The 56,340-nt window shown below is 41.5% G+C and overlaps 1 protein-coding gene across 3 annotated transcripts; it reads right to left on the bottom strand.

The window, feature by feature from the left end:
- Positions 1 to 1,816: 1,816 nt before the first annotated feature.
- On the bottom strand, positions 1,817 to 55,908 carry DCAF1 (DDB1 and CUL4 associated factor 1). Of its 3 annotated transcripts, XM_076346091.1 has the most exons (24): positions 55,849 to 55,908; positions 50,357 to 50,474; positions 45,511 to 45,587; positions 44,691 to 44,764; positions 43,650 to 43,763; positions 41,428 to 41,565; positions 39,937 to 40,440; positions 38,597 to 38,698; positions 37,212 to 37,370; positions 34,550 to 34,729; positions 33,475 to 33,684; positions 32,121 to 32,290; positions 30,200 to 30,324; positions 27,824 to 29,084; positions 26,685 to 26,883; positions 25,896 to 25,978; positions 24,862 to 24,946; positions 23,216 to 23,449; positions 22,580 to 22,673; positions 21,998 to 22,102; positions 21,085 to 21,158; positions 19,804 to 19,908; positions 6,575 to 6,830; positions 1,817 to 2,830 (listed from the first exon to the last, which is right to left on the bottom strand). In XM_076346091.1, exons 2-24 carry the CDS (start codon positions 50,464 to 50,466, stop codon positions 2,772 to 2,774), a joined length of 4,518 nt encoding a protein of 1,505 aa, XP_076202206.1. In that variant the 5' UTR covers positions 50,467 to 50,474; positions 55,849 to 55,908; the 3' UTR covers positions 1,817 to 2,771. The 3 variants fall into 3 exon arrangements, with proteins under 3 accessions (XP_076202206.1, XP_076202207.1, XP_076202208.1); XM_076346092.1 differs by lacking the exons at positions 1,817 to 2,830; positions 6,575 to 6,830 and adding an exon at positions 15,033 to 15,766; XM_076346093.1 differs by lacking the exons at positions 1,817 to 2,830; positions 6,575 to 6,830; positions 19,804 to 19,908; ... (1 more) ...; positions 21,998 to 22,102; positions 22,580 to 22,673 and having other exon boundaries at positions 23,264 to 23,400.
- Between the last annotated feature and the right edge of the window lie 432 nt (positions 55,909 to 56,340).

Below are 56,340 nucleotides of genomic sequence, written 5' to 3'. Positions count from 1 at the left end.
CCCCTGCTAGGCTTCAACTCTGAATCCCCATTTCGCACCCAGCCTGTTACAGTCGCCCTATTCCCCAGCACTCTTAAGCGATGCCCTGCAAGAACAAAGGCGGTAGCGCAGGGTGCAGCCAGCCTCCCCCGCCCTTGGGTATTTAACTTCGGCAGCTCTGCAATAAGCCGAGAGGCTGAGAGTCTGCCCAGGACAGGCAGCAGGGCTGCTTCAGCAGGGTTTGGCGGGTGACCTGCAGGCTGCAGCAGCCGGGCCCTGCCTCCGTAGCTGCAGGCCGAGGCCCGAGCACCCTCCCTTTGGCTCTCTTCAGTGAAGCATGGGAGGGGAGGGATGGCACGTATACTTACAGCAGCCCAGTCTCAAGTCCAATTTATAAATAGGAGCTCCATCCTAGACGTTTTGGTTCTGTCTCACAAAACTAGCTGGCAAATTTCTCCAAGATAGCCAGGCCCAAAACAGCAACAGATGCAGCCGATGATGGCTGTGGTATAACACCAGAACAAGACACAGGCATGCGGTACGGTATCTATCTCCCTCTGTTACTAGTAGTTGAGTACATGCTTTATTTCCCCCCACCCCAAGCAGCACGCTTTCTAAGGTAAAGTTGCATAAGCTGTTTTTTGATAAGGCAGAGGCTGGCTTCCACAGCCGGCGGAGGGCAGATCCGGTTTTCAATCCCCTCATTTAATCAGAATGCTGCTCCAATGGCTGGTCTCAAATGCTGTAGTAATCGCAACTCGTTCACGTTTATCAACTCTGTAGGGTACAATTATCCATTTTAAGTTGCAGCAGAACCTTTCTTTTTAATTATTAACAGGCAGCCCTGGGTAAGTGCATTAAGTAGATGCGATGCTGGAGGGAAGAAAAAGCTATCCCTTCTCTTGGTTAAAAAGAAAATCCTTCCTCTTCAAGCAATGAAACCTCGAGCCTTAGTTGAAACAAGCACAGTTCTTGGTGGAAAACTTGCTGTAGTGTCAAGAAGCGAGAAGCCTCCGGCTCCCTGTTCTGCCTCAAACCCTATTCTGAAAGTGGCCAAAACAGAGAAAGGGTAAAAAGTTGAGTGGATGTTATCTGAACACCTGGGAATAAATAGCACAGTGAGTGGCCTTGTCCAAGCAAGCGATGAGCGCGCTTACCTTCCCGTTCTGACTCACCGAACCAAGCTCTGCAGTCGTGTGCTGTACAGTGAAATCAAACAGCTGCAATTTTTTTCATCCCCTTCTAAGGGCAGGGCCTCTTGCTGTGTACAAACAGGAGCACCTATTTGCCTCCGCCAGTATAGCCACAAGGCAGCCTACATAATGCCAAGCCACACAGGGATGAGGAGGCCCGATGCTTCTCCCGCCTTCTGACACACACCAGCAAGGCGGTGAGAGTTCCCTGCAGCTCACGGCGCTTCCTGTAGCTGAACGGTGGCGCGGGTATTCTGGTGCATCTTTAAACAAAACCACAGCCTGGCATGAGCAGCACCTTCCAGCTCCCACGCAGCGCAGTGAGGATGGGGTGCCGCACTGCCCACAACCCCACAGAGTTCAAGGCTGTCGGGCAAACCAACAAGTCAGATTTGAACCCACGGGCGCTGTGAAATGTCCTGCAGCTCTGGGAGTCCCCGTGGACTGGAGCAGCGGGTGGAGGCTGCACTCTCTGAAATCTCACCCCTTGTTTACTTTGCCCTTCCTTATTGCAGACGGGCCACTAGCTACACCTAGCTGCTCTCCTGCACAGGGCTGCGCTCCTCAGGTGCACAGAGCACCGCTTCTGCACGGGTGGCAGAGGAATGCATGGCTACAATTCACAGCCATAAACAGAGACAGGATTTGTATTTAATTTTTTAATAAATACACTTTACATTAAAGAAAAAGGCCTTCAATTTGCAGTTTCCACACAGAGGGCAAGGGGGGGAGGGGGCGGGGGGGGGCAGAAAAAAAGATTAAAAAACTTGAACCACAAAGGGCAGAGGGGAGAAAAGAGGGCTCAAACTTCTATCCCAGACCCCCATGTCTTCAGGAATACCAGGCTCTGACTAGGCCAAGCCAGGATTTCAGCCTCCCACTACAGCTGGCATCACAGCGAGAATCTCCGCTTTAAACAGCCTGTACGTTCAGTTACCAAACACCCCCGGGGCTCTTCCCTGGAGGACAAAAGCATCTGAAACACACTGGCGCACTAGCAGGTGCTAACACCTGTTGCTTTTTTTTTTAAAAATAAAATCATATTTAAAATAAAAATATTCTCACTCCTCAACAATTTTAGAAACCATGATCCTCTTATTTCATTTAGTAGTTGCATAAAAATGCCTCTTTTAATTTTAAACAATTTTTCTCCCCCAAACCTACCCCATGGTAACAAGGTACTACAGGAATACAAAGTTCATCCCCTCTTTACTATAACACCTGCCTTTTTTTTTTTTTTTTTTTTAATATAAAACTATTTCTGTTCTTTAGGAAAGAACTTTATACAAAGAAAATATATTGAGAAATATCTTCAGAAGTTTCCTTGAAGAGGAGAGTCATCTCAGCCTAAAATAAAAAATAAAAAAAAAAGGCAGAGAGAAAAGAGGCCTAACCCCAGGTCTCTTTATTGTAGAGCCTCGGACTTAGCCCCGAGCCTCAAACTGACTCAAACCAACACAGCGGATGGGCTGGAGTTCCTCAGGTTTTCCCAGGAGAAAAAGGGTTGGGGTGCTCAGAATCGGTTTCCAATTTGGTCTCCGGTCTTCTGCTGGGAAGGGAGCGTCTCCTCCTGCCAACACCCCGCCTGGCAGTCACTCCTCACTCATTCAGAGACAGGATTATGTCGTCCTCCAAGTCAGAGTTATCTGAGCTGTCGGCTGAAAAGGAGACATGTAGGTTATGTTTGGTTTGTGGAAGAACACAGCTGTCAGGGCTGCTAAGCAAGGCAACGCATTCATAGTTACAAGAGATGGACACCACCTGCTTGAGACCCGCAACTCCCCAGCAGTGACGGAGGCAGCTAGCACCATCAGTGCATTTCAAGTCAATCAAAAGCAGTTAGCAAATCTGCACCAGAGCTTTCTTTCCCTGGTTAAAACAGAGGGTCAAGAGGAGAGCAGCTTTAGCAAGTGCAGTTTCTATTAGCTGGCAGTTTTTTTCCCATGACAAGATGGGGAGAAGGACACCAGCAGTAAGTTACCTGCACATGAGCTGCCTGCACAACTTACTGTGCACACCTAAGTGCAATAGCTCTTCGTGCTGGGGGCTGGACAGATCTGGCAGTCACTCCTCACAGCTGCTATCTGAAAGCAAGCTTGACAGTTCCACCAACCTGATGTGGTGAAATATGGCCTCCGTCTAACCTGCATGGGGCTAATTCATTATGCAGTAAGTTAGACCCAGACTTTCCCAGTACCAGGCTCTCATTGGCCTGTCACTCCTCTCTGCACAGCACAGCAGGAGACCTCCCCACTGAGGGGGAAGCAATCCATACACTCACAACCAGAACCCTCCTCTAGCCTGAATTTAACTACATGACACTCGTTAAAGGTGACCTGAAAATTGTACTTTTCCTGTTTTTCTTTGTTGTGGAACTGATTGAAGACGTGAAAGGATTTGCCAGCAGCAGTCACACACACACACACACTTGCTTTTTATCTTAAAACATAAGATCTCTCCTCCCTCAGTTGTGCAAGAGAGAAGTGGTAGCAGCTCTGGCAGCAAGAGGTCTCCTGCCTTACCTTAGAGGTGATGTTGGTTCTTTTTCTTATGTGAATTCATTGGATGCTGCAGTTAACTAGGTGTTAAAAATATTAAAAAGAAAAAAAAAAATACACCAAGACTTCCTCTTAGCCATCTCAGTTATACTGGATCTCTAAAATGCCTGTCAAGGTAAGCAAGGCCTTCTGGAAGGTTCACCCTTTCTCAGATGCTTTCCTTAGGAAAAAAAAAAATCACAGGCAAGCAGCAGAGGGCACAAACCCTTTCCCCCAGCCCTCCTCCCTGAAGATCAACCAGCTGCCCTTCCACTGTGATCAGCGAGGGATACTCCCGTCTCACCATTCACCACACTGAGCCTAAGCTGAGGGGTCACCAGTGCTCCCAGAACACCTACAGCCATGTAAGGGGAGTTGGAAAACATCAGCCAGTGCTGCAGCAGCTACACTTACACAGTAAGAGGGAAAGAAGCACAAGCAAGATAACAATCCAGAAACTCTGGAGAAGAAGAGAAGCTGAAAGTGTTGTTGCTTTTTTTTTTTAAACACCAGAGGAAAACTTTGAAAAGGGATCTCCTAACTCTTTATTCTCCAGTCCACCACACAACCTTCCAATTATGAGCTCTAGGTCTATAAGTAAACCTGACTGCAGTTAACTGCTTGGCAGAAGCTTATAGACCTGCCTGGAAGTTGCCATTTTTGATTACAGAAGAAAAGAGGAAACAAGAGTCAGGCATGCTGCTGGTGAGAATTCCATATATTTCTTCCATCCTATGTCACATGTGCATTTCAAAAAGGACACCCCACTGGCCCAGGAACAAGCTCTTGAAAGATCTGCACAATGCATAAACTGCTTTGGACAAGACAAACAGATCCACCCTCCCCAAGGTGATGACAAAGGAGGAGGAAGACAAATTTAGACTTAAAAGGTTCTCCATGCATTATTCCTGAAAAAGAAACAAAAGCTCTTCTAAAGCACAAGGAACCAAAGCCACTCACTCCCCTGCTTCAACTTTCTTTGAATTACTTTGTTTTGAAGCACACCCACTGTATGTTATGGAGGTTCATCCAAAACACAGCAAGGGTCTGCAGTAGGAAGCACTCTAAATACATCAGCATGCCTCAGATCTGCACTTTGCAACAGTGTCAGTGCCCTTACGACTTTTAATTCTGGAACACAGCATAAGCAAAGGAGATGGAAATTTTAATTGCTCTTGCTGGGTGAGAAACAAAAGCAAGCCAGATGAAGCTGAAGTCACAAAGAAGAAGCCGCAGAACCCCACTCATCAAACCCCATGCAAGGACCATGCATACATCAGCCTGGCAGAGCTGCACTCCCTGGTTTAAGTTCCCCAAGATGCTGCCAAGCAACCCAACAGCCACAGGATGGGCTGGCTGCAGCTCCACAGCGATACCAGATCAAAGTTCTGATCAAGTGGTTTATCCATAAACAGTATACAGATGTGGCCATTTCATAATATGCAGTGCTCTGCAGAGCACACTTGAAATACCTAAGCGTCAAGTAGCACCTAGTTTTGTTACAGGAATAGTTGTTGAAATGGCCTGAACTTCCCCTCTATTCTGCCCCTTGGACAATTCAAGTTACAGCACTCTGGGTGCTCTCTTAATAGCTTCTGGCCCTGCACCCCCTGAGGAAACAGAAGTGGAGTTGTGTCAAGAAGGTCCTGCCAGCTGCTGGGACAGGCAGAAGTTATCCGCAATCCCAAAATGTTGAACTGCAATATGCTATTAATGAACTTGAGCTATGTAGATGTCCTGTATGGCCGTGCATTGTATACCTACTGCCTTCAAGAGAAGAGCAGACTGACCCCACAGAATAACTCTGGCAATCTGACACGGCCGCATCCTTAAAAGCGACTGAGCTGCATTCTAACAGAAAAGAGGGACATGAATGAGCCTGCCAGCCACATTAGTGCCAAAGCAGAGGCCTGGCACGCTTAACCCTCCAGCGCATTGGCAGAGAAGATTACTGTGAAAGCTGAGGTGGGAATCAATCTCCTATCACTGCAGGACTTCAAACACCTTGCATACTGTAATTACTTATCCTTACCAACCTTTTAACTTAAGGTAACTATATTAACCCCATTTTACAGCTTGGAAATTGAAAAGATCTAAGTGGCTTGGCCGTGCATACTCAAAAATTGTGCTGCAAAAAAGGGAACAGAATCTGGCATCACAATTCCCAAGCCCTGATGCTATCCTACTCACCCTTTCTTTCTCGTGAAGCCTTTTTTCAAATTGAATTGCTACATAAAAAGTTCAGACCTTCCTTTCTTACACACACACACACACACTTTGTTAACTTTTCAAGTCTCTGTATCTGTGGAATGCCAGAGAAAGAACAATTTAAATTTCATTCCAAAAGTTATGTTAGCTTCAGAACAGTCTAAAAAGGAAGTGAAGTCAGAAATGCCATGTTTGTTTTGCACTTTAAGCAATTACAAAAGAGAAAGAATAGCACCAAGGAGCAAAAATGCTTCTCTGTCCTTACAGGTACAAATAAGGCAGAGAAGACAGGTGAGCTAACAGTTCAACCGGTGTCCCCTTGAAGGGCAGGACAGGCAAGCAATCAGACAAGGCTTCTTCAGATGGAGTTTCTTGGCCTGCCTTTAAGTTCTCACACATGCACCTGGGAGCACTTGAAGAAAAGAGATACCTTCTTTTCCAGAACTCCTGGTTGTTCTCTTCAGATAAGAGCTGTTTTTACCCATAAATTACTTTGAGAGGCCACAGGTGAACAAGCATGATGATTTGTGCCTTTCATACCAGAGAGGGGGGAAGTCACCTAAGTCATTTCAGGGAAGACTTAGATGTTGCGTATTTGTCAGGACATTAAACAGAGGACAAGGTCACCTGTGGTTACCAAGCTGGGTACACACTTACTATCTCCAAGAATCAGCTCAACTTCCTCATCAGCATCAGAATCTTCATCTTCACCCTCATCTCCCTCTTCCAGGAGGTTGGCAAGCTCCTCATCATCGGAGGGAGAAAAGTCATTTTCTCCATCCTCACCAGCATTCTCATTGTTCTCATCCTCCTCCAGCTCAGCCTCCAGCAGCTGGTCTGTATCTAGTTCATCAAGGTCATCTGTATCATCATCATCTTCATCATCATCTTCTTCCTCTTGCTCTTCTTCCTCCTATAAAGACAGCAAAAATAGTCCATTGCGGACATTAAAACAAATGTAAAATGGAATAATTGAAGAAAACACACCTATAGTTTTCATTTCTCCCCATATCCAGACATCACGTGTTAAAAACACTTTCCCATCACCCATATAAACACTGTCTCTCCACAACTACAGAACATGACATGCTAGATCATTTGCAGGCCTGCAAAGCCTTATCTGCAAAATGCTGGTGCAACACAGGTACCATTGGCTCAAGCTCCTCTCCAACACTGGCCATCAACATGTGTCACCACAATGCACTCTTGAGAAGGACATGCAATAAGACCCATTAATCCATGGCTTTGTTGCTAGTCTTGTACAAACTGCTTTAGTTTCAGCTGGACCAAAACCTCTACTTTGCATCAAACAGCATGCAGCATAGGATGTTCAGTCTCTCAGTCATTCCTGATTTAGGTGCGATGTAAAATGTAGGGAAAGATACTATTAGCCTAAAGCAATCCTTGAATCACTCAGCTTCAGACAATGGAACTGTTTAAAGCAGCTCAGAAGTCTCATCTTTGGCATTCACCTGTGGATCAAGATCTTTCTCTATCAAACCATAAGAATTTGCATTCAAAGCACCTGAATTTCTCATTGTACAGATCAAATCCAGAAATCCATGTCTAGCGGATAAAACTGAGTGGGAAGAAGCTGTTACAGTCCTATTGTTCTTCCAGACAAACGAGAGGCTAAAAAGTGCCATCACAAGCCAAGCTCCAGGAATTCTTCAAGACTCAAAGAAAGGATTCAATATACCTGCACATCTTCTCAGAGTCACACCCTTTTTCTCTAACAGAATGCTCTCATGTGGTAGGAAGGCAGCTCTCAAGTCTTAAGTGCCCCTTTGTTCTGGGAGGGAACACATTTTACAAAATTATGAAGCGGTTAAGATAAATATTTAACAACCCACTTGAAGGGTTAGTTTGGCCCTCAAGCTCACCACACTCACATTGTGCTGTTTAGACTGCTGCATTTTCAGATCTAAAAGCACAGAGGAAAAAGACCTTACTGTCATCTCCCCAACCTACTTGTTCTTCAGTCAGTGCTATGAAAGAAATCCACCACACCTACACAAACCCAACATCTGTCACAGGCAAAAGAAACAAGGAATGCCAAAAAGCCTGGGGAAATTGTATTGTTTCTTCACTTGCAAAAGGCAGCCAGGTCTCCTCTACTGACCAGAAGTGCTGCGTTGTTTAAATGGAGGTTACAGTATAAAAGCGTTGGTTTGCTAGATACAGTTTTTCTTTCTGAAAGAGCTTATATTAAGTATAAAACCAAAACAACCTGTACGAAAGCCTATGCTTATCTTAGGCAATTACAAACTTTAGAGTCAATGAGTCCTCAAATAAACGGACATTGCTTTTTGAATTGTATAGACACTGGGAGAGGAAATACCCTACTTGTAGTTCACAGTTTTAAACTGCAGTGCTAAATCGAGTATAATTTTCCATAAAATATATTAAGTATAAAAGCTTTTGCCTTAACACTTACTTGTGTTCTATGCAGTATCTGTAGAGAGACCAATGTCTTAAATTTTATTACTCTATTCAGAATTGAAAAACTGATTAAAAACTGAAAAGGCAGGAGAGTTTATTTTCCTTTTTCAGTTTCTAAACAACTCTGAAGCTGGAAAGGAGGAGATCAATTTATTTTAAAAGCTTGGAAAAATTAAGCCAAGTTTTTCAGTGTCTGGAGATAGAGACACAACTGTAGACATTAGGGGAAGAAAGTGTATTGTCTACGAGATTCATTTAGAGTCTGTATAGTTGAAACCTAAAGGATTCTGAAATGAGTTAGGTACCCTCTTAGTTTCCACATCTGTGGAAATTCTGAAAGCATTTCTTTCCTAAATATCTAGCCCACAATGACTTAAAAAAAAAGGTAAAAACTACTGAATTTGATTCTGTTTCACATTTAATGTATTTATTGGAAATTGAAATATTATTTTATCAACATTTTCATTCAAGCTTAAGGCAAGGCATATATAGCAGTATCATCCTTCAAATACAGGATGAAATGAAATATAGTTGTATAAAGCTAAAGATTTCTTCTGGCTGACAAAAATAAGTGCCAAATTACACAGAAAGGGTGTATATTTAGCTGCAAATTAACTTTGAAGGATTATACCAACCAGTGAGGAAAAAATCCTTTGTGAAAATACAAATAGCAACAGAATACTAGAGAACTGAAATCACTGTTTCCACCTTGCCAGTTTAAATTACTTAATCTGAAGAAGGTGATTAGAATCAGGCCACACTCATTTAAAAACCACCCTTATAAGAACAGTAAGATGTGATCTAAATTATACCTGTCCTTGGTAAACCAGAAAATAGTGTGAAACCATGCTACAAGAAGTCACATGTGCATGTGACAGAGAGCGCACAACATGCTCACAGTGCGCGTCCTTACCGAGCTGAATGAGTGACACAGAACACAGCTCAAGAGGAGTGATCTTAATTAGTGAGAAACCTGTACCTTATGTTTTAAAGAACACAAACAGGAACCTGGAAACTGTGATGCTTCTGCTAAGTAACAGGCTAATGCTGCATTAGCTTCTGAACATTCTCCAAGCACAAACCTCTGCAGGCACACTGCAATACTCCAGTCTAGAAACACAAGGCTTGCATATATGTGGTGAGATCTTTCTTAAGAAAGCACACTGAGCTTCTGCACCCAAAACCAATCTGTGGGACATACGGCTGAGAAAGGTGTGAGGAGATACCAGGTGAAGTCTAACACCATCATATGCAAGCGATATCCAGTCTGTTAATGGGTATCTAGGCTGTATCCTCATCAGACACCACAACTGTCTCACATAAGGGATCCACATACAGATAAAAAATGGCATGCCTTCCCCAATGACTCATTCAGTATGCTTGTATAAGAGCAGTGAAAAAAATTCTTGAGCAACGTCACAAGGGAAGATAGGCAGAACAGTTATTCCAAACCATATCTGGATTTGTGAAGGAGAAACCTGCAAAAGCAAGCTCCTACCTCCTCATCAGTAGTTCCCAAGAGCTTTGGGCAATGACACAGGTGCTGCCAGAAAAAAGAACCAGCATGCACATCTATGCAAAACAAGCACGCACCTGTGCTTATCTTCCTCATTGGAGTAAACTGATCCACAGAACCCATGGACCAGCACACTCCATATGACTTAAACAATATCAAGGAATGGTTTTAGCCATCACTAACTCCTTTAGAAGAGTATCTTTAGGCATCTATTTAGGTTGTTCTCTGTAAAAGCTGCTTAGATCAGAACTTCAGCTGTTCACGGAGTCCTCACATGCCTCATCTGCTTCCTTAGAAAATATTCTCTTCCCTCGCCAACAGAAGCCACTTCACAGCTGCCAGTTATATTTACAGAAGGCACGAAGGGAATATTGTAGAATCACAAACCAACCACCTCATAACCTTTCTGCTGTAAAACGTTTTACCTCACTATCAGCACTCTGACTCGCCGCCCGATATTTCTGTGTGCCTGCTCTACAGCCAGGTGCGCTATAATTACAATACAGCCAGACCAAAACCCTATCTTCCTATGTAATTCATGTAAGACTACAAACAATCCCAACCTGAGGCTATGATAGAGGAAAAAAGAAAAAAAATCTAGTGCTCCCTTTTAAATAGAGTAGGCAACACTCAGAGGGACATGGTAGAGCCTAGCTTTTGAGTTAAGGATGTCACATTGATACCCATTTTAGTTACACTGTGATTCAGGTATATTAATTGCTTGTAGATACCTAAACTTAGGATTAATTTACGGGAGCTTTACCTTGATAGATGCCAAGAATAGAACAGTTTAAAGTAAAATACCCATTGACCTCTAATGAGACTCAAATTTGTAATTATATATTACATAGATATGTATTAATTTTATTATATTATAGTGAATAGGAATACTAGGGGTTTTCTGTGTTATCTTCACAATACTGTACCAGTGTTACTCTTCATCTCCAGCATACACAGATGTCACTGCGTAACAGCTGCAATGCAGAGGGCATTATAGTATCAACATACCTGGATGGCCAACTCTTTCTGCTCTTCAAAAACACAGTATCGCAATTATAATAAAGGAATTTTAATCTAGGAAACACCCACCCTGTTTCATCACAAAATGGCTTCCTGACCCCACTTCTCTGCATAAATACTTACGGTGCTGACTTCACCCCAGTTAAAGCAAAAAGACTGCAAAAATAAGGCAATGAACAAAGACAAAGCTGACAACTTAAAGTGAACAAGAGAACAAAACAAAACCCCAGTTTAAAGGGGGGTAAGGGATAGCAAAGGTTTAATAAGGGGATAGCAAAGAAGGAGGCTGCAACTTTAGTGTGGAATAGCTATCCACAGATGTAAGAAAGATCTCCACACGGGGACAGGCCCCAGTTTAACTTAGAAATTGTTTGACTCAACTAAAGAGTTAATTTGACTCAACTAATGAAGACTAGTTTAGGCTGAAAAAGACCATCTATACAAAGGGTTTGTATCAGTTTAACTCAAAAAGTCTTAAGAATGTCAGTCAGTAATGTATAGTACCATCAGTTATATACTTTAGACGAGTATAAAGGATGCAGGAACGATCAGTTCTTCTAGGATAAGGTTGTTAAATGGGACAATTAATTTAAGTGTGCATCTTAGAGAAATCTCTCAACACTCACTAACTCACCAAAATTCACTAATTCACTTACACAGTAACACATAAATAGCTACAACACACAGTCTATGACCCTGGAACTACTTTGAGGATGATTAAGAGGGCAAAAGTGATTCACGTCAGCTTTTTAACATGCCTGCATACAGGCAGATTTAGAGATGTAGTAGTACAAGAAAAGCTGGACAGTAGCTTAAAGAATCAGGAAAGTTGATTACATAGCAAAGGATTATCTCAAGATCATCTCAAAGCAAATTACTGGTAACTTAACTCTACCACCAGTTTGCGATCTTGCGTAAAGATTTCACAAAGCCAAGTAGATTTGGTTCAATTTAATTTATAACTACAAAGGGAAAAATTAAACAACATCCCCTAAAGGAACAGCATCTATAGGGGTGGCAGCTCTGTAACAAAAAAATGCTTGACCTAATTCTTCATGTTGCCAGTATTTACAGCCCGTTCAGAGCTTAGTAAATACCCTTTGCTCTTGTTCAAGCGTTATGTATTTTCTTCCATATTGTTCTTTGATGCATGTTTGCACGCACTTCATAGACTTTCATCATCATCATCGACTTTCTTACTGTTCCCCTTTAATTTTGCACATACACAATTCACAAAGTTTTGTCTTTTTGGGTAGTACAGGTTATTGATACTTAACACATTCACCAGTATTCATTTCTCAAAAAACATTCAAAGGCTCAGGAAAACCCCAGTCTTTCACTTACTCAAACTCCGATGCAAAATATATGTTAACTAGGCAGAATTTTGATTTTTTGATTTTAACATTAAATCAGTGTATGTACAAAGCGCTTTCAGGAAGTATGGCTTACAGCTCTGCAGACCTGCAGTATATAAAAATATACCAGCTTGCTTTACAAGCACTCTTAAGGTGTTTTATGGAGTTTTCTTACATTTCTTGAATACAAAAATTTTTTATGACCAGATGAACAGAATTTGAGACTTCTCAACTGCAGGTTACATAATCTCTCAAATTTACACTAGGCTGGCTGCTAGCTGCCACAAGAAGATCCCACAGGTCCTTTTCGATTGTCGATAATAGGTTTGGAAATCTTAATTCAGTTTTGAGATTTACAGGTCACTGATTTTTTGCTTATTTGACATGGTTTCAGCTGTTACAAAAAGCTTTGTCTTTTCATCTAACACCTCATTCACTTTTTCTTCCTCTATTCGGAGTTGGTTCACAGTCCAAAACAAGTACTTACGTCAATAGTTCTCTGACCAACTTCCTCTGTTACTGCTCTATGAACTCTTCAGCCGGCATCATCTCACTGCTGCTCCTTCCCCAGCCCCATGCTCACCTCCTATCATCACTTCCAATTCAACACCTCTCACCTGCAGATGCTTTCCAGCAACAGTCCCTTCTTCTGAAAACACAATCTCTATTGCACCTCTCAGTTTGAATCATGCTATATGGTATTACTCTACTCTAACTGTTCTTATTTTCATCTATGAGGCTGCCTTTTCTCTACCTGCAAAACAGTTAATCAAATGACAGTGAAGCTTTTCCCACTTTTTCAAATCTTTCAGCTCATATTTAATTAACTTCTGGCTATTTGTAGCTAAGTCTAATCATCTGCTGGTAAGCATCTGCTTCTATAAACTGTTTATTTTCCCTAGTATTTTTTTGGGGGGGGGGGGGGTAAAGAACTCCATGTTTTCTAGAGTCTCATTATTTTGGTCAATTTACTTGCTTTTGCAAGAAACCACCTACTAGTTTACTTTTCCCTCTCTTTCTCCCCCCTCCCCCAAGTTTCTCCTAGAGAAAAGCAAACTCATTTTTAGTAATCTGCTCTCTTTCAAATTATCAGTATTATTTTAATTACTACCTATTTCCAGCATGGGAAGGAGCTTTGCTTTCATAAAAAAGAACATATGATCATTGTTCAAATACAAGTTCACTGAAGAATGTTTCACTCCAGAGGAATAAGTCTCTCCTTGTTTTAATAATTTATCTTTCTCCATAGACAATCCCCTTGTCATATCTTCTGACAATAGTTCTCTTTGCTTCCAAAGCATCTGTGTAGCATATTGGTACTTTCTGATCCTTTGCTACGCAATTCTCAGGAGTGACAATGTCTGGTTTTCAGTCACTTAAGAGTTTCTATCCAATTCCACCCCCACCCATTTCTTAACAGTCCCTGAACAACAGGCAGTGGAAAAAGCTTAAATATAGCCAACAGTCATTCTAGGGGGCCAACATGTAAGGAATTTTACGTCCTAGATTACCTAGCCTCCATCCTTCCCCTCAGCTAGCAAGCCCAAACTCACTTCCTATTATCATACCACTAAATTAATTCTAAGTATTCTCCTTCACGCTACAGGCCTGCGCCTTCTTTTACCTTCTTGGCTACTTCAGTGTTAGAATTTCTACTTCTTCATAGCCATTAATGAGGTCACAGAGCTAGAAATGTAGAAGCCTGGGAATACGCAGAAGTTACTATATGTAACAAGCAAGGAATCTTACCATAGGCTTCTATGCAGATGTAGGTATGTGCAGATTTAATACAGGAAACAGCACACAGCATACAGTATGTCACAGAGGCAAAACATGGAGTGAAGAAATAAAAAAGCAGTTATTCTCTTAATCTATGTAAGTAGGTTTAGCTTGTCTAACAATGACTACTTACCTGTGATGAATGAAAAAGCATCCATGACACAGATAAACAAAAACTTGAAAGTAACCGGGCCTCTGTTGGACTGGCACGTTCAGTTGGGACACTTTTGACCAATACTCTGGTTTTGCCTATGAAATGTTTTCATTTTAACATAACTGTATGTAGTACCTGATGACAATCAATCTAACTCCAGAGTCACTGTCCTCTTTGAGGCATGTGCAACTCATCATTTCGCAGTCGATACATTCCTTAATGCTAGGGATAAATGTGTTCTAATGTAACTATTATATTCTCTGTGCTGTAGGGCTCAGAAATGTAAGGAGTCCAGAACTAGGTGCAATTTCTGAATCTGCTTCTCTTCCTTCCTCTCACTGATCTCACACTTTCACTCACAAAAATAAGCCCATTCCTTCAATTGCATGACAAAAACCAAGTGTGTAAAGGAATTTCAAAATCTGGCAGGTAAACGAACTCTCCCTCTATGGACAAGAATTTGTTCCTTTATTTTCTCAAGCTTCTGACTGACATGTCTCATCACAGCTGAGGCAGCTTTTATTTTCTTGGATCCCAACTACTCTGGGAATTCTAGAAAGATGTGTTAGGTGAGAGGAAGTCAACCTTTGATTTCTGTCACTGCACAGGCAGAATATGCTTTTATCTCTGCTGAAGCTGTTTTACTGCATAATACTAGGTCTAGCCTTCTGAAAACTCCAAATCCCTTTCCCTTTCCAAGAATTTCCTCTGTTTGCACTAACTGACAGCTAGTGAAACTAGATTCTGAAACAGCAGAATAGGCTGAAGCAGTCACAGTTATTTGCTGCTATCTAAAAGTGTGGTAAGAAGTACAGGTACTGGGAAAGCTGCTTTTTTTTTTTTTTTTAAATATCTGTTTTGAAGGATGCCTGTTCAAAAGCTGTGTCTGTTTTTTAAACAGGTCTTTGATGGAAACCGCTCTTTACTTAGCCTCCCCGGCTGCAACTAACTTCAAAGATTCCTATTAAGGTGTGCAATAAACACATGTATGTTATTATCAGTTGAGACATTTGTCTGAAAATACTTGTTCCCAGCTATTATCCTGTAAACCATTTCATCTCAAGCAAGATTTCAAAACAAACCGTATCTTCAAATGTTACAGCAACAGCTCCTGAAAAACTAATGGTCCCTGGTGACATAAATCATTCTAGGCAGCTTGTAGTGACAAAGCACCACCATGGTCTGATGTTTCTGAAATACATGTGCCAATATGGATTAAAGGTTTATGGGGGTTTTCCCCAGCAAATAAGTATCTGCATGAAAACAAACCTGTATCAGGCCAACAGCAATAGAAGTACAGTGGAATTGCTGTTGCAGGCAGATAGGGGGAAGAGTCCTAAAATAAAAGTAGAAACTGGGATCACAAAGATCACACAGAAAGCTGAGGAAAAACATTCTCCATCCTGGCTAAACCACATGTTAGAACAGCGATTGTCTTTCGAGTCTTTATTGCCTTATCTCCAAAGCTTTCATTTCACATCACCTAGAATTATCTAAACCAATGCAAAAAGACAAATTACACACCTACCATCACCATTTCGATAGCCCAGAAGCACTGCAGGATAATTAACAGTTCTTCAGCTCTGGCAAAAGAAGTAGAACACACTTTATAGGACAGGGACAGCTAGGTGAAGCAATGTGCTGCTGAAGCCATAAATCTCTCTGAACATGACAATAACTGAGAATACTACTTGAGCCTCACAGATGCAACATCATCCACATCATGTACCACAGAGAGAAAAATAGGCCTTAAAGAACTAATATGGAAAGAAAAACTAAAATAAAGAGGTAAAAATGCACAGCCTGAAAATCCTGTAACCCACTCAGAAGATCACGTCATTCAGACTTAAGTTTCACAGTTTCGAGTCTACTCTGTGGTCAGCCAGTTCCCTTCGTTTTAGCTTTTTTGATCACTTAATATTTCTGAAGTCTCTTTTTGTAGCCCGTAGCAACTGCCATGCGCCATTTCTAGGCCAGATCAGTACGTTCATTTTCCTCTGCACTATTTCCTCTGAAATTCCTGGTCTGTCTCACTACAGAAGACAGTAGACTACTGAGTGAACAGGGGATACTAATCAGCCAAGAAAGGGAAATAAATAAGAATTAAGCAAGCTAACAACCGAAAGATGGTCCAGCATCTGTACCAGTAGTTCAGATACCCATCTTATTTTTGCTAAGTCTAACTCTGAAGGAGTGTATCAAAACAGTGGCAAATACAGGAGGAAAAGGAGGAGGATCCTGCTGCAGGACTGAAGAATAGGAAACTGCCTATTTCCTCATAGACTGAACATAGTTTTGCAAATACGTGTGAGTGAGACTGTCGGTCACTGATGGACCCGTTTAGGTACTCACCCAGCAGTGAAATAATACACAAAACTCATGAAAGTTCAAGGCAGAAAGACATATTTTTGGACTAAAACATCCAACAAAAAAGGCTCACAAACCGGCTCTTGCTGAGCGTGTTACATTTTCACTTTCCCTCAGTTACCGCAGTAAGGACAGACCACAGAGTATCAATATCCATTTAGCATTTGTTCTGTTTAACAAGGCTTGACAACTCTGGATTACTGGCCATAACTAGGAAAAGGCAGCTTTCCAGGGATCTCATATGAAAGGCTAGTATAACAGCCAAGGAAGAACCCAGCTGCAGTGGTCCTCTTCTCAAGTATCTCAAACAAAACCATAAACATTTATTGCAGCATTACCATACACAAGCCAGCTAAGTCAGCCTGATCATTTAATTTGAGGGTAACTTATGTAACAGATCAGTTGATTTTACAAGGTTTGGTTTGAGAAAGGGGGAGTAATATAGTTGTTTTGTTTCTTTACTTAAATAAGAGAAGAAACTGAAAGATATCTATAGGCCAAATACCCCTATATGAACCTATACCAAATAGGTTCATTTTACGGGCTCAGTCTTTCGCTTTTCAAAAATCTGTCACAGAGCTATCAGTTGACACTTGTCAAAACTGACATCATGAGGCATCAAAATTTAAAGTAAAAAAATGGCAGGCAGATATTTTTCTCCACGGTTCTTAACTCGTCTCAAGCACAATTTTTAAAGCAATTTTATTCTGCATCACATGACTTCCAAGCAAGGCTTGCCCATCAAACAGCCTTCTATTTGAGTACTTATTACTTTCTGTACAGGCAAAAAACTGTACTTGTGGACCCATGTAGATCATATACAAAAAAATATATATGCATAAAGTCAAGGTGTGAAGATACAGGGGCCAAACACATTAATATCTGCTCTAAAAATCTTGACCAAAGAGAAATCAGATTAGTGTTGATTCAGATGGATGGCCCCCCACACCATTTTAATGAAAAAGATCAGAAAGCATCTTCTTTTATCTAGAAGGTGTTTTAGAATATCTGTGAGAAGTCCCAGTAAGTTTGAAAGTTTATTTCCAGTTTTTCAAAGCCTAAATCACAGAAACTAACTAGGCAAGTAGTAAACACCTACATATGTGTGAGCATATGTATACACAGAAAATTCTTGTTCATCAGGAAACAAATTACTTTTGTTGGCCTTAACAGACAAGTGTGCCTGAGAGATTCCATCTTTATTCTGGAAAACCTCTACTCATTCTAGCTCAATGCTGGATGTCTCTATGGAGACAAAAGCTGTGTTTTGTAAGCCTAAGACTAGAACAAACCTGGAGGAACAGCAGTGAACAGCTACGGGACAGAGCGCAAGGGGTTTAGTTTATGTTTTGCTAAATATATATAGATTGAATTGAATTTGGGTTCATAAGTGTTGTTTATATTAAAACCAAATCTGTCTTACTAAAGAAACTTTATTGTAACCATCCCTAAAAGTTACTGTCTAGGAAACATCTATATACCCCAGAAACGAAGACGACAAAAAGCAGCAGTTATGCAATATTAACTAGTCACTCTTAGCTTGCAAATCGATCCCGAAGCAGCTTTGTTTGAATACTTCATAAGCTTTACAGAAAACCTTTCAGCATACTTAAATTCTACCTGGGGCCACCTCCATTTCTAAGACAGGAAGCGTCCCCAGTCACATCTGATGGATGATAGATAGCTGCTTGGTACCTAGTGTTGCAGCCTGGAACCAACACCATTCAGACTGCGTCCTCCTATACAAATACAGACCTCCACTTAAGTCACCACTTACCAGTGATATCACAAAACAGCGTCTTGACAGCTGCTAGTTAATCATTGTACAATGCAAAATCAATTTCTGCTACAAACTATTTTTTTGAGATTTTATAAAGAAAATATGAATAAGCTTACTCAAATATACTGAATGTGAACAAAAACAGTGGAAGCAGAGACAAAAATAGAAACTATTGCCTGAGGCAAGCACTGGATGGCTAGAAAATAGAAACACTTTGGAAGGAACAGTAATTCCACCCCCCCTTAATTGCTTCCCAAGGAATTCTACTCTTCACCCATCCTAAAAGTTCCTAAACTGAATCCATCCAATCTAGGAATAGAAACAGTGACCAATGATTTCATAAGAACGCCAAGACTTCAACTGCAACCTTGTAGCACATTGAGAGGACAGGACAGCAAACTGTGTATGCAAAACAGAACTACTGCTTTATCTTCAGAAATACAGTGAAATTGTAATAATAACAACTTAACCGCAAAAAAAAAATTACCCTTTCCTGGGATTTGCTAACCAGTCTTCTGAACTAGAAAGTAAAAGTTTCAACCTAGCAACAGGAAGATTCAGAGACAGAAAGAGTATCAGAAATCCAGCTTTCCACAGAGTCTGGGGAAAAAACCCACCAAAATATTACCTTCTGGCATTCTTTGGAAAAAGGTGAGGTCAGCTTTTCTCACAGGAGATACAAATATATGATTTACTAGAATGTAGACACCAAAGAGCAGAGAATAATGCATTTAAAATCTTTAGGGAATTGAAGCATAAGGTCTTTGCCTGTTCAAAAAAACAAAACAAAAAACCAAAAACACCTGACACCCAAAAAGCTACAAATTTGTCTGTAATTCTCATTGTACTGTAGTAAGGATTCTGTGCTACCATGTATTCTGCCAACGGCACCCTGAGGGGCACTTACTGCAGTTCTTAGCTCTTTTGTCAAGTTGCCAGTGATCAAATGGCTGATCTGAGAAGAAAAACCAATACATCCCAATGCAAACCTACAGCTTTCTTTAAAATTCTTAAAACATTTTGCTGTGTAGAAGTACTGTGCAGTTTCACTGCATTAGTCACAAGTTGTGTCTCATTCAGAAACTGCTGACAAGTTATGCCCAAATATGAGACTTGGAATTGAAAAAAGGAAAACCTCAACACACTACTGTTCTCTACTGGGTGTCAAAATATTTAAAAAAAAACCCAAGCAGAACAAACAGCAAAGTTTCTGATCAAGATTGAAACACTTAGGGAAATTAATAAATACGCTATAAATTATCATGTCGGTTTACAGTGCACAAAGTTACTGTTCACACAGGTTCTGCATAGATAGTCTTAGTTTACGCTGACAGTAAAGTGATCTACTTCACGTTAGGCGAGACCAAATGAGGCATCTGTACTTTATGGGTAATAAATGAACACCTGTGGCCTCTCACATGTAGATGGCTAACAGCTACTCTTGAACAACCAGGTTAATGCTATACTTCTCACCTGATCTTCTTCTTCATCCTCTTCATCTTCTGCCAAACGCTGCCTGCCCACTTCATACAGTCTGCAAACTGTATCCATGTTCATGGCATCCATGCTCCCTTGATTCTGAAGACAAGATGCCCACACAGCAGTTAGCCCCAGGAATTAAGCTCAGCGTTCATATTCAGTGCTATATCTGATCTCAGTTACAGAAACATTACCAAAATCCTTCCGTCCCATTTACTAGCAGCAGTACAACTAGCACTAACACCAAGTCTTCTTAGTTTCAAGGACCAGCCCAGGAGTGATGTAAATATCTACTTTCTGCTTCCGTCATCCACAACTTAAACCCTTACTAGTAGACGTAACAAAACCTTTACTGGATCCTTAACATGATTTGGTTTAGTTCTCACCTAACAGCACACCACTTCCTTTCAAATTTGCCTCCCTATTATATCATTGAACCATATGCCTTGAGAGAATGCTAAAAGCTGTCATCTAGCAAGGGTTCCAGAAGACAGCAGCCTGATACCCCAGCAACCACTGCTGCCACGTGCCAGGAAGTAATGTTTCCAATGACTCCTATAAAAGAAAATTTTCATCTCTTGGCCTCACAACCTTAGCAACTCCAACTTTGGTAGTTAAACATGAAGCCTGCCCTACTACAAATTCTTGACTCGCTTTTTTTGGTCTGTAAGGATCAGTGGTTCACAGAGTATTAAGTCGACAGGATTTTAAATTAGTCACTGCACTTACATAGTCAGGTTCAAGACCCATTAGTTTAATTTGACTTCCCCCTTAACAGACCAGAAGTTTCGCTCAGTAATTTTTGCTTCAAATCCTTAGCTTCTGGGATTTTGCTAGGAAGGCAAGTGAAAAAGGAACAATAAGAGTGATTCACAGAAAAGCTCCATGGGGAGCCCCAGGAAGATTGCATTTCCCAGTTATTTGATACTGTGCAAATTTTAATAGGAAATTATTGCTATAAATAGGAAAAAAAATACCCTTCTCTCTATGCTTATGAGAAGGAAAACCTCTGCACATTTTAAAGTGGGAAGTGTTTGAAGAAGAGAGGCAAATGTGTTTGGAAGTTTAAGGAATCAGAGGCAGAAAAACAAGACTGCCGTGGGTGGAAAACAAAAAAAGCATCTTTACCATCATCAAAATACCACCACCACTTCGGACATGAATTTAACAGTAGGAACTCCAGAATCATCAGTTCTGAAGGTTTTAAAAAGAAACAAAAAGCACTGGACTCAAACCACAGCTACAGAGACCAGAGTTTATTCTTAGCTCCTTTACCTCAATGACAGCCAGATAGCAGTCCTTGCTGTCTGTGCACAAGTCAAAGATATTCCGCTTTACATCTATGGTAGCTGGAAAACATCACAAAACAAACTCAGTGGTTAACTGCATATTACTCAATGCTCGCTGAAAGAAAAGATCTAACAATGTATGTCTAAAAGCAGATAATAAAATGTTGGGACAAGAAACAACAGCTGAAATAGAATTGAAATGAATGTTTGTAACTAATTCAACCTGTAATAAAGAATAGAATGTTGGAGACTGCCATAAAAAATAGCCAGGTAAGCTCTTAACCTGCTCTGCACAGTACCTCCTCCCCTGATAATACATTTATTGGCTTCTCTGAGCATAGTAAACAACAGATAATCTTCCAGGATAGGTGGCAACCAAAGGACTGGGTTGTGAGCCATGTCTCCTTTCAATAGCAAAAGCCACATTTGTTTATGTCTGCAGCAGCACTTAGTTCAGCTCCAGGAGCTTTGCAAGCTGGAGGCCAAACTGACAGCATTTTGAACTACTAGCATGGGGAAGTGCTGCTGGGAAAAGGAAAAAAAAAAAAAAAAAGAAAAAGAAAATGAAAAGAAAAAAGGCCCTTCCTGAAATGAGACCAATGACATCTTGGCCAAATGACCTACTATCTCAGATTATGCCCTACTTGGAAAGAGGAAAGGAAAATAAAGCCAGAACTGCTGAACGGTAGCAAGTAAGGCAATCACATGCTGAACAGGATATGATACTTGAACCTATTTCAGTGTTAAACCCAACTCTTGTGCTTCAACCAGAACGGGTTGTGGCAGAATTTGTTTTGTCATACACACAAAGGGGAGGAGGAAGTGAATGTTACTAAGCAGAACTTTCAATAAACCTTTAAGCCTCCAGACCAAGCTGTTTGCTCCTCTTTCACTCTTACCTATAGGTTTATAATCAGTTGCATTAAATGTCCTGAAAGAAGAGCCAAAGGGACTTCTCATTCTCTCCTCCAGAAGGTCATCTTCATCATCTGCCTGCAACATAGCTGATACAAGGAAAGATTATTCCACAAATACACCTTCCATTTGTCACTATCGTTACTCAACTTAAGATCATATCAGCCTCTGACATGAATTTTCTTTTTATTTAATAGCTTGGCAAGACCCATTTAATATCTACTCTTCAGAGCTGCCTTTATTATTGCTGCAGATCATTGAAACGTAATACAGAGGACAAAATTATTTTCTCAAGCATCATCAGATCTGTCATTATACACATTTTCTTTTTCAATAGGTTGATTTTTAATCTCAGAAATGAGTTGCGATATTGCTGATGTCAGAGAAAACTGTCTTTGCCAGCAATACACATAGCATAAACTTCCTGAAAAATTCCAGTTCACACATGCCAGTAAGGCCTGGAGTTAAGACAGACTCCCTGAAGCTTCTGATTTCACTGAACAAGCATCTACTTATCTCAAACCAAAGGTGACCAAGGAGAGTAATAGAAGACTGAGAAGTCCTACCTCCATACATAACTGTGCCAGTATAGTTGAAGACCACACGACACTGATCCAGTGCAGGTACCGTGTGCAACAAATGGAAAGTTCGGAGGTCCCACTGAAAAAATACAGGCTAAGGAGCAACAAACAATTGAAAGTTTCTATTTCCTTTTCAACACAGTGGCAAACAACTGATTAATTGCGTTCAAGAAACCTCATTGCCACCCTCTTGCAAATATGACAGAACCAGAGTCGGATTCCAGCACCACAATCCCTTCCACGTGTTCAAACTGAAAGAGCTCTTACTCAAAATGTCATTCCCAGTCATAAGAGGTTACTGCAGTAGCTTCAAGGTTGATCTTGGTAATGGGTGGGAAGAGAGCAGAGGTACCACAAGAGTACGTTAGAAAAGAAAATCTCTCTTGCTTTCTCTGCGTGTTAAGTATTTCCTCTAGGCCATATCAGAGACAGAATCTAGATTTAAATTAGCTAACTGTCTGACAGTCCCTACTTACTTGATTCACAGACGAAAACTGTTGTTAGCATACATAACCTGTAACACAGCAGTCCATTAATACAACTTCTGCAAACAGCTACTTGTTTATCAATACAAATTCTTTAGGTCCCAGCACATCAGTTACCACAGTGGCCAAAGGATACAATTTCTGTGTTGACTATGACCTCTAGCCCATTGGGATGGAAAACACCACTGATGGTCATGTTGAATTTGTCAAACTTGTGGATGGCTTGTGCCGATCTGACATCCCAGAGGACACCATCATTTAGGACAAGGTCATCAGTGGGGTTAAACGTGGCACAGTTCTTCTTGTAGTTGTTGGCAAGATCTGGGTTAAACAGAGTCAATAGCTTGTTGCCAGTCTGAATATCATAGATCTTTTAGATTAAAAAGAAAAAGAAAGATTAGTCACAATTTGTAATGTACCTGTGCCTAAGATCACCCCACGTTCCCCCTTCTAAATTGTTTCCAGAATCACCCAATTTTCCATTTTGCTTTTTCATTTCAGGTGAGAGCATTCCAAAGATAACCCTTCCTGCCAGTCTTTTAATAGTTTTTCACAGCTGGAACCAAGTCTCAAAACACGTTTTGGCCAGTACTTAGCTTACTGTAGGTTCACTGATGTATTTCAATACAATCAGGATTAGTTCCAAAGAAACTAACCCCATTACAAGAAGTGGGCTGGGAAGCTGCGGTCACAAGGTACCACTGTTTCAGAAATGGAACTGCTTTCAGAGCAGATGGTATTTACAAACATAAAAACTCCAAAGCACACAGCGAGGGGGAAAAAAAAGCCAGAAACTATAGAAACGAGTTAAAATTCCTGGCGTTTACATGGAACGGCAACTTTCTGAGCTTTGCCCCAACAAACTGTTGGAAGATAAAAATATAAAAAGGGCTTTAACTAGTACGAAGGGTTTATGACCATCTTCTCAGATAAATTTGATCTGTAACATTCCTCAGAGCCTAGCTCTTGTTCAAACTTAGAGAGGAAAAAAATTCTCTAGAATTGGAAAACAAATCTGTTTACCAGATAAACAATACACAAACCGATCTGACTTCCAGATAAATCCAAGTTAAAAACTGGGCAGGAATGGACAGTTTGCTTAAACAAATCAAGGGCAGTAAGTAAAATCATAAATAATTTGAATATGTTATGTTTCATGACAGTTTTTTTATGCAAATACTCTTCCAAAAGAGACAGTGCCTATAATGAATGCAAATTAGCACCGAGAAGAAGCAGAAGCACTCTGAAGACTGTGTCTGTCAAATTTGCACGTATTCATACAAAACCCTACAACAGCATTGTCTGAAAAATATATTGGTAAAATTAAATTACCCAAAAGCAAGCTGCAAATTTGTGTGGGGGCAAAAGGACGACACTTAATAGGCCATTTCCCACAGCTGTTGACTGAACTACTGTTTACAGTGCAACTTTTATTATTACTACTACTATTACTGAAAAATAAGGCAAAGGAGGCAACTTCGGGCAGGGGGGGGAAGTCCTGCACGACCTCTCTCAAATGAACAAAACAAAGCAGATTTTACAATTACCCAGAATACTAACCACAGAGGCAATACATTGCACACTGCTTGTGCTACAGTTGGTTTGGAATGGTCAAGTTTACACCCTTAGACACAGGGAGAAGTTATTTGACACTTTCAAAGCCTTCCTCTAAAGCCTCTTAGTTCATCAGTTACACAGAGCACCCAGATCTGTTAATAAATGTCCTGTGAAGAATAATATTCTTGTCACAGCTTCACAACCATGACCTTTACTGGTACTTACATGGGCAATGTCTCCTTTTGTGCCAATGACCCTATCCTGAGAGTGCTTGCTGAACTCCACATACTGGTCATCAGGGAAGGAATGCCTGCAGATAGAGTCAGTGAAGAAGTCAAGGAACTGCAGATTCAAACCGCCTGTGTGAACCAAACACTACCTCAACACCTCCAGCAGAGGTTTCAACAATGCAGAAAACTGAAAACGTAGAAAAGACTCTCCTTCGCCATTGACCATGGCATACTACAATGCAAAAATGCTCCACTGGCATTTGCAGGAAAATACCTGTTACAGACAAAGCCTTTACAGCAGACCAGTGAAAAAAACAGAAGCAACAACTTCACAGACTTGTCATCAAATTACTACTGCAACAGGGCCTGTCATAAACATAACACTATTTAGAAGAGTGAGCAATGAATGGCATCATGAACGTTCAAATGCACATGCAGGCCTAAGGCACATTAAACTTTATCCGAAGAATGCCCTCTAGCTGACCTAAAACAGGTCACACCAAAACCGTTGCTTCCAACTAAGGTAGACAACAGTCAAACCTTTTAAAAATGAAGAGCCTTCCACCCATTTTTTTATGGGAAGAAACAACTGTAAATACTGAAATCAATTTTAAATAGCTTTATCCAGCTCTGAAATAGCTTGTATACAGGTCTGAAAATTTCACCATGCAAATCACCATGCTAGTAAAATTCTGTAACTGGCTACAGAAAGGTTGCCAAGATAATTTACAAACATGAGAATAAAAATACAAACATATTACTTTGCCTTCAGGGACAACAGTGACTTTACCAATCTATCTTGCATTAAATAGGACTTTAGTAGTTAGAATTTAGCAAAGCTGTCTGTACCCATTAAAATAGGGAAGATACTAAACATAAGAAAGGGAGCACATTTTATTTTTTCACAAGAGACATTGTGAGAAGCGTGCTGTACTGTTCTTTCATAGAGTTTGTTCTTAGGGTTTCTGCCTATATTGAATGGTTCCTCTAACTGCAACATACCCCACAGCTGGATCAGAGTATACCTACTTCATATCAAAGACAGACTTCATTCCCCACAATGCAGACAGAGGTTGGCTCCACGTAGCAGATGTCAGCAATAAAGATCCATCCTGTATTTCCAGATGAAAGTGAAGGGTGAGGAAGGGAAAAGAACACCAGGGAAAACAGAGATTATCATTTTACCTGTACACTTTAACTTACACCTTACAAGATGAATTTAGGAACTGTAGCAGATTTTGTGCTTACTAAACTACTCCCATGGGGATAAAGTCTAGGTATCTAATACTATGTATAATATAAAGAGCCCTTGGCAGACAAAGAAAAACGTTACAGATAACAATGGGAACGATCTGTGATGTTAATAGCAGATATCATCAGGATAATCCATGCCTGAACTTTGATGCCCTGTGAGTGGAGTTCATTCTGCTTATAAATCAGTTACCTTTTATTTCTTCCTAGAATCATCCCCCAAAGGATTTCTTTCTCCAACAAAGGGAGGTTATATAAACTCTGATATCTTATCTCACGTTTATCTTAAAAACATAGTCAGTTTAAGCATTTTCCACTTCCAGACACATATTCATTACTTAGGAAGGCACACAGCTACCGGGCATCTTCTCTACCATCTTGGGAAGAAAAAAATAATTGTAGAACTCAGAGAGGGAGTATGTTAACTATTACAAGTACTTTAATGACAGGCATTGCAGGCCAGCCAGTAGGTGCATTCTAGATGTACATATCCAGATGGGCCCAAAACATATCAGGGCTTAGGCTGCGAGAACTTCTAAAACTCAGAACAGGTCTTTGATTACTTACCCTGGATGGCTCAAGGTGCGTGATGGCAGAGTTATGGCAGTTGTAACTGGCCTCTTCCTGTCCACTGAATACATTATAGAGTTTCAACTGCCCCGTGCAAGTACCCAGCATCAAGAATCGTTCTCTTGCAGAAAACGCGCAACAGGTAAAGCCACTCTCATCCTCATTTGCTTCCCTGAACACAGAAATCGGACGGAACCTGGAGAAGGTAGAAATACAAGAGTCACCCGAAAGACAGAAGAAAAGCAAAACTGAAATGCTGTGTGATGATATTAAATCCAGCCCTTAAAAGTCATGTAGGTACAAGTTATAGCTTTCTTCTAGGACAAGATAAGCGTCAGTTCTAAGACTAGTGCTCAAGTATGTTACAACAGCGTTTGCAACATTTCAGGGTTTGTTTTGCACTAATAAGTACTTCTGTTAAAGCACATCATTAAGTTGAAGCAGTTGGAATCCGTCTTCAAAGTTGGATTGATGGAAAACCTGTAATGTTGTCACCTGGATAAGTACAGACAGCTAGTAAAAAATTTTCGACCAGTTCTGAAACACTCAACACAAGAAGACAAGGCACATCAGCCAAATAACCTCCTGTCATCGTAATTTCGCAAGGTGATACTGGTTTCACTGTGAAGATGCTGTCATCTATGTGTCATCTTTATTTTTATAAACTTTACATCATCTTCCAATTTAACCTCAGCAAAGAAAGGCCGCATAAGGAGGCTAGCAACTTGCAGTGCTGCGGATTCAGCTGCAAGAGCAAAATATGGATTCCGCTGTCCTGCATCTGTCAGCCAACCATCCTCAAGGTTATGCTACAGTCTCATGTAAAACTGGTGTTACATACTTACCTTCCAAAGGAGAACAAAGAGCTATGACCTTCATTAGTCAATGTTGCTAACAAATTAACATGATACTGAAAATAAAGCGTGCTTTACGTACTAAGGATCAGTACTAAGGACAAGAGAAACAGAACAACTTCTAAAAGTGCCTTTCAAGGCTCTCCCACTTGTCACTGTTGAATTAAAACACTTTTCTTTCCAAGGATACTCCGCTGTGGGTCTGCACAGCCTGAATCCAGGTAAGGCTTTTTGGCACAGGGTACATCCTGAGAGGGATCAAGAAACACTTTTCTTCCTTACCTGCTAAATATAAGGTGTCTATCAAAGCAGCCACCATCCACCCCTCCGTACTTCGGAAAGGCTGCCCTGCGGGTCAGCCGTGAGGTAAAGTTAGTTGGCGCTTGGCGCCTCTGTTTTGGCTCAGGACACTGGTGGGGAGTAAAGAGAGAGAAAGGGGGACAGGTGGCAACAGGGTTCTTGCAGCGGGCATGCTGCTCCCTAAGGTACTCTGTGATTATACTGTCCAGCGTGGGTGGGGAAGGAAGGTGTCTGTCCAGCTGCTTTTTGATAGCTGGGCTCTGGCTGTAGGCGCCATGGTCCGATTTTTGTCGCAACACTCTGATTTTTCTGCCGTTGCAGGGAGATGGCCTCTCCCTGACAAAGCTAATCCTGCCAATCAGAGGAGAGTTGCTGGCATAAGAAGGGCCTGGAAGGGCAAGTGGACCTTGGGATGCAGACGGCCTTGCCTGAGCGTGGACAGAGGTGGCAGTGGAACCTACAGAAGTGTGGCTACTCAAACGGGCCGAGATGCCATTAGCTATGCGAGGAGTGCGAGGCAGGGTCACAGGAGAGGCAGCAGCCGCAACAGGGGTGAAGGCAGATGAATGAGATGCTGCAGTCATGGGTAGGTCAGCCTCTTTAGTAAGGACAGATGCAGTTTCTCCTAGGCCCTTAGAGATGAGATGGTTCCGAATCAGGAGCAGCAGCTCCTTCTCAGGAAACGTGATCCTTGACTGGGCCACCACATCCGCTTTCTGCAACCGAGCCAGAGAGACATCTGTGCCAATCAGCAATGGCTTCCCCGAGACACGCTCTATCAGCTCAGCAGCATATTTGCAGAACTTCACATGCTCGCTGCGCTTGTCCTGAAGCACCGGCTCTTTCATCAGCTGCTGAATTTGACAGCTGCTGAAGAGGGGGAGCTTGCTGATAATCTGCCGGACAGTACTGCTGCGTGAGAGACCCACCAAGGCTTTGCAGGCTAATGCTCGGATCTGATCCGCGTCCGTGATCGGCATCTTTATAGACAGCAATGACAGCAGCACTTTGATGCCATTGTTGGATTGTACCACATTCCACATCTTAGCTAACGTGTGCTCACTGCTCTTGGGGGCCTGAGGAAGCTTTCGCCGAGGAGTTCCAGAGATGAATTTGCCAATACTGGAGATCCGATTATCTGGGCCACATACACAATTGATGATGATCTGAAGGGCTGATTTCTGAATCTCAGCATCATGGATGAAAAATTCACCCTCAGCAACTCCAAGGATGATACTAATACCTAGTGAGGGAAATAAATAGTTTCTTTAGCACTCTAAAAATGTATCTTACACAGCTCATCAGACAAGTAAGGGAGTCTTCAACAAATTTGAGGGAAATAGGTAATTCTCTTCATTCTGGGAATTTGAGTTCTGCTAACTAGCCTAAGATGTATTCTTCTACCTCCCTGGCAAAATGTTTTCCTACACTGATGCTCCTCCACTTCATCATCAGTACGTAGGGAGTCAAACAATCTTTCAGAGAAGGTGATCAGGCATGGCCCAGGAACACAAAATCTGAGCTACCTGGCACAGGGAAAGATGCACAGGCATGCCTCTGATTCTTACTGCAGAAAGCAACTCTCTTGTACAAATACTAACAAAGTGGAAACACAGCGGAAGGAAGGGGACCGTGTTATGAAGGGAAAAAAATAAATCGTATCACAGCTTCCAAAAGGAGTCAGGCAAAAATGAGACTTTGGGTTTGTTCCCTCCTCCTCCCCCGACAGAGTTCCTGTTAGTTTCATGTCTGCTTCAGAAGATCAAAACCCTCACTCAAGAAAGAATTGGTGTTCTGCCTAGAGAAAGGTTTTGTGCAAAAGAAATTGTCTTTTGCCTATATCTAGTACTCTGCTCAACTTCTATTTTTCTTTTCTTAAAAAAAAGTCACGCCCCATTTAATGCATAAGCCTTAGAGCCGATCCAGGCACATCTCGTTCAATTGCATACTGAATCTGCAGGTAGCCAGTTAGAGCACAACTCAAATAAATAGCAATAATTGTTCCTCTCCCATATTCTCAAATATATCCCCAGGAGACCTAAATTTCTGAGAAGCTGAGGGAACCGAATAGTTCCATTACAAAAGTAGATTTGCCTCCATCTGTATTTAATGAGCTCTTGAAAACAAGCGCGAGTCGAAGACCATGCCTTCAAATTTGTAATCCAACCACAGTGCTAATCATGACACAATTTTAACCACAGTCTACTCCCCCATTTTTTTGCCTCTCTGACAATAACTCTGAATACATGAATTATTTTAACCCTTGCCTCACTGTAGGTGAGAAACAGCCAACTGAAAAACCATGTAGCAGAAGACAATTGATAAGAGTGTAAGTCACCAGGACCATATTCAGCTTACCCACAGTGGAAACAGTAGATCCAGCTTCATCTAACACATCCACAGGTTCTGCCAGCTGCAACTGGATTTTAGGAACCACAGTCAGGATGGCTAGTACATCCAAAGCATATCGTACTGTGTCATTCCTGGAAGACAACAACAGAAGGAGTTCTTAGAGGTGTACATACAGAGTTATTTCAATAACATAAAATAGTACTCAATCTACTCTACTCCAACAAATAGGAGTAAATTAGTCACATCTGATGTATTTGATGGTGCATTTTGATTTTAGAATGTTACACTCTTAAAGGGTTGATCTCCACAGAAGGCAGTGTTCACATGCACACCATTGCCTGCAGTCTGTCAACATCTATCCCACCCTGCCCACAGGCTCCTAAAAGCACTGTAATTTTGTATTTATAAAAATAAGAACGTTAAGAGACTTATCTACAAAAGCATTCTAAATTAAGCTTCTCAATCTAATCTAACTCTACGTCTTAGTTGGGAAACACTGCTGCCTAAAATACTCTGTCACCCGTCAACTAGAAAGGAAGTTTTTCTGAAGTGAAGGGAAACTCTTTAGCAGTAAAACAGACAATTGCGGTAGGGAAAAAGGCATCAACTCAGGCACCAGTTTAAGAGAGACACAGGTGTGTGGAAGAAAAGGGCTGTTAAGCAAGAGGTGGAAGAGCAGAACAATGCAAGAAAAAGTGGCGAAGGTTTGTAAGCCTGTATGGAAAGGTAGGAGTTAACCCAGCTAGCAATTACTGCAGAGAGTAAGAAACAGGAGAACAGAAACTACCCAGGAGAGTGCAACCTGAGAGAGAGAGAAAGGGAGGCAGGGGACTGCAGAAGCAAAACAGATTTCAAAGTTCTTTCAAGTTAAGTTAGGCAAGGAACTCCTGCAGGCGGCAGAAATAAGGAGGGAGTCCTGGTGACAAGAATACAGCTGATGACAACTAGTTATAGCAGAGAGTGACTCAGCAGTGAACATATCTCTAGAGAGGACTATGGCTTCGCTCTGGGGAGCAGATGGTCATTAGGATAAACAGAGGCTGGAACTTTGCACCCATCCTCCTTTTGAACTGGGGACAAGATCCTAATGGTATCCTATCAGAGCCTGGTGGCAGCTCCTTTTCTTTTCTAACAGTAGGGATGCTGCAGATTTTTTTTAGGTTGGGAGGTGTGGGGAAGAGGTGCCACAGAAAGATAACAGAGTATCATGGTGCCCCCACAGCTTGTCTGTGGCCAAAGACAAGGGAGAAACTTAAGAGTGGCATCACAAGGTGAGCCCCTCTACCAACATGTTGAGTTTAACAGCTGGTAGCGTATCATCCAGGGACATGAACCTGAGCAACGCACAGTAACAATCTTCAGTCTTTTTCCTCTCTCAAATGCTGGCTTGTTGCATATTCATATAACTCCTTTGCACAGTTATATCTGCTCAGTAAACTTCAAATACCAACAAATCAACAGTGATACACAGTGTCCTCGCTTGAGTCAGCTAAACTTACTACATCCAAACAGATATTCCACCTCTTTCCAGGATTAAGCTATGTCTTGATTTCACCCTCTACTTTTTTACCTCTAAGTTTTCTAGCCTTTCTCTAACAAAAAGGTAAATACATTTTGAGACAGAAAGTGGCACAGAATTGTGGTTAAGCTCTACTATGATGCTGATTTCTCTGAAATCAAAGGCCTGAGGCATTTTGGCTCTTCAGAAATCTCATGACATCCCTCTCTACCTCAAGATTTTAGTCCTGCTTTCCATGGTGTTAACTTTCATAAGCACTGTATAGCCACAGCACAGGCCCTAACAGCACTAACCAGTATGTGTCTGTTTTAAATGCTATCAGAGAGGTAGAAAATCTAGAAATGTAATATCCTGCCCAAGAGTCACAACTTACTGCACTAAAATTCAGTACTACAGCAAACAGCTCACCTTGCATAGTATGTCTTCCAGTTGCATGCTATTGAAATGAGCTGAAGCATGAGTTGGACACAAGACAATTTGAGAAAAACCTCTGCTGGCTCCCAGTAGAGCTGTGCTGGACCATATTCGATCAGGAACTCCATCATCTCTACAATCTGCTCGTGAGTATACGAACAGGCCTGCAGGGAAGTGAGTTGGAAGCATTAAAAAGAGATCACAGGGGTTAAACTTGCACATCAAGTCCTCCACTGCTGGGATTTAACTGAAAACTGCATCCACGAAGATTAGACTAACACTGTTCCTTGCAGATGAAGTATTTACTTTCTGGTTTATTCCCCAACTATAAAAGAATACAGCAATTGTCACTATAACATACAATAATAAGCTTAAGAATACTATCCTTTAAGTTTCTTTGCAGTCCTAGAAGGCTTAGGTCAATTTAAAAAGAAGAAAAAAAGTTACATTAAATTAAAATTCTACTCTGCTTTTAAGCTACTAATCTAGTAGTTACTAGACCATCATTCAAAATAAATTTATGCTAAAGTATTAAGAAAGGCTGCAAAAAAAAAATTCAATTACAGTTTCTAAGTTCTGACTACAAAACATACTAAAGAAAAAAGGAAATTCCTAACAAGCTTGCCTTTCAATAAAATTTTTTTAAAATTACACAAGGTGGCAACAGCTTACACACATTCCTTTAGTTACTGAAAATAAGTGATTTTTGCAGAAGCAAAAAAACCCTTATGTTTTCTTATTTCAGCTCTTCTAGAAAACCATCATAAATTAAACCAGAAACCACAGGTGAATGTGCTCCCTCAAAGCAAGCAGCCATAAAATTCAGTTTTTTTGAAAAAAAAAAAATCACTTTGCTGGGAGAAAGTAGGAAAAAAAAAAAGTCATGGCCAACACAAGAATCTCCCAGGTCATTCCTAAAAACTATGGCTTCCAAAAGACACATTTCAGTTGTCCTTATCAAACTTATTTCCAAGTTTTTCAACATTATGCACTTTTCTATACATACAGATTTTGTCCTTTCAGAGATTAAAGGCATAGAAAAACCCATGAGTATCAAAAATAACCTGCCTTTAACTTAAGTTTTTGAGAGATGGAAGAGGAACCACAGCAGATGAGCAGGAACCTTAATCAAACATAGCTCAGATTAACCTCAAAGGCTCTTCTGTATTTTTCTATTGCGGTGTCATTCCACAAGGCAGGAAAAAAGTACAAATAAAAAAAAAATCCCCATAAATTGCACACTGCCTAGTTATTCCACTGGCTTCAAAGGACATCCACATATTCCCGCAGCTAGGATTCGCTTGAAAAATGCAACGACCACGTTAAAAGCTCCCAACATGCTGCTCACCTTGTAGGGGGGCTGCGGATGGACCAGAATGCCACCTTCAGTGCGCTGGAGCGACTGCTTCACCTGTTCAAGTTTGATAGCCAGGTGAGCCTCAAAGTATCTACGCAAGGCCATGCAGGTGTGTTTCCCAGTCTGGCGACTGGCAAAGATCTCATCATCGCTCAAGAGGGCTCCTTGGTCTTCCAGGTTTAAGATCTCAAGCGTGCTTATCTTCAGAAAGAGGTTGGGTAGGAAAAAAAAGTTTCATCAGCTCACTCTTCAGGAAAAAAGAGCACCTACAATTCTCAGCTGCACTTGTACTAAACTCAAACAAACTTACTTTGCTACACAAGACACAAGCACACTGAGAGCTGACGAAAGCTGTCGGAACAGAAAAGGCTATCTGTGTGGATAAATAGTTAAGTCTAAAAAGAACCATTCCCCCTCCTTCACTATCTATGAAGAAAAAAATCCAGAAGTTACATCAACGTAGATCTGGAGGCAACGTTGTGCCTAATGCTATTAGGCATTATATTACACAACACAAATTGTGCTTACACCCTGCAGTGCTGCTGTCCCCGAGTTAGCACCAACCCAAGCTATTAGGGCTGCACAGCAATACCACACAGACGTACCAGCTTTTGTACATGAACAGTATAATTCGTGCTCATAAGGTACTGCAATTACCACAGCACAAACACGGCTGCACCTCTCCTGGAACAAGGCTGGCTGTATCTGCATCCAAAAGGGTGCACGGCAATACCACACGTGTGTGGAATGGCGAGAAACATTTTAACTACTGCTAAGCCACCACTGTGTAAGTAAGTGCTGCTTAACCCAAGAGTTGCACCAAAAAGCTCTCAAAGGGTAACAAGTCTCCGGACAATGATCATAATAATAAGAAAAAGAATAAAGATGAAGGGATCCACATGTCTGTTGCTTAGAAAACTCACCCCACCTCTCCACCTCTTGGGAATTTAGGAGAGAAAAAAAACCCAACAAACAAAACAAGAACAGAATTCTCCACAGTTGCACTGTAAAGGGTGCAAAACCCAACACTAAAACCCTGTTCACCACATAAAACTACAAGCCTTACCAGGTTAACCAGACGTCGAAGGCCATCATGCCTGTCAAAGAGCTCCAGGACAGCACGGAAGGAGAAGCAAATGGAGAAGAACATGGTAGCATGGCAGCAGCCTGAGGCATGGGAGCACTCCATTAGCCATAAGGTGTAGTTTACTACATCTGAAAGCACATTATGGGGGTGCATGCACACCTAGAAAGCAAAAGAACATTCTTGAGAACGACTTCAGATTGCTGAAGAGAATTTGTCCAAGGAGAATGAGGGTTCTTTGAGGGGCAAACAGACAGAGGACAAGTATCAGTTACTCCCAGCTTGACTTGGGACATCTGAGACATGAAATAAAAAGTCCCATTTCCAGACCAGTAAAAGAAAGCCCCAGTGAGACCAATAAAGGCCATGATGTGGCAACGCAGGACTAGCAATTTGTCCATTCCCAGACCTAAACACAATAAATACAGCAGTCTTAATGTAGTATAATTCCAGAGAGTCCTTCTCCGTACCACTTCAAGCTATCCAAAGAATGCTTCGCTAGAGGCAGAGAAAGAAGAAAAGCTTCCACTGAAGAAACAAAAATTCTTCTCAGTGTAACAGCATTACACACTAGGTTGAAGTTCCAGCAAGCTCTGGTAGCACTGAAGTCTAGGGGAACTGCAAGGATCATCAAATGCAAATCTAAAGCTTGACTTTCTCTGGAAATAGACAATGGAGCTGGTCTTTTTCTTTTCTCAGACCCTGCCTCTGAGATGTGCAGACCATGTGCTCAGAGCTGCACTTTTGCATACGGTTGTTAGCTTCTAATGATGAGGAACTCTGAACCCTCTGCCAGGGTCAGCGCCAAGAGGAACAGCACAGGGAGCTAAAGCACTGGCACCAGCTGCTGTATGCCAAGTTAACAGATTTTTTTGGTCTCTTCTCTGCTGGTGTTGGACATATTCAGAGAATACAGTGCTACCAGCTCCAGCCTTGCTTCCACCCCAAGACCTGAGGCTTGGCATGGACTAAGTGACAAGGGACTGCCCCTTGAAATTGGCTTCCTCTGAAATCCAAAGACGAGAGGAATGTACCACAGAAACCTGCTCTACCTGGTATCTGTAGATATTGGGGATAACATCTGGCAGATGAGACAGTGTCACCACAAAACAGCTGCATGGTTTTATGACATGGCCTGAGGATGTCAAGCAGAAGGAATCCTCATGCAGCACCCTGTCACAGCTTTTGGTTTTCCTTTTGAAGAGCCAGGCAAGCAGCAAGTGGAATCAGGGGGGAAAAAAAAGAAGGGAAAAAAGGGACCATAGAGAGTTCTCATGAAAAGTTCAGAGAAACACCAAAGCAGGTCATGTGCAGCCAGGGTCCATCTTTCCAACATAATGGGCAAAAAGAAGTGGAGGGAACATTTATGGCCATTTCACCTTTCTTGCCCTCATAAGAGAGATGTAATACAGGGCACAGACAGTCCTGATCAACTGTGATTACCAAAAGGTTTCTGAACTCGCTCATACGAATGCCTGCAGAACACAAATGCCAGCAGAATCTATACAGATACAGCCTTAAACAACCACTACCAGTCCAGCCTCTATGTGCTCAGGAGTGTTAAGCACGTTAAAAACACAACACACATTCAGACAGCATCAAAGACTAGGAAAGAATAAGCAGAAATGTACAGTTACTAGTTTAACTGCTTCCATTTTCAGCTGGGGGGGGGGGGAATACTAGACAATGCCAGGGACAAGCCAGGAATCAAAAGCCATCACTCAAAGCAGAGCAGAGTTGGAAGGCTTAAAGCTACAACTTTGCAGTTGCTTTGAATGAATCTTAGAGCCAGCTGCTACCATATGCCAGTACTAATGCTCACAAGCTGAAAGTTCATCTTTTTTTCTTGAATGGTAGCAACTTTAGAATAAACTGGATCAGTTCCTAGATCTGGTTCAGCACACGCGTGCTGCTGCCAGTATAAAAAAATAAAAAAGGAAATAGAATCACTGTTTAAAGTACCTGGGAAACTGAAGCTTAAGGGTGGACCGCCATATCAACCTGTCCGAAGGGATGCTTGCTGGAGGAATACTACTGAACTGAGAGGAGGATTTCTTTTAAGAATTTTTTTCTATGTTAAAATATGAGGTGAGGAACATTGCCTTCATTATCAGTTTCAATATTCATAAGCTCAGGCCACAGAGAACCCTTAGAGTCATTTAATTTGATTTTCTGCACAATGCAGACCTGACCTGCATTAGTCTTCTGCTGCACTCTACCACCACCACAGAAGTTGCGCTGCTGTCTGGAATCTGACTGAGGTATTGTGTAACACTGAAGCTATCCAGACTGGGACTGTGCATGGAGAAAACAATCTCAGGTATAGGAGTCCGTTGGAACAGACGGGAAAGGAAAGACAAATGAGAATGGAGTCGTTTTTCCTTTTTTTGAGGGAAAGAGGGAGTAATAGGATGAAAGGGGTGGTGAAAGTACTGAGACGATGCCAACAAGACAGAGGTCTTCAGTTAATTCCCTAGGAACTGAAATCCACACCCTTGAAACAAAACACTCAAATACACCATTATTTATATACTTCCTATTGCCTCTGCACATACCAAAGTCTTCTATATAAATTTGCCTTTTAGCTTAGATGTTAATTCACTGTTTGAAACGACAGAAATCACTGCAGTTGAATGCCTCTTACCCTCTCCATGGCATCTTGATTGTAAGACAAATAATATAAGCACATGGAGACCCCTGTTGCTGCCATGGAAGGACGAGGAATCTCCAGCAACTTTTGCACTCCTCCATGAGCAACAAACTCCGTTGCAAACTTGTTGTGCAGCAGCAATGATGCCAAATGCTAAGGAAGGATAAAAGCAGATTAGACTGGAATTCTTCAAACTGTCATCAATTCCACCCCCGCCCCACAGCAAAACAGATGGCAGAAAAAACAAGCACTCTGAGCTTTGTCCACTTTATTTCCTCCTCCCATTATGTTTAACTGCAGAAAGCAGTATTTATTCCAATGACAACAGCAAAAAAGGCATTATCACTTTGTTTTACACATCTTGCAAAAGAAATACAAGAAAAGCAGAGCAACTCAGAAATTATCCAATAGGCCACATTAAGTCTTCCTATTCTTTTCATATTAGCAGTTTCTATTATCACTAAGAAATATTTAAATTTGCATTCAAACTTTGTATATGCCATATTGCTGGCAAGAAGAATTTTACAAAATGAAGTTTAAAGACTATTGTTAAAACTGAAGTCTGCAGCTGCACTGAAGTTTACTACACTTTACTTTTCTGTATTACCAACACCTTAGGAGGAAACGGTAAGAAACACTGTAAACCCCAGCCCCACTCCCAACTGAGGTAACCTACACCTTTTGTAGGAACACTGCTCCTTGGAAATAAATTCTCAGACAAATGACAATGAAACTGAGAGAAAGATGACACTGGAGGACCAGAGGCAGAGAAGTTAAAAGTGAAAGAGGGAAAGAACGCACAGAAAAATTTAACTTGTGCTGCTGCACTGCAGGTTTGGCTTGAATAAGGTTATTCTGTGTGGTTTTGTACCTTGCGGAGCTAACCTAAAGACTACCCCACAAAACTATTGTATTTCAAACATTAAGCTCAGAGATGTCATGCTGGGGCTTCTGGGAGAGCAAGACGCTTATGCTTCTTACCCCTCACAAATATCCCTTGAGATGACAGGCAGTGGAACAACTCAGGAATGCCATCTAAGGGCAGCAGGAACACAAGCATTTGACAGAAAAAGGAATTTTTATCACCTTCAGATAGGCAGATGGCAGGTGAAATTAACGGCACTTCCTGCACAGTTAAGATCTTTTTATCATCCCCTCCCCCCTTTTCTTTTTTTTTTTTATTTTAAATACTTGAAAGTTATAAAAACAAAACTGCAATGCGTTCAAGTTGAGTGAAAGCCAATTCCAATCCCAGGGAATGCTGCAAGATACACAGGCCTAAAGAAGGTGAGCATTTGCCTTTGACACATGCAGCAGACATATATTCAATGCTTTTACAATGTTTATGGTACATTTTATGCATTATGAAAGTAATTTACCTTAAGGGCTTCAAAAGTGAGCAGCACATCGTTGGTTCGCTTCAAATCTATGTAGTACATCATCAGCTCCCTTGATCCCAGTTGCATAAAGATGGGTAGTAGCTGAGAAAAATAAAAATGGGAGACTAGCTGAATGTTTCATGGGAAATACAAGGTCTGTTTTGGTTTTTACTCTCTCAAACCCCCAATTTTCCCCTATTGGCAGATACCTGTTATGAGAGGTCAGTGGTAACCACCTCCATCCATAGGAAGCAATAAAGGTTAACAGACCTCTTGTAATACATCTGCTGAATGCAGCAAGGTGCATGACAGCTGCCACATGGAAATCTTAAGACTCTCCTTCAAGTGCGGCTATGGCAAGTCCACACAGATACCACCCTGGCGATAGGTTCCACTTTCCATCTGTGCAAAGACAGCTACCCAACAACTGAACAGAAAAAAACAGGAGAGCAGGGCAACAAACCAAAACCCTTCGCATAACTCTTTGTGTAACAGCTTTATAGTATTAATTCCTATTTTTATATCCTATCATTGCTGGCATATGAAGTGATCCAGTCAGCATGCAGGGTATTAGGGGGATAATGGTTTCTTTGGCTCTCACAGGAGCAAGGCACACATGTGCGCACACACACATAACATATATCACAAAGCAAAAACGTGTTACTTTGTTCTATTTCAAATTAAGTTAAACCACCTAAAAAAGGATTAGACAGAGATAAAGGTGGCCTGCAGACCTATGCTAACTTGAGTTTTATGGTTTAAAAAAAAAAAAAAAAAAGGAAAAAGGACACAGACTTCAGTAAATCTGACACTGCCCAACCACTTTGTCCATGTAAGTAACAATAGCTCTCAAAAGCATCTGCATAACATGGACACTGCCATTTCTCTTCAGAACTCCTGCAGAGGTTACACAAACCACTTCATTTAGAATTTCAAGTTCATTATTTCCTCAGACTTTTAATTGCACGGGTCTCCCACATCCCCCAGAGGAAACAGGAAAAATGTCTGTATTTCAAACAAAGCGACTTGCCCTGAGTCATGTAAACAATCACCGAATTTAACAATAACCAGGAATAAAATTCCTAGTCCCATGCTCCAACTACTAGACCACACACCTGCTAGGTTCAGGTTTGAGTATTACCTACGAGGTAATACTCAAACTAATGACTTCATCAATTTGAAAGTCATCAACAACTCAGGAAAGGTTACTGATCCTAATCATATCAGGAAACATCAGAGAGCGGTATAGCAGTTCTGCAAATTTTTCCCCACAATACCACTCATCGTTTTGTCAGGAGAATTCAAGCAGAGAGTGCTTCCTCCCACCTTCATATGCTCACCTCTTGGTACTCCCCTAAGGGAGTCAGGTACTGAAGAATTAGCCTCTGCTCTATGGCAGGAGTCAAAGGGTAAAGTGTATAATTAGTGCCAATCACCCACGGGGACATTTCTGACCAGCTGCTGTTCGACAGTTCAACAAACATCCGCTCTGGTTCTGAAGCAGAGAAGCCCAGCTTTTGCTTGGCCTTCCGGAAGCCGTCTCTTTCATGCTGTTTCCCTGATTTGCTTTTTCTCAGTCCCCCATCATCTAGCTTTGTAGCAGAGTTTACTCTGCTACTGGTCTTGTGACTTGAATCAAGATGAAAGGAGATCTCCATATCCCCAGAAACTTCCTCTTGCTCTCCATCCACTGCCATCTCCCCATAATCCATATCCACAGCCTCTTCATCTAGAGGCAGCAGAGGATCTGATGGCACTTTCCGAGGGCTGGGACGCTTGTTGTCTTGTTTTGTAGTCATTTCAGTAACCTGTAACTCTCGTAGCCGTCGAAGCACCAAGGCCACCTGTTTCAGAAAAGAAGAACGCATGAGAATACACTTCCTGCTTTGGTCATGCAGCTCACATTGACCGTATTTTTTGTTCTTATCATATAACCAACTCCACAGCTAGAAGTGTCAAGCATGCTGTGGTGTACATTTGCCCACGGAAATATGATTTCAAAGTGAATAAGAAAACCCCAATCCTTTTTGCTACAAACTACTTTAATTCTAAAATATCAGCACCTAGTCTCCTGAATGAGAAAGGAGTGGCTTAAAAGCCATTAAGAGCAGATGAGCTATATTCGTGCTAACAGAACCACATATCATCTTCCACCATTCTTCCATCACCTCTGCCTAGCCTAGAATAAAGGCAACATTCCCTTTCGAAACAGCCGCTTTGATAAATTGCAGTTCCACAAAACCTAAGGCCACGCTTTTACTTTTAAAGGCCTTATCTGTGCAAGAATTAGAATTCACCTATGCTTCAACACACTGTACACCGTCCTGGGAGACAAATTTGCCTATCCTACCTCCTTCCGAAAGTCATCTCAATTGCCGATAAACATCATACAGAATCAACACTAAACTGATGAAAGGTTTACAATAGAATTGAATGCAATTTCCTATTAAGTTGTCCCCATGTTGATTTACCTTTCATTTTAAAATCCCTGTCCAGTATGTAAGTCATGACATGCAATAGTTACAGATGTAAAGCTTCTGAAAATTTTTCTTTAAGGAAGCTATGAATATAAGTCCTATTTTTGCCTTCTTAGGTTTCCATTGGCATTTTTAACACAACTGGTATAACAGAATAATCAGGCCGCAGCCTCAGCAAATGCATGGTCAGGAAAGGATGGAAAGCATGAGCTATTGACTCTTACAGATATTATTATAACCGCTGTAAGACCCATACATTAACTCATGAATGTGAGCTCCCCACAAATAAAAAAATAAAAAAAAAAGTAAAGGTATCTGCCCTCTAAAAAAGGAAAGTGATCAAGAGATCATTACCAATTGTGAGTTCTCGTCCCTGTAATTTGCAGCAATATCTTGGTTTTCCATAGCTCCTCCTAATAGCCCCGTTGCATATGTCCGTAGTGGCTGATCAGCCTCTCGCGCCCACTTAAAGAGATTTTCAACTATGCCTTCCTAGAACGAAGAAAATAAGAAAGCAATTCCAACAGTTATATTTCATTTTTAACTTCTCAGTCCCAGTGAAAGCATCTGTTGGTAACAATTATCCCTATCTGTAGTAATGACCAGGCTAGATTTCCTACCAATTACATGAGTCAAGATTTAAAAATATCTGGAAGCAAAAAAAGAAAAAAAAAATCTAACATTTTAAGCTGCATAAAACTATCCCCAGGCATCAGATATTTGGAATCAGGATTTGCACGCCTGCAAAAGTCTTCTGAAGTGGCCAGTCAACCTACTGCCTAGGAAGTAGCAAAACACTACAAATTGATCAGTCAAAACAAACAAAGCCCAAAGCTCCTGTCACTTTCACTAATATACATCTCCAGCAATTTAGCAGATTTCAAAGAATCCGTGTTGAACTTACACCAAGTAGAACGGAATTTGGCTAAATTTCTTACATTTCACTAAAAGCTTACTAGGGATAAATTGAAAAGTCATTTAGATAAGCAAGCTAGCTGGTGCCAGAGGAACTCTTTACACTAATGACTACTCACCAACCAAAAGAACAGTTTTCAACATAGTCAGAAATCCATAATGTTTGGAGAAGAGAGAAATGCATGCAAGTATATCAATCTGCACATATGCAAATCTTAATGTTAAATATGGTTAATGTTTTTAATAGTAACAAAATCAGCAGTGTTTGAACATAGACGGCCATGCCATTTTTCTTACCAAGGCTGGATAAGTGTTAATTAAAATTAAAACAGTCCATTAAAAGACAATGAGTTAGAATGAAAGATTCTTTTTTTTCCTCTAAATCACTATTGGATTTTGAAACATCATACAACACATCGTTATCGTGACAGGAATTTTGCACATAATTTGAACCACGGGTATAATACAATAAAAGATCATAGACATTTCAATGAGAACTCTCAGCTTACAGATTTTTAAAGAGTTGCCTGTTACATATTTAAAGAAAATTGCATTATTATTTAAATGCTCTTACATCATTTAAAAAAATAAATAAAATCGATGAGATGTGAAACAGCTTGGCCCCTAGAGGGCCTCTTTATGACCATAACAGTGCCTTCTTCAAACAGATTTGTGAGCTATCCTAAAGCCTCCTACATACAGGAACCCAAAGTGCCATAACAGAGGTCTATATATTCTCAAGTCAAAAAGTAAAAAAGTCCTTAAGTGCAAAACTTAACTTAAAAATTTAATTTCAATTTACAGAGAGATTTAGTCTCTGAAAAAAAGTTATATCCTCCACAAATAGGGAACAATTGTTTTGCTTTTAATTTTTTTTGATCGAAGTCTCAAAGCCTTAGCCTTTGGACAGACCATAAAGATCTCAAATTAAATTCAATCCTTCACAAAGGGAGCACATTATTCTTTCCTTTTATCATGCTTTAGAATTCATATCCATATTTCCAACAGTAAAGAAATTAATTTAGAACTTTTATATAAAGCACTACCTGATTTCCAAACTTCAGAAAAACATTACATTAATTTTTACAGATGAGGTCACTGTGGCTCAGAGTGAAATCGACCTTCTGCTCACTTTCAACTCTCTCTGCATTCCTTCAGAAAACCACACTTGTCAACATACAGAAGTCTGATTCAGCTGTCCATCACAGTTCCAGATAATCCCCACAAAGCATGTGGATTTTAGAGTGCTTAGTTAAAGTATGACTTGCTTATCACTTAGCTCTAATAATGCTACCACTCTGCTGTAGCTGGGGATTACTGGGCAAGACTCCTGCAGCAAGTCTTCACGTTCTATACGGCCTGCTCCATTCACAGGTCTATAAAATAACAATTCAAATTATAACATTTCCCAAAACATTACATTAAGTTCCAGCTCCTCTGTTTGAATCAATTCTGTTATACCTTAAAAGCTGCAAAATACCCAAGATTTGATCAGCTGAACAAGCCAAGATCAAAAAGCCCCAAACCATTAGTAAGATTGAACAGATTGTCTCCCAGAGACAGGACTTCAATATGGCTTTTTACTGGTTTCTCCTATGGGAATAACTGTTGGAGTACATAATACACCAAGCTTATAAACCAAGCCTTAATACAGATGATACCTTTTCCTGAAAGACAACAGCTGTTTCCAGTCCCGGCATGATATCCAGAAGAAGTCGGCAGGCTGCAGTGTTTAATGGAGGTTCTCTGCTTGTCATCACATAAGCATTCACTAGCTAGAAAAGATCAGGAACAGCATTGGTTTGAAATTCAACTCTGACCAAAACCAGTGCAGTGAAAGCCTTACAACTCCCACAGCAGCAAAACAATAAGTAAGAAACGTCAGTACGTAAGCCCTGGATCTCAAGATGACTAGCCTTTAACCTGCTCCCTCCAGTGTCTCAGAAGTTAAAATTACTTCTCAGAGAAACAGAATTCCCCTCTAATCTGCTGTTCACTAAGTATCTATCTTGAACTGATTTGTAAAGACAAATGCCTAAAAAAAAAATAACATAAAAAATGTACATTTTTAATAGCATTTATGTTTGCTTATTGCTTGCAGTTTAAGACAGAAAGCTACATGCAAGCAATCTGTCAGAATCCTTACAGCAATGTGTACTGATACAGGTACTTGCAGGGAGGTGAAGGTAACAAAAATTCTAGCTATTAACTCATGTTAGAGTATAGCAATGCAAGAGGAAAGCCAGATTCTTGCCTCTTAATCCTCTGCCTGAGTCTTCTAGAGCTGACATACTCCTCTGCTCCTACAGGCAGTCCAGCATTTCCAAGTAGTCAGAGACAAGGCATTGGAATTAGTGGTATTAATTTCCATTACAGAAATTAATTATGCGTTTAAACTTGTATTAGAGGAGCTAAATTTTCTTTAAAGAGACTGATAAACCTTGAGAAGAACTAATTCAAGTGTTATTACACATATTCCAGCACTCCCGAACAGTTCATGAACTCCCCTTTCCTTGAGTCACTTCAACAGTGGCAAATGAGTCACACTTAACCCCATTTTAAAAACCACTGCTATGGAAGAGATAGTCCCTACACCGGTAAAATAAGTATTAAACAAGTACTGAGGTCAACAAGCACAGAGTAAACAAAAACCATAAGAAGGTGTCAGGAATTGACAGATACAGTTCTCGGAACAAACCTACCGCATTCATAAAATCATCATTCTTGAAAAGTATCCTCAGTAAGTGACCAAGCATGCACTCTGGGTCCGCTCGACCTGTGGGAGAAAGGGGAAAAGACTTATCTACCTACCTCAAGATGTCAAGATTAATACTGAACTGCTAACTTCAAATTGGTTGTGGAATACTCTAGTTAGCAGGACCTTTCTCAGAAGGAAAATTACAGAAGAAATAATTTGAATTATTCACTGACTTAACATTTTTTCTAGCAGGCATTACCTCCCTAGAATGCCTACTAGTCAAAGCACAACACATTTTAGTGGTGCAACAGCATGGAACTGTCATTTCTGTAGACAGTGAAGATGCAGATGCCAGGCAAACTGTTCCAGTGACTTGGAAATAAGTAATCTCAAAAAAAACCCCCCAAAACCCCAAAAAACCAACCAAAATAAAAAGCATCAGTGGCTGTATGTAACTATTCTAAAGCACTGCACTTACTGAGCAGCAAATTCAAGATCTTCTGAGACAGACTGCCTTCTCTGTCCATCTAACACCTACTACTTCACATTAACTACAACTTGTTAACGTGATCATACCCTTATGTCAGAAATCAGCCTCTGAAACACTCTTCCAAAATTCTACCCAGGGCCTCAAAATCTTGCAGCAAACATCAAAACTGCCAGATATCAGCACTACAGAGCACAATTACCCAGTGCAAAAGTAGTATCAGACCTTGATCAGTAGTGGGCACATTCAGGCTAAAAATTGCTTACTCTTAAATATGAATTACCACGTATCTGCTGTGACAGAGTTGGTGCTGCCAAAACCATTCAGGACATCTTACCTGGGTGTCGGTCATCAAATGGGTCTGGATCCCCTTTGCGGTACTCTTCAGTCTCCTTCTCAATCAGCTCGGACATTCTGCAGAAAGAACATCATCAGATGAGCAGAGTTCACACTCAGTCTTCTCCTAGTACACAGCTCCTCACAATAGCCTATCTGTCAAAGTACCATAAAACAGCTCATCAACTTCCATTTGAACAGTATTCAGTGCCACCAGAGGATTTCAGACTGTTCACAATAGAGGGGTGAGAAAAGAGACTTGCCTCTAATATCTCCCCCCCCACCCCCCTCTAAAACACGCTGAACCCATATCAACATGCCAGTGATGAACAAGCATGACGCTCTGGAGGGGCCAATACCTTTTATTTACTCATGTTAGAGAATTGGTGACGTTCTACGACACATACTGTACAGAACTAGAGTAAATAAAGGGCTTGAGTAGTACTTCTCACCATCACATAGTCTTTCTTATGCAGTAGAGCAAGTCCTGAACAGGTGACTTAGTCCTCCTTCCTATTCAGCCTGTGCAGGGGCAGCCATTCAAACTGCCTACACAATTTTTTGTTATTTCTGCATATTACATTTTAATAATATTGTGTAATAATAAAAGTATTTAATAAAGTCTTGTGTAATCTCTATTCAGCTTATCCGTTCAGCTCCATTGAAGCTCAACTTTTTAGCATGTATCAGTTACCGCAATGGATAAGACAAGGAGAAACTCAGCCAGTTCCCTATTCATAGACCTTCAAAATACATTAAACGCTCCTCTGTATCAGAAAAAAACCTGGAGGTTGTTTTGAAGTTATGCCTTCCCCTAAACTGAGAAGCAGCCTCAGCAGACACAAGAAATCCTATGCTCTAATTCATTTAGAATGAGCAGTAAGGGAACGAATTATTCTTATTTAAACAAAATCAAGAAGAGGGAGATTATCTCATGGTCAAGCAATAAATAATTCCATAGTCATCCACTGTCTTTCTCCACAAAGTGTTAGAGCAGAAATTTATGCAGTTTGAGGTGAAATAAAGAGCAGTATTCAAAAAACATTAGCAAATTAAGTTTTATTTCCTTGGTATAAAATCTCATTCCCTCCCTTCTAGCGAGGTCTAGAGTGGGGCAGAGAATCTAGTGCAGCACAGCATTTTAAAACCAGGTCTTAATATCTCAGGGTAGTGATCTAGGCAGAGTTTACTACAGGGGAGGGAAAACTGCTGGAAGGCTGCAGTAATCCCTGGAAAAATATTTATCTTTCACAGGGTATTTCCCTTACAGAATGCAGCTGACTTCTACTCCATTCCCGTTACTTTCCAGAAAATATCCTGTGTTCCCAGGAACAATTAGAGGCAAAAATGTACTTAGACCTGCCTCTGTGAACTACACTGACTTGCCAATATGACAATATGCCAATATGTTATGAAGCCTGCCCAGATTGTAGAACAGCAAATCAGCTTATCAGGAATGAGAAGAGAACTTTCCTGCTTGTCTCTGATCTGACAATTACCTTTCAGCAAACTGTTTATCCTGTGGGGTTCTAGTATTTACTTTTAGTAAGCCTGAATGTGAAGAGATGCAAGTTGTGTCCCTTGCTAACAGGTGGCACAGCTTGAGCTCTCATGAATTTCTGGCAAAAGCAAGTTACTTAAATACTCCACTGCCAGCTCCTCATTTTTTTTCCATGGGAACTAATAGCTTGAGGGGTGCCTGCTGACAGACAACTGGGACAAATGGGGAGTTGAGAAGCTGCACCCTAGACTCGTTTAGGTGATAATCAGCATTTTGATTGTGTGCCAGAAAGGACTAACAAGCAAGCATGGAAAGTGAGCATAGCATTCTCATCAGTCCATCCTGTTTAGGTAGGCAGCCAAACAGCATGCCAGCTGAAGCTGTTGAGTGGTTTCAGGGACAACAACATTATCACAGCCGAGATGAAACAGGCACATGAATCACCAATTACAGGTTTTTTTCAAGACAATTAGTCACAATTGTTTGACCAAAATAAAAAAGCACTACCTCTTTAAAATTCACTTTCAAATAGGAAAAAAAAAAAAAAAAAAAAATCAAGCTTGCTTATAATACCCTTCTTTTTAACTAATGCATACAAAGGTGGTTTGTGAAGTGACTTGGATGAATCTATCTAGATCAACAGCTTTGTCAATTCTCAGCTGAAGCAACAGGAGAGTCAAGCAACTAACAAAGCTCTTTCCTGCCTCATAACATAGGCTCCTGGTACACAGGGCTTTAACAAAAACCAATTCACAAAAACACGGAACTTTTATTCAGGTTTCATATTCACTTGGCATTATATTGGTTCTCTAGCCACTTCACAGTTTGCAGACAAGATCTAGGTTTTACATGGAGGTAGGGGTTCTTTCCCCCCACTTCTGACTAATTTTTTTTTTTCTCTTTACAACTGCCTTTGCAATCATCTTTGGAAAGTTAGTCAGACCCTCATTTTCACTTGCCACAAACTGAGCTCACCTTGGGGGTGGGGAAGGAAGGGGCAGTGGTGTACATAAAAGTATGTCAACTTTGAGAGACACCCACTAATCTCGATGGCATAATATAAAACCAGCCCAATATTGCTCTATGCCATCATTTGGCATTAATGACCAACCTGAGCCTTTACAACAGACTGCAACAGTGTAAGATGCGCTAGGATCCCATACCACAACACGCTTGCTTTGTGGAGATGAAGTATGATGTTGAGCTGCTGATTTATGTAATTTATGCTTCATGAAAGAGGCTCTTGAAATGCAGTGAAGGATCTGACTCCCAGGATTTGCCAGAATGGTCAGACATGACTTGCATCCAGACTATGAACTAATGCTCTTGCAGGATCATTTCAAGTGACAATTTTTTTGAAAACCATATAAATAATATGTATTTTTTTAAAACCATATATATTAAATATCTGTTGTTTGCTGACATGCTTTCCAAGCAATTTCTTCAATTCATACCTTCCAACACTCCGGAGTTCGTAAATCCGGAAAACTAGCTTATTTAGAAGTGACAATTCAGCTGTGGCCTATAAGCCACACTGTTGCTGTTCTTGTCCTATTACTGTTGAAACACTCACTCTCACATATGCTGCCTTGGCCTCACATTTAACAGGCCCCCATCCACACAGGGAAGTTTTCTTCCATTTAGCTCAGAAAGAGTAGAAAAACATCACCCACCAACAAGCACGACCACAGCTTCCTCTGCCTTAAGTCTAAAACAACATGCAAGGGCAGTACTCTGCCTCAGGACATCAGCTAATGCAAGCTCCAGTTGGTGAGGATTCCTAGCATCTCTTCCAGCAAATTCTTTCAAACCTATGCTGTACCTAAAACCCTCTACTCCAAACAGACATACGGCTTTCATTGATACCTGAAGCACTGTAAATCCAACTTCTGCCAGAGCCAGTAGATCCCCTTGCTCTCTACCTTAAATAAATCTGTATTATCTCCACTAAAGCCAGAACACCCAAGCTTTCACCATCCATAACCACTCTGCCTGCTGCACAGAAACCTCGGAGAACAAAAAGAGAGTTATCAGACTTGTCTGGGCATAAGTAACGTAGGGAACTCAAGGAGCTGAGGGGGAGCAAGAAGTGCCAGACTGCTATAAACACAAGAAAAGACATGTTTAATTCAAATTTCTTTAAATTTCTTAGAATATAGTAAATTTCTGCTGTTTATGCCTGCAAGAAAAAGCCTTGAAATAGCATGTCTCCTTCAAGACACAAATCAGACAATACACAAAGACACACCAAAACATGTCTCATGATTTTCAAAACCTGCTCATTTTCAAGTGTTTAGGATTGGCTTTCTGCTGCGCATCTCCCTCTTCTGTGCTGCTATTTTTAAAACACAGTAAGAACAGCAAAAAAGTTGTGCCCACTAGGTGAGGCATGGCACAGATCTGTGCAAAGAAGCTCCACCAGATTCCTGTTATTTCCACCCAGTGCCAGATCAGAATCTGTGCACTGACTTGTCTGACCCAACAATGCAGAGCAGTGCAGTGCAGAAACCTGGACTGCTCTTAATGTACAAGTGGAGTAAGTCGTCCTGCACACACTAGGCAGGCCACAGGTCTGCCAGCAGAGGCATGAGGAGAAATTGGGTGGAATTTCTGTGAATCTCCTGTTAGAGCAAGAGTAATACCAGTTTACCCAAGAGAGGCCTGGCTTGGGAAACCACAAATGCAATTGATAATTCAAACATATCTCTTGTAATAGAAGATGTTTTATAACCAGTGGTGTTACTATGTACCTACGCATCTCCTAAAATAATTTATTGGTCCAGGGAATAATTTTCCTCACACATACAATACAATGCCAGTCAATTAACGTCCAGTTTAAAAAAAAAAATTAATCAAGTTTTACAATTTTGCTTTAAACATGTCCTATGAGCTTCAATAAAGTCTTCTCAATATAATCCCCTTGATTCATCCAAGGAGTCGCTCTCATCTTTTCATTTAATCTGACCAATGTTACTACAATCACAAACCCCACACCACCACTCTGATGGAACATTCTCATAGCTTTCGATCTTGATCAATGTTTTACAAGCTTCAGGTGAAGACACCAAAGTTATTTCAACTATTTAAGGATCCCTCTGACTTCTATTATTTCAGAGAATTAAATTAATGTTTTAGAGACAGCCTGCGTAAGATCTTTGCAACATGAATTTCTTAGCAAAAACTGTGTGTATTTAAATACCACACTTAAAGTTCAACTTCCAGACCAAGAAAATGAGTTACCAACAGGTAATCAGGTATGTAAAAACCTCAAGCAAAAACATGGTAAAAGCTGCTGTCAAGTAACCTCAGATATTCAGATTTAGGAAATTTATTTAATAGATCTTACCTGGTGAGAATAGGGACCATGTCTTGCCCGCTGCCATGTTCTTTCTCCCATTGCTCAAGCAAAGCAGTGAGCTCAGCCTTGGAGTCCACATGCCCAGATCCTGAAGTCATGGCTTAGCCTAAGGCAGAGGTAACAAGAAAAAAAAAAAAAAAAAAAAAAGCAGAAAAGTGAGCAAGAAATCCCACACGGTTTTGCTATATTCATTGAAAGAATCTAAATCCAAGATTACAAGTCATTTGGAAGAGGCAAGTAAATACTCAGCAACAAGGAGTGAGAAAGAAAAGATTAAGTGACAGAATACTGCTGAACTTCACTTTAAAAGTTGGAAGTTTCTTTTTGGTCCTTTGCCTGAAGAATAAAGAACATGCGCACACCTTGAACACAAGTCTTAACTGGTGTATGACAACCCTGACCATGATGAGAAGTATGCACACCTCACCACAAGTGTGTTTGGTATTGAAGCTTTTAAAACTCTACCTCAATTCCATGAGCAGACTTGAGTTAGTCCTTTGCTGTTGCTCAGGGATTTACTCAAGAAACAACAAAGCTAGGGCAGCAAGATTATGATCAGTGTCATTATTCCAGTTTAACACCCTCCAGACACCGGCGAAAGTGCCAAGAATCATATTAGCTTCACACCGCCAAGGAGGCAGAAGGCAGCGGCACTGAGCAGCTGCGGGCAGCGGAAGGAGCACCAAAAGAGTGGTAGCTGGGAAACGGAGCAGGTCGCCGCATCACTACTTCTTCAAGGTTTCCAAGAACAGTCAGTGGCTCTAGTGAGAGGGAAGAATGATCGCTGGAGCAATTACTTCAGGCTGATCAGCCTTTAATTGCAAGACAGCAGCTGACAGATTTATCTTCCCATCCTCAAAGGTGGGATCCCCCTACAGTACTGAGTGACTTGTTAAGGTGCCATTTAATGAAGAGAACTATCACTCTAGGTTTTGTTTAAGCCTCTAAATTTCCAGGTGTCAATTTTTTGTCAGCCTGATAAAAATCTACTAGAAATATCAACAGACCAAACTAGAACACAATCTGTCTCAAAAAACTGCCATGCCCTTAGTTTCCAATCTGACAGACTGTGATTGCTGTGAAGAGTTCTAACTTCTGGAAGAAGGAACACCCAATCCTAATTTATAAACTGACCTTGTATTGGAGATGCGGGGGGAGAAATCAAAGCAAAAGAAATTCCTTCACATCCAAAAACGCACTAGAATTTCCAGCATTTCATTAGCCATAACATGGCCAATATCCATCTGCCATGAGATTAAATATCCATTTGTCATAACTGACCCAGAGAAAGAGCTTTCCAAAACAATGTTAAATACAGATATGTTTAAGACAGTGACATATACATCAACTCCTGAAATACATATTCAGCAATCAGTCAAATGACAGACTATAAAGGGAACCATAAGTCAACATAGATTACATAAGCATTTATAGCCCAAGTTCATTCTGAAAAACGCCGCCATGTTTAACTGAGTGCTGGATACCTCTAATTGGTTTAAAGCCTTTTCTCACTCAGGGAACGGACGAACAACCCTACAGCTCTACCTCCTGTCTCACAGGCACTTCTGAATTTAATATATTGTGACTGGTTAGTTAAGAGGGAGACGACAAGTAAAGATCACCCGGCTGAAGATGAAATTGGCAGAAACGGCACAAAAAATCATCACCCAAAGACTACAGAAAAATAAACCTGCGACTACAAGACACCCAGTCTCAAGAACACCATTTTGATAAGTACTATACGAAGTGAGCACATGCTAACAAAAAACCTACCTAAGCATAAAGAAAGATGACGTTTTCTAAACGACAAGTAATTATGATTTTATCTAGAGCATTCATTATTCATTCATCACAGAACTAGACTGGGAAATTTGATGCAAATACATAAATCACTTTGGAAAAAACACTACCTAAATGCAGGCAACAAAACATGAGATTGTGTACGCGCCCCCCCACCCCCAAAAACACCTTTGAAAAGGAAAACTATTCCAAGCTCATAATGCTCCATTCCCTTTTTCATTAACTGAACAACACTTGCCAGCAGCACTTCTGAGCTTTTAAATATCACAGATAACCATTCAGACAAATCTACTCTGAGCCTCAGAACGCAAGTGCCGTAACGGTATCTGCATTCAACCGTTTCAGACATCTCCACCTTCATTCTATACCCAAGGGATACAGAAAAAAGTGCCTTGTGACCCCAGAGCTTGTATAAGGCCTGTACAGGCTCTACTGCGTAGAATAGTTTACTTCCCCTAACAACCCCTAATTATTCCAGCTAGAAAGTAAGAAAGGTCCAGCAATACCTGCAACAGGTCAACAAAGTTCCAGTCAGGAATACCACAGGAACTGCTCACATTGCCCTCTGGGACACCCAGTGCTGTACCATAACAAAGTGAAAATGGAAAAATCCCAGCTGTCCCTAAAAGCCAGAGTACTACCTCACTTACAGCACATTATAGATCTAAATAACTGGTGCTGACACACAACTATTTTCCTGAAATAAAGTTAAAATATAAAAATGCCACCCTTCCTTATAGGTACACAGCAATGAAATTAAATGTCCCTCCAAGACATCTCACCTATTCCGAAGGCTTATCCCTCCCAACCTATTCAAGTAAATTTGACTACTCTACACAGCACTGCAAAGAGCAGCAACAACAAAAGTTACCTCAAAGCATCTACTTCCACAGTTCTCATATTAACGCACGTTAGCAGTAAAATATATATGGATGGAACATCATGGCAGGTGAATAACATTTTATGTAAAAGACCCAAAGCAATTCCTACTGCGCTCACTTTTCTCAAGGATTCCATCTTAAATCAAAGTGAAGAACTCTGCAGAAAGGACAAGATCGTAAATGGTATGAACTAAACTGCAACTGTCAGAAATATACCCAGCCTGTTAGAGAGCAAGGCCTGTGAGAGCAACTCTGACTTTCACTATTTCCCTTGGACAAGCTGGTGAACAAATTCAATCTCAAATTGCTCTCCAGGAACTAGCAGAACAGGGAGCAGCTATCTCATTGTGGATTTAAATCCATGGGGGGGGGGGGGGGGGGGGGGGTGTAATTTTTTTTTTTTTAATAAGTTTTTAAAATCATGGCCTACTACAGATTTTAATTATATTATCTAATAGGCTAAGGAATGGAATTTTTTTTTTCCAAACACCACTATTGTCAAAATATCATATTTAGAATCAATAGAACTGATATAAACAAAACATAAAGCACTTACTCAAAAGATTTGACTTTGAAAGACAAATATTTACAACCTTAACTACCACTCACGGTGAACACTCCCACTGAAAATCCACGTATGCACATTTCAGCGCACAGTGGTGCACGCAGTATTGCTTTAGTATTAAACACTACTTAGTATTCCAATATCATAGCAAAGGTCTTGTGAGCATTCGACCCTCCTGAACTTAGATGTAAAAACGTGACAGAAAAGGGAAACCCAAAGAAGTATTCAGACACGGATACCTAGAAGTACTCACATGTTTTTGAAATACAAGTCCTGCTGACCCCTAACTGCAAACCTTGATAAGCGCACGGTGCAGTTCAAGCAGTTCAGCTTCACCCTTTCATTCCTTGACATATTTGAGCGTCACACCAACTGCAACGCTACTACAGGGCATTCACTTACTGATTTTGTGCTGTGGTCATGAAAAGGATTATGAGGTTCCGAACACACTGACTTCAATACAGATACGCATTTTAAAGTATGAAGCCTCTTAGGTGAAAATAAATCTGTTTGTAAAATCTGAAAACCAACAATTTGGTTACCTGGGAAACAAGTGCAAAATCCATACCTTAACAATTTAAATGGAAAATGAGAGCGCCACATAATAAAAATCATACCTTAGGAAAAAAAAATAAATCAATTTTAATCATCTTTGTAGAAAGATTGCACATTTAAATTCCTATGCGGACAAAAATTACAAGAAGATTTCCAAATCCACATGTATAGAACCAACTCAAATTCTAGTAACTACATTTGGACCTAGCTTAAATAATCAAGTTTCATATTGTTCCTAAACATGATTCTAAGTATGGCTGAGGACATAATGTACATGAGAAGTCTAACGTAATAATATAACCCCATAAGGAAAAATCAAGAGCTCATGAGTTGGAATCTAGTTAAATACATAGCAAGCAGATCAGTAAGTCTGTATGTTCTTCCATATTTATGTTTTAACACAATGAATTCTTTACTTTAAAAAAAAACCCACCTCCCTCTCATCACAGTTATTATTTAAATGGATGAGATACCACACACCTGTTTGCCTAAGCCCATTGAGTCTAAAACAACCATGTCAAAGTTAACGCTGAAGCATAACGAACTGTCAACACTGAAGTTCACTTGTGGAAGAAAGCATGCCACAAACTAACAAAATCTTCACAATCTATGGAGAATAAAATCATGTTTTGGTATTGTACGTGAGTGAAGCTCCGAGGGAAGTCCTTGTTTGTGCAACTTCCCACTTGAACCCCTAAGAGAACTCCAGTTTGGCTACTACTACAGAACAGATTCCTCATATTGCTTTAAATATCTGTTTAAAAAAGTCATATATTTTTACAGTTAGAATATTTTTAAGGCCAAGGAAAACCACGAAGTTATTTAGTTTCCTGTTATTTCTGCTGTTACAAAACAAACCTGGAGCTATGTGCTGATCTGCCAGGACAAGCACAAAAAACAGGAACAAACTTCTGCTGTCTACAAAGGAAGGTAAAAAAACAACGCTGCGTTTCAACACCAATTCCTCTTTACGCTGCCAGAAAGCAGAACACCAGGACCCCACCTCCCCAGGGGGGCACTGGGACGCGATCTAGCACGGGAAGCCTGCAGCTAATGACAGCTCCCACAGGGTCTAACACGGCAGCACGCCCCCAGCGTGCAGGCGCTCGCCGCAGCGCGCCTTGCGGGAGCGGACCGCTCGCCGGGACCCAACGGGAGGAACCGCCGGCGCCGCCCGCTCGAACCGAAGGTTTAGAGGTTAGCGGAGGGGGCGGGGGGCCCCCAAGGCGGAGAGCCTCCCCTCCCGAGCAGGCCCGGCGGAGCCCCGCGCGGAGCGGCGCCTCCGCAGGCCCCGGCGCAGGAGGAAGAAGAGCCCGGGAGGAGGGGGCGGGCCGGCCGGCGGAGGACCGGGGCGGGCGGGGCCGGCGCGGCGCAGGCCCGCCCCCCCCTCGCCGGGAGGCTGACAGGCCGCGGGGGGGGGACGAGGCGCAGCGCCCCGCCGGGCCCCCGCCGCCCCTCGCCCCAGCGGCGCTTCGGAGGGCGCCCCCTAGGGCGGGGGCGGGGCGCGCAGGCCAACCCGCCCCCCCCGGCGGCTCCCTCAGGGCCCGAGGCGACCCTCTCCGCCTGCCCGGCGCGCAGGCCGCGGCCGCCAACCGAACCGAACCGGCCCGGCCCGGCCCGGGGGAAGCGCGGCGGCGGCGCGGCGCGGCGCGGCCCCCCCCCCGCCCGGCGCCCCGTACCTGCCCGATGCCCCGCTGGGTCGCCGCCGCTGCCCCCGGCCCCTGCGCTCGGCCCCGCACACCCCGCGGCGGCCGCGATTGCTATGGCGGGCACACACTTTGCGCGTCACCACGCAGGGGGCCGCGTCACAGCGCGCGAGGCGGCGTTGCGAGAAGCGGCGAGGGAGAGGGAGGAGGCGGCAAGGGCCTCGCGCTCGGCCTCCCGGGAAACGGAGTTCGCGCGAGGTGAGCCCTCTGCGCATGCGCCTCTCCGGGGCAGCGCCGCGGAGGAGACTGGGAGTTGTAGTTCCCGGCGGGCGCCGCCATTGCACCCCCTCAGCCTCAGCCCAGCCCAGGGTACCGCGGCTGCGGCGGCTCATAGGCGATGGAGTGTTTTCCTGGGAGAAAGGCGAGGCCATTTACTCCGCTTGTTCCAGGCTGGCACTGAGGAGCCACCGGGCAGCGGCTGCCGGCCCCGATACCTGGGTGTCTGCCCCGATAGCAGCATAGCGA

The sequence above is a fragment of the Aptenodytes patagonicus genome, chromosome 8 (assembly GCF_965638725.1).
Source record: "Aptenodytes patagonicus chromosome 8, bAptPat1.pri.cur, whole genome shotgun sequence".
Classification (NCBI taxonomy): domain Eukaryota; kingdom Metazoa; phylum Chordata; class Aves; order Sphenisciformes; family Spheniscidae; genus Aptenodytes; species Aptenodytes patagonicus.
Note: the sequence above shows the minus strand (reverse complement) of the source record. Positions and strands in the feature narration are given on the sequence as shown.

What these genes read in the sequence shown, in the direction of transcription:
- DCAF1 (XM_076346091.1), bottom strand. Translation starts at nt 50,466, where the DNA reads ATGACTTCAGGATCTGGGCATGTGGACTCCAAGGCTGAGCTCACTGCT. An exon ending in AGACACCTTATATTTAGCAG is followed by an intron (nt 26,884 to 27,823) that starts GTAAGGAAGAAA and finishes TACCTTCTCCAG; the next exon opens with GTTCCGTCCGATTTCTGTGT. An exon ending in TGAGCTGATTCTTGGAGATA is followed by an intron (nt 2,831 to 6,574) that starts GTAAGTGTGTAC and finishes TCTCCTTTTCAG; the next exon opens with CCGACAGCTCAGATAACTCT.